Below are 70,591 nucleotides of genomic sequence, written 5' to 3'. Positions count from 1 at the left end.
GGGGGGGGGGGGGGGGGGTACCTTAAAGACCAAGTATATGTGACTGTGTGAGTAAAAATTGGGCATGTGTGATTTGGATTTCCACTTTGTGCCCACATGCTTTTTTATTATATACTCATTCGGTCATTCCCCAAGTTCTTGCACACTGTAAAACAAATAAGTGGATATTATAAGTATCCATGAATCGTCCTATATACCCATAATGTTATACAGGTCAAATAAGGGTGCTCATGATTTATTCACTATCCATATTTTATCTGAAATATGAGTGGTTACAGGTACTTCAAAAAAGTGACACCCTTTGATGCAATACAGATTCTGCTACCAATATACTTAGTTATCTTATTTCCTAGTTTATTAGTAGTTGCCTATTTTACTTTAGGTAAGTATATTTTAGAATATTGTTTCCTTATGTCTTAAAGCTTTTAACTCCTATATATAGGGAGAGTATTAGATTGTCTTAGCAAGTTGGAATTGAATAAAATCAAAAGGAAGTTTCCTCCACCAACTTCTCTCTCCCTCTCTCACTGTTATCAGCCACCATAGGTAAACCCTCTTCATCTGTCAACCACAGACCTGTGACGCGTAGTCAAAGTACTGAAACATATCATCTGGTTCCCGTTGCCGGCGTCATGGGTTCTGATTTGAACATCGAATCAGCCATCAAAGCTTTGCAGAAATCTGTCAAAGCTTTGGAATTACAGCATGATAAAATTGAGAACTTGTCCACTATTGTTGCCTCCTTGTCCGCATCTTCTCTCACACAGGCAGCTTCTCTTGCCAACTTGGAGAAACTGGTCGAACAACTACTCACCAGCCTCGGTAAACAACCAGTTCAGGAGGAGGACTCCGTTACCACTGTTCCCACCGAAGGGATATCTACTATGGCAGACATAGGGGATCACTCCTATCGTTTTTCCCGGTATCCCAAGGTTGAATTCCCTTTGTTTTCAGGCGAGGAAGACCCTATGGTTTGGCTACTTCGTTGTGAGTCTTCGTTTCGCCATGCTGACACACCAGACCACGAACGTGTTCCTCTGGCAGCACACCACATGATTGGCGAGGCCCAACTGTGGTACCATTCTGAAATTGCGGTGTCACCGTTTGCTTCCTGGGCATCATTTAAGGAAGAGTGTTGTTTGAATTTTGGGCCACCTCGAAGCATTAATACACTAGGCGAACTGAAGCTGCTCTTTCAGTCCAACAGGCACATTGATGATTATGTCAACGACTTTCGGGCTCACCTAGCATGTGCAAGCATAGTACTCCCAGCCCAACGTGTTGATCTTTTTACCGGTGGTCTGGACGAGGTACTTCGGATTGATGTAGAAAGGACCAAGCCTAGTTCTCTAAACGAAGCCATTAATACAGCCCGTGACTTCTACCGAAAATGTCACGTATTAGGCCTTCTGCCTGCCAAAACGACAACCAAGGATCCACACCCTACCGCACACCTTCCCTCTGCCCGTGTCTCACTACCCCCACAACAACCAACCAACCACACCAAATCACCTCGACCTCCGTATAAATTCTTATCACCATCAGAAAAAGCTGAGAGGGATGCCAAAAAACTGTGTTATAATTGCGATGAGCGATTTTTTCCCGGTCATAAATGCCGCCGCCTTTTTATGTTGTGGACATTAGAGGATGGTGAAGAACCGCCTGCTTGGCTTGCATCCACGGAGATGAACGCCCGAGATGGAATCACCTGAATTCAACCTGAACGTTGTCACCTGCTTCAAGCTTGAGGACAAGCTTGATCTCCGGGAAGGGTGTAATGATGCAATACAGATTCTGCTACCAATATACTTAGTTATCTTATTTCCTAGTTTATTAGTAGTTGCCTATTTTACTTTAGGTAAGTATATTTTAGAATATTGTTTCCTTATGTCTTAAAGCTTTTAACTCCTATATATAGGGAGAGTATTAGATTGTCTTAGCAAGTTGGAATTGAATAAAATCAAAAGGAAGTTTCTTCCACCAACTTCTCTCTCCCTCTCTCACTGTTATCAGCCACCATAGGTAAACCCTCTTCATCTGTCAACCACAGACCTGTGACGCGTAGTCAAAGTACTGAAACATATCACCCTTGGGCCTTAATTGTAGGTGTTTACTATTATTGTTTTTGTTTTATAGTGTTGAAATTAAGGGATTGAAAGGCCTGGTGGGAACAAAATCTGTGAGAAACCAAAGAAAGAGATAATAGAAAAAATATATGATTTTATTAATAATAATAATAATAGATTGTATCTTTTGTGTTTTTGTATATTGATATTGAATTGTATAAAGATTCTATATTTTTAAGAACTTAGGGTTAAATCAATCCTACTAGTAATAGGAAACAAAGCCCACCCCTACTAAGAATAGGACTAAGGTTTCCTATTATTCAACATTCACCCTCAAGCTAGAACATCTGGAAGTTTCAAGCTTGAATTAAAAAACCGAACACTCTACTTAGCCCAAAATTACAAATGACGATTATATGCAGCTAGGGGATTACAATGCCGGGTGGCTTTGGAAGACACAACACTATGCACAACCCTTAGGAATGAAGATAAAGCTCCAAGGATGGAGCCAAACATGAACAAACTCAAAACAGTATGGCAACACAAACACTCTAGGATTAACACCAAAAAGTCTTCAAGCAGTAGAGGCGAAACTAAGCAAGAGCTGCTCAGGGACACATATGACCCATAGTGATAGAGAGAAAAATATTCTAGGACACATGCTTTGATACCATGTTCAAATTGAGGCATTGAAAGGCTTGGCGGGTGGTGAATAGCCACCATCTACTAGTTGGGTAGAAGCAAAATATGTGAGAAACCAAAGAAAGAGAGAATATATAAAATATATGATTCTATTTTGTATTTTGAATTGTATATAGATCCTATAAGAACATTGGGTTAAACCAATCCTACTAGGAATAGGAAACCAAGCCCACTCCTTAGAGTTGTAGGACTAGAGTTTCTTATTATTCAAATGTATATAAAGGAATGTCAACATTCCAAAACCGCAGATGTATGTCGAATTATGACATAGGTGCCTGCACTTCTCATGGTCAAGTCAAATATGCTGCTGTTAGTGCAACTGAAACTTTTAGGGAATCATCATTCAGCAATTAATGATTTGTTATTACTTTGATTGCTTGCAGATTTGTACACTCAACTTTCTCCTCAGATTTCATGGCTAGTTCATGCCAATGGTGAGATATGGAAGCAGAAGGATGATGATATTCATCACGAATTTGTTGCAATAATTCACCAGGATCATTTTAAGTAAGGAAAATAATCTGGATAATTGGTCACAGCATCGTATATGACTGATTTTTCCCCAGCTTATATTCATTTGAGCAAAGGATATCTTGACTTTGATATCATGGACATCTATATTAGCTTCAGTTCCATTAAATTTTGCAGCTTGAAGAAAGTTGAGTATGTTTAGATCATCTTCCTGTGATATTAGCAGATCGAGGATCTTTTCCTTTCTTCTAGATGTGCATGATATTTCTTGTTTGTAGCCCATTCTAAATCTATTTATTCTCTAAAGTTTATAGAGATCCATTGATTCTGCTAGCCTAGAGTGTAATTATATGTTTAATTTATCATGTATTTTAGTAACACTTTCTCTTATAGGCTTGTATTGTTTGTAAATCTAAGGCTGTGGTTTTGACTGTAAGAATGGTGGCTACCTTTTTTATATTGAGTGAAACAAACCCTCTTTTCTATTTGTTTGTGGAGCATTACTTAGATCCACTTTCAGATAATAAGCAATCTTGACTTCTCCTTTGTTAGAGTATTAATTGATGATGTGTTTGGTTGGTGGGTTTAGGCATAAGGAATGGGTATAAAAGTGATTGTTAGTGTTTGGTTGATAGGTTTTGAGAATGCTACTATGGGTTTGGAATACCCCATTAATGAGAAAACCCATACCCTTATTAAATAAGGGTTTCATTTCCCTTCCTTCTTTCTTCCCCAACTATTAATAATCATTCCCATTCTACCCAACTACCAAACATGCTAAATACATTCACCAAAATCTATTACCCTTACCAAGTATTTGATACCCATTCCGATTCCGATTCCCGTGTGCGAACTAAACGCACCCTGAAATGTGTTTTTTTTAGAGTATTATTGACTCTATTACAATGTAGTAGTATATGTTTATAGCTACTTTCTCAATCAAATGAAATACAAAGAGCCGATATCGCCTCCACTAAAGTTCGAACCCACCCCCTCCCATGTGGGGGTGCAACCAGGTGCCACTAGACCAAAACATATTAGAATAGGTTAGAATGTTAGAATAGGGTCATTGTGTTAGAATTTTAGTTAGAATAAGTGTTATGTAATATGTATGTAAATAGTTTGAGTCATTATAATATATATTTGGGATTTTATCGGTAATGTATTCTATTTCTATTGTGATATCAAAAGTAAGAGTTAATACCCAATTTAGTCCTCGACTATAGTGGTTTTACTCAATTTAGTCCTAAGTGACTTTTTGTACTCAATTAAGTCCCGGACTTTGATGATTTTACCCAATTAAGTCCTCCGTTAACAATTCCGTTAGTTGATGGTTAAAAGTAGGGTTAATATGGTAATTTATCATCCTTCCTCCCTTTTGGTCAAATTGCCATCTTTTTCCTCAGCTCACTTCTCCTGCGTCTTCTTTCGGACCGTAAAAAAAAAAACAAAAACAAAAACGAAAAACAAAAAACAAAAAACAAAAAGTAGAAAGAAAATTGTGAAAAAGATCAAAGAAAGATAGATGCATAGAGAAGAGGAGGGGGGGGGGGGGGGGGGGGTTAGGTTTTGTGGTGGGATTTTATTTTTTGGGTTTTGGCTTGTGGTTAAGATGATGGAAGTTGTAGGAAAGTTGATGGCAGGGAGATTGGGGAGGAGATGCAAAGTTCAAAATGGTGGTAGAAGAAGAAAGTGGTCAGGGAAAGAGGACATAGCCTACCATTGATGAGCTCGCTGAACTTTTGGCCTCAAAACTCACTGCACGACTACACAGAAAAAATGGAGCTTCATCGATCCGCCTCATGCAAATTCACTCTCTGTTTATCACATGTGGTCTCTACCACTAGAATTCATGGCTCATGAAACTACTCGACCACGGTATATCCCTACATGTGTTCCCCGGCTTCTTCCTATGCGTTTTCTCTCTTCACTCTGATCGAAGAACCTAATACCCATTTGTGGAACACCATGATCAAAGGCTATTCCATGACTTCAAACGCCTTTGACTCCATTCTTTTTCACAATTTTTCTTGCTAGTTTAAGTTTTTTTTTTCTTTTTTTAAATTTACAGTTAGAAAGAAGATGGAAGGAGAAATGAGGAAGAAGATGGCAATTTGACCAAAAGGGAGGATGGAGGATAAATTACCATATTAATCCTATTTTTAACCATCAACTAACGGAATTGTTAACGGAGGACCTAATTGGGTAAAATCATCAAAGTTTGATCTTGAATTAGGTCAAACATTGCTTTGCTTTGTAGGTAATTGCAAGTAGTTTTTGGCAAATTATACCTGGACTAGGTTTCACCTTGCATTATGGACCTTGATCCAAAAATGATATTCAGAATATATACCTGTTGAAATTATAAATCGTGGGTCTTGAATGTACGAAACTTAAAGTTCTACTTTATTTTAAAACCAGATTGTCTTATCTTTTAATTAGTTTGATTTAAACATAAAAAGATAAAAGATAAAAAGAATAAAATCAGGACATAGCAAATGATTACGCAGGCCTGAATCAGCACCAGGCCACGAACAAGGAACCAAGTAGAAAGAACACAGATTCTGCTAAAACAGTGTCAGGAAACTCTTTAGATCAATATATCTAGAAATTCTCACTTGTAAAGTTGCCAAATGAAGCTTCAAAACCCATCCTTTATATAGTAAGTCATGTAACAAACTTCCCCAACCATTAGCTTAATATTCTCCCTTGAAAAGATAATGTCCATTCATTTTAAAACCAACCCATAAAACTTGATAAATCAAAACAGACTTTGTTAGGATCCAGGAGCATAATGAGCATTGAAAACATCAACCTAACATATTATAAAAATAAGATAAAATAAACTATCCTAAAGTTTGTCAAATAATTAAGCCAATTCTAATGTGCATCATTTGTGCACTTACACCTTTAGTTAAAATATTATGTAAGTTCAGGGGTCCAACTTTTACTTTGAATTCAAGCATTGCCATGGATAAATGTTATTAGCATTATCCATAAGTAAAATATCAAATCAAATGGAATTTTAGAAATGAGAGTTAAAAGCTGATCGAAAATTAAAATTTAGCATTGGAACTGTATCAACAAAGAACAAAACACAAAGCGCAGCTTCGTGATTGTCATATGCAACATAATATTTAGTGGTAGAGCCAGAATTTTAATTGAGTAGAGGCAAACTTAAAGCATTTCAAAACATAGTAAGAATTGTTTACTATGCATTCACAAACACGACAACATATAAAATCAATTAAAATTACAATTGAATATGACAAACATTTAATAAATATAAGACATGAAAGTTATCACTAAATATATATTTTATAATTGATTAAATTATAAATGTAATATTTTTAAAAAATTTAAGCATTGCTAGGACAAAACTCTAATTAATTAGATAAAGCAGTTTGAAAACAAAATATATTTTCAATCAAAATACAATGTTTATGGCGAAGTGACTTTCTCATATGGGGACTCAGGGTTCGAGCCCAGTGAAGACGGTATTAACTCTTTGTGTTTTCGTAGGTTGAAAAGTAGTTTGGTATTAATTCTTTGTGTTTTCGTAGGTTGAAAAGTAGTTATGAACATATACTACATTGTAACAGAGACAATAGTACTCAAAGAGAATATAGTAGTGGTAATAGTACCCATCTAAGTTCTCTCATATTATAAAATCGTTGTACGATTGCCTCATTCGAAATATGACTAAAAACATTTAATTTTTACTAACATTAAGCAATCATTTAACATATTTCATATCAATTGATCAATTTTAAAACTTATCACTATACATGGCACACATTATAAATCACAAATTAAGTTACATTATAAACCTCATAATTTAATACTCCGTATCAATCACACAATAATGCCCATTATAAATTTATCAAATGCATATATAATTCACCATACACAATTAATTAATTAATTAATTATGAACAAATCTTACAAATGAATTTTTGCAAATCTCACAGAATATTATTAAAATTAGAAGCTATAATTTAATAATAAAAAAGATTTTGAGATATATTTAAAAGATTTAAAAATATATAAAATATTAGTATTAGTTCAATAAAAATCAAGGGGAAGGGGAGGGACAATGACTCCCCCCCCCCCCCCCCCCCCCCCCCCTTGTGCCTTGTAACTCCCACCTTGCTGGTGTTGTATTGATGCGTCACTTACGCTTCCTGGAAAAAAAATAATGACCGACCAGTCTTGAATTGATTGATTCGATACTTTATACTTTAACATTTTTTTTTTTAGTTTTTTTTTTTCAGTTTAAACGTTTCATTCCAAACTAAACATTATTATATGATCAAAAATTTCAAATACATGCAGGTACTACAACTTCCAAAGCCATCATATTAAGTTAAAAATGCATACATGATAACTTAAATACACTTTTACTCAATAAATTTCCAACAACTTAGTGTACTTTTGTTGCTTGCTTGATGCTCTTGCTTTACAAAATGGAGCTTAATTAGTCTGGCTCCATTTATTGAGACAACAACTCACTCTTGACATTTTCTGCTAGTTGATATGGATGGCTGTTGCTTATATTAGAGCTGTCAAAATGGGCTCAATTCACCGGGTTGTACCCGTTTAACCCGTGTTTTGAACGAATTGAGTAGGGAAAAGCACAGCCCCACTCGTATTCAATCTGACCCATTTAACCATGATCAAATTCGGGTTAAACGGGTTGAGCCTTGATAACCCATCGGCTGGCCCTTCTTTTTTATTTTTTTTTATTTTTTAATAATAATAATAATAATAATAATTTAAAAAAAAAAAGAAAAAAAAATAGAAGCATGCTGCGCATGCAGCAGACAACCAGACACTCCCATTCCCCATTTCCCATTTCCCAATTCCCTATTTTTTTTCCATTTCCCATTTCCCTTTTTTTTTTCTTTATTAATAAAAAAGGCTAGCCCGCGGGTTACCAAGGTTCAACCCGTTTAACCCGGATTTAATCCGAATTGAATACGGACCGGGTTGTGATTTCCCCTACTCAATCCGTCCAAAACACGGGTTAAACGGATTTAACCGGTAAATTAGGTCTGTTTTGACAGGTCTAGTCTGCATCCATTTAATGTTGTCTCAATTCGTCTTGAGACCCTTTGAAACTAAGTTTTAGCTCCTTGACCTTGAGCCACATGCATTTTGATTTTTTTCTTTTTTTTTTCTTTGAAATATACATGTACACTTTTCACGTGTTAAGTTGTAATTAGTTTATTTAATTATTTATCATCTATAACCGGACTAATCCTCACATCTGAGCCTATTTCGGATTAAATACAACCTAAGTATATCTATCATAAGTGGAGTACACTCATCAACAAAAGATTCCTATGGATTACAATTGCAGCAGATAGATTATATTATTATTATTATTATTAAAAATGCTACAATATTGTACGTAAAAATGTTGTGCTACAAAAATAAATATGTGCATGTTCAATTGTTTATTTAACTTATAAAAATTATAAATACATTAAATACTACTACACACTTTGTATTATCAATATCAATGCACATGAAAATCTCATTCGCATATTGGCTTGGGGAGAGAAAATGAGCCAATTCAATTTATTATTTTCTATAAGGAGTAATAATTAAGTCCGAGATGATAATCACCTTGTGCTCAATTAGCATTTTTGTGACTCTCAATGAGGGAAGGTCCTAATGGAGTATTGACTCTTTGGGCTACAACTGATCAAGAAAATATATTAAACATATACTATACTGTAATAGAACAATAGTTATACCATGAACCCGAGTCCACCTTGCAAGGTAGACTCATCACAATTTATATACTGAATGTAACATTCAGTATGTAAATTGTGTATTTTGAACCCTACCTTGCAAGGTGGACCCGGGTCCACGGAATAATTTGTTGTAATAGAGTCGATAGTACTAAAAAGAAGAAGAAGCCATACATGTATTTAATAATCTATATATTGACAATTATTATTAGTTTGTATATATATAGTCATAATCAGGTGTGGCCGCCCCTTAACGTGCGGTCAGTGCAGCCGCACCACTATGTATACAAATATACACCACTCAATGTTAGAAAATGCACCACACAAATATGCATCATTAGGTACGCATCACCAAAAAATACACCACTAGGTATGCAAATACACACCACACAGTGTTAGCAAATGCACCATTAGGGGGCAAGGGAGTTATGGTGCATTTATTTTGGGTGTGGTGTGTTTTTTGGTACTTTTGTGTATTTTCATTGTGGTGCGTTTTCTAACATTGGGTGGTGCATTTTCTAACATTGAGTGGTGTGAACCACACCGACCGCACGAGAAGGCGCGACCACATCGTCTGAACAGATATCTATATATATATATATATATATATATATATATATATATATATATATATATATATATATATATATATATATATATATATATATATATATATATATATATATATATATGTATGTATGTATATGAATGATTGATACGCCTTTCAATAAAAATGATTGTTACATTATATTATTAATTTGTATATATATATGAATGATTGATACATTATTATTAATTTGTATATATATGAATGATTGATACATGCATATTGCATAATATAAATATCCATAATTTGTATTCTACATTCCTTGAGAGAGAGAGAGATGGAGTCAAGAGATTCAAAGCTTGAGATTGTAATAGTCGGCGGCGGCATTTGCGGCCTTGCCACAGCCCTTGCCCTCCACAGGTACCCTATTATATTGCTCATCTATCTGCCATTCTTCAAAATAGAAAAGCTCTTCACCTTTTTTTTTTTTTTTTTTTTTAAGTAATACTGACTCTGTTAGCATGCAGATATATTCATAACTATTTTCTTAACTTACTGAAATATAAAGAGAAAATAAAAAGTTAATACCCTCTCCACTGAAATTCAAACAGGACCGTTCCAATAAAAATAGAGGTCCTGTGCGACATTTGAATTTGGGCCCCTTTTAACAAGAATATCTATTATTTTAGAATCAAGGGCATCCTAATTTCATAGATTATATATGTCGTCAAATAAAAACGAATCATTTGATTTATCATTGTGACCACATCATCTAAACAACCATCAACACTCCTATATCATTTTCATCGTCACAGTGATACTTATCATTGTTGTGCACACTATCATTTAAATTTTTTCAAGTCTTACAATCACCTGATCTTCTTTATGAAGATTATTAGCATCTAACAAATTTTCATTGGCATCATCCTTTTGCTCATCTATTTGATATTCTTTTGTAATGAATTTTTTCAAGAGCTCACTTTTATGATTGAGTTAGTTGCTCCATTCTTCTTTTCTTTTTATGCTTTTCAAACCCATATGAATATTTTTTAGAAAACATCATTACAAAATCCTAAAAAAAAATATTATTTAGAGTCAATAATAATTTATCAAGAAACAAACTCTTGAATATATTATTCAATATTTAAAATTATTAAGTCAATAAGCCATGCTAATAAATAATAATTGTGAAATAAATCAAATAATATGTATAATTAAATTAATATGTTTTAATTAATAATCTCCAATCATTATTACATGGACCATTTGTGTGGACCATAAATAAAAAGTACGTTTTTAATATACTAAACGTACATTATTTGAATACTGAAAATACATTATTTTATATACTATCAAATAATGTACATTCAATACACAAATAATGTACTTTTAGTATATAAAAAATGTACCTTATATTCATGGTTCACACAATAATTACCCATAATCTCATATAATATACGTATATATCATTTTTTAAACAAATTTAGAAACCCAATTGTATAAAGAAAAAATGAAAAAAAATATATGTATATATACTATATACAGCAGGCAGTAGCCTGCTGTATAGTATATATTGTTATATACAAATTATGGGCCCCCAATTTTTTGGGGGCCCTGTGCAATGGCCCTGGGCAAACATGCCCAGGGCCGGCCCTGAATTCAAACCCACAATCACCCATATAAGAATGAAATTTGATGCGACTAAACTACAAAGTTTTGGTAAAAAACTCTTCACTTAATTATATATATTTACATGGTATAGTAATAATAGACCATAATTTATCTAATTCACATTTTCATTTTATTTTATTTTTATTTCTTTTTTGGTGGTTATGAATTTTTCTCATTGATATTTTTCTTTTATAGTTTTCTTTGACATTAGAAAATTAAAGGAGAAAACTCTAATCTTATGTGTCAATATTTACTTTAAAAATATTTCACATGTAGAAATATATTTTATTTTAAATACTACCCATTCTCGCACTTTACATTATAAATTATTATATATACACGTAGGAAAGGATTGAAAAGTATAGTGTTAGAAAGATCGAAGACATTGCGATCAGAAGGCGGAGGGATTGGGATCTTACCAAATGGTTGGAGGGCATTGGATCAACTTGGTATTGGCTCCCACCTTAGAACCGTGGCTCTTCCACTCCAACGGTAAGTTTTTTATTAACTCGTGATACTCAAGTATACTCTTCGATCAATTTATAATACTCAGTGAAAATAAAAAAGTTTTTTTTTTATTTTTTTATTTTTTATTTTTTATAAATAACTATCACTTTAATTAGTTAAGAATATAATATAATATTCTTCTTATAGGTACATAATTTTTAAATGTAAATATTAATTACATCATCTTTGGTAGATGGAAATTGGAATTTTTTCTCACGCACTTAAATTAATTCTGAAATGGCAATGACTTGTGGTCGATCTAGTGGCACGGAGTGACTTTCTCAAATGTGAGGTTATGGGTTTGAGCCTCGGTGGGAGTCTACTACTGAGAAAAAATAATTTTGAACAAGTTAAAATTTTCACACTTTGGTGGGAAGGAATTGCAATTCTTTAATATAATTTTGAGGAATTGCAAATCCCACATGATATGTGGAAAGAAATTTTGGATTGTGAGGACTAAATTACCTCTCTCTAATAATCCTACATTCTGACCTAGAAACTGCAATTCCGTAGGTAATTTTATCTAATACTACTTATTCTATTTCAGTTCAATGTAAACCAACCATTAGAAATTTAGAATAGAAATCCCTAATAATTATATTCCTACCAACCAAACAATAGAAATTGAATTCATACTTTATTCCTCTCCCATTGAATTGCAATTCTTTTCCTCTCTAATTCCTTTGTTGCAATCCCCCAAATGTTTCATTAGTAATGGTTTTAGCATGAAAAATAACAATTTCAAAAAGAATAATGCAAAAATAAAAAATAAAAAAAATTCATGTTTCAAATGTTAGAACCTAGAATTAGATTATAATTCATCCTCATTTATTAATCTAGATTGCCAATTGAACAAAAAATTGAATTGGAATTGAATAATCGTGACTAGCCCTACAGATAAAATGGACAACAATTTACAGTAAGTATACACTAATTATATCATAACAATTATTTTTATCTTATTAATTAATACATTTATTGAATTTTTTTTGTGGGTTCAGGGGACGAGATATTTTTCTTGGCGAAGATAAAGAACAAAAGATAGAATACGTGTAAGTTGCGAATGCACTATTATGATGCATTTATCGTTTAATAGTTGGTACCTATTGCTGCCGTAAATGTTGAGAAGGCGCTAGGTGCTCGTCGGGCGCGCCTTGGCCGTCGGGTAATTCTAGTATATTGTCTCCACTTTTTTCACTCGGGTTAGAAGTTGTTAAATTGTTATAATCTCCAAACTAGTCAAATGCATATGTTAGATGGTTAGTTGAGTATATGATTGGAGAAATATAGAAGAGAACTAGCTGAGCAGACAAAAAACACCACTCGATCGAGTTGAGCGCCAATTTGGCTGAGTTAAACACCAATTCGGTACGTGCCCAACTCAACCGAATTATGCACTAAACTCGATCGAGTTAGGCACCCAACTTGACGCCTAGGGTGTCTAGTCTGCCGGTTAATCGGTCCGTCGACTAAATGCTGCTTAGGGCTGAAATTGCCTCGGCTTAGGAGCGCCTAGCACCTAATCGGTGTCTAGGGGGCCGCCTAGGCCGAGTTTTATAGCAACGCCTATTGACAAATAATAATATAACTTCGGACCCATTAGCATAATTAATTATGAACTCGTTTGATTCAAAAATCGTGAAAATTGTAGTTATAATACATTAAAAAATAATTTTAAAAAATGAATGTAACTAAAGTCCTTTATTAATTAGGAGCGGTGACGTTCGTTGCATGGCAAGGAATGATCTTATCAGAAGTCTAGCTGATGCCTTGCCGGCAGGGACTATACGGTTTGGATGTGAGGTTTCTTCCGTTGACTATCACTCTGTTACTAAATTCACTCGTCTTCTACTTTCTAATGGGGGCTACATTGAAGCTGAGGTATTCTTTAAATCTTGTCTCAAAATTTCTTCTTTTTTCTTTTTAAAGGATTTTTTTTTTTTTTTTTTTTGAGATTTATATATGTTCATTTTTTATATTACTTCGTATTTTCTTTTATTTATTCAATTTACAATTACGATTATGTAATAAATCACTTGTCAACAAATATTCTAATCCCATGAACAAACCCTCACTAAATAGCTTCGGAAATGGTGGTTGAAACATGATTCTTATACCAGAGCATCCATCACAAGTTCATTTTTTGTCAACACCTCTTTTGTCGCATGGTTTACCTCTCATGTATGATTTGCGGGCTAGAGTTATGTTTACTTAATACACACTTTCAAGTAGTGACTATGAATTTCTCTCGTCATTAAAAAAAAACTAACTCACTAAATAATTTGTATAAAAATTCTAAAATCTTGGCCTTATAATATGCCCCTTTTGCAAAAGAAAATATTCTTATACCATGGACCCGGGAGGTGGACCCGCGTCCATTTACATACTGAATGTTTACAATTTGAATTGTAAACATTCAATATGTAAATTGTAAACATTCAGTTGTGAACATTCAGTATATAAATTAGTGAACATTCAATATGTAAATTGTGTATTTTGTACCCGAGTTCACCTTGCAAGTTGCAATGTGGGCTCGAGTCCACAGAATAATTTACCATCCTGTTAGAGTATAAGTCTTGTGTGAGATCATCTCACATAAGATGCATAATACTCTTTAATCAAAATATAATAATTTTCTATGGACCTGTAAAAAATACTATATACGTAGTATTAGTTAAAATTTATTGTGTCTCATGTAAAATGTCCCCTCACATAGTACTTACTCATAAAATATAGCTTCTTTTTTTTTTTTTTTTTTTTTTTTTTTTTTTTTTTTTTNGCTAAATAATGTATGAGATAGACTCGAAGCTGAAATTGTTCAAGTCTATCATATCGCACAAAAAGAAGAATTAAAAATATGCCACACTAAAATTAAAATTCATACTTAATGAGGACCATAAATTTTAACTGCAGAGAACTGCAATATATCATTAAGTTATTAGATAATTGTTATTTTCATTCTTAATTTTTGCAAGTATTCATATTTCATCCTTAAACTTCTGTTAAGGTTGCTCCTTTTATTTCTAATTCTCTGTAATTGTTATTTTCATCTCTAATTATTGGATAATACCTTTTAACATGAATCTTTTCACTCCAAGATATTTTAATTGCTAGGTGTAACTCTCTACATTTGCATTCTTTAATAATTTAAATTTGAGGATGATGCATGCAGTAGAATTTCTGACATTTTACACTTCTTTAATTCGAAAATATTAGGACAAACTAGTTGATTTCTCCAACATTTTACACCTTTTAATGTAAAATGTCAGAGAGTTTAATTACTTTATTCTCAAATATTTTGATTAAAGATTCGCAATGTAGATATGCGTAGTTACAACAAATTAAAAGATACTAGCGTAAAAAGAATCTTGATAGAAGGTTTTGTCCAAGAATTGTGTATGAAAATGGATGTTATTCAAGAACTAGGGATAACAAGAGCAATTTGGATACAAGTTTAAAGACAAAATACGAGGGTTCTTAAAGATAAAAAATACAATTATTTTCTCGTTTAGGGTTAAAACTATTATTAAATGACAACTAAACATTGAAGGCACTGCATACAAATTATATAAATGAGTTAATTTATGATATATAATGTTAAACTATGGTGATATTTTTAAATTTAGTTTCCATTCAATAAATTGATACATTTTGTTCAATTCTTTACTTAAATGATAGTTCTCAATTTAATTAATCCTTTAATACTTTTTAGTCTTAGAGTTTATGAAGATGCGATGAAATTGGCATCGATCTGCATGTAAATTGAGTACTTATTATCACTTTGTGACGAATTAAATAATAGATTCTAATTGGATGTGACGGAGGAAGGTCAATAGTGGCGGAATTGTTGGGGTTAAAGCCTGCAAAGGAGTTTGGAGTTGTTGCAACAAGGGGCTTGACTACCTATCCAAATGCTCACTCATTGCCCATAGAATTTCACCGCATGTTTAAAGGAGATGTAAGAGTTGGGATACTTCCCATTAATCATGACTTGGTCCATTGGTTTGTAACCTTTCCCACACGCCAATTATCAGGTAAATCTTAATTACTTTTTTTTTTCTTCTTGGCGACGAGGGAAACCAGCATGCACTACATTAAGATGTGCATTGGGTAAACTCATAATTAATTGATTCAAACCAAGAAAACTAACATGTCGGTCTCGTTAAGAGTCAAACTTGTAACCTTGTGATTATCAAACCAACAATCTGACTAACTTGGTTGGGTAAATTTTAATTATTTTAACTTCACTTCAAATATATATATATATATATATATATATATATATATATATATATATATATATATATATATAGTTTGCTCCAAAAATCACGCTAGGCACCGGCCGGCCGCCTAACGTATCACCATAATCGGTGGTCTAGCCGGCCACCTAAGCCACTTCAACAGCGCTAATCACCTAGGCCTCTTAGGCACCAACTAGGCCGCCTATTCGGCCGATTAGTTATTGTTTTTTTTTTCTTTGAAAAAATGGTAATTTCACTCAAAACGACACCGTTTTGAGCAAAATAATCCTAAATTGTTCAAACTCGAGATATTTTTTAGGTTAATATTTAATATTTTGGTATTAACGATCAAATTATTAAATAGTTTATAATTTTTAGTCCTAAAATTTTTTTAAAATATAAACATATTTTTTAAAAAATAAGAGATAAAATAAAATAAAATAAATACACAAGCGCTTAGGTGCTAATTAATCGCCACATCGGCGCAATCCGAGCACCTAGCAATTTTTTCAACCATGCATATTATACCTGATAGTTATTAACATTGGTATCAAAGATACTAGTTTTTTTTTTTCTTTTTTCTTTTGAAAATAAAGATACTATAGTTTAGTAGTATCAAAGATTTATTTTATGGGAAAAATGTATAGCGATCAGATACTATAGCGATTTTATATACTATCACCTTATATTAATAATATTGGGAAAAATGTATTTTTAGTCCCTCAATTGTTACAGTATATTACAATGGTAAAAGTAAAGGACTAAAACGAACAGCCAGCAAGGAACAATTAATGAACTAAGAATACACTTTTCTTTCAAATAATATTTTGTACATTCAAAGCTTCTAAGAATGCAATTGTGAAATTAAATGGGCAGGAGAAAATTTCCCACGCGATGAGAATGCAATTAAGCAAATGGTGATAGCGAACATAGAGAAGCTCCAAGATTTACCACCAAAGGTAAAAGAGGTAATACACTTGTCGGAGCCGGACTCTGTTTCCTTTTCGCACTTGAAATACCGGCCGCCGGGAGACTTGCTCCTCGGGAGGCTACGCAAAGGGACGGTGACGGTGGCCGGCGACGCCATGCACGTGATGGGCCCTTTCCTCGGCCAAGGCGGTTGCTCCTCCCTAGAAGACGCTGTGGTGCTCGCCCGATGCCTCGGATTGGCGGCGCTGAAGAATAAAACTAATGGGATCGAAGAGGAGGAAAGAACTGCGAGAATCGAGGAAGCTCTAGAGCAGTACGTGAAGGAGAGGAGAATGCGGGTGGCGCAGCTATCCATGCATACTTATCTCATTGGCGCCTCCATGGCGGCCACATCAAAGCTCGCAAAGATGGCTTTTGGGTTTGCCATGGCTCTTTTCTTTAGGAACGGAGCCGCTCAAAATGAATACGATTGTGGTCAACTTTGACCGGCACCAGAAATAATTGAGTTGATCTGTCTCAACCTTACAAAGCTTTTGGTTGGAAGGAAAGAATTGGGGTGAAAAAAAGAACAGTAATTTCATGAAAAAAGAATAAAGTTTGTTTGGTAGGCAATCATAAAATGGTTGAGTATTGAAATAGAAGGGGTGAATAAAGGCTAAACTATCCTTGTATAATAATAACATAATAATAAAAAAGGGTAAAATTGTAATTCACCATTGAATTACAATTGGACAAAGTGCAGAATTTGTATGGTTGGAGGGAATTGCAATTTAACGTTGTATGGTTGGAGAGAATTTGCATATATAACTTGAACTATAATTTTTAATTATTTATATTTATCAATTTGTTAATATTGTATATGGTTTTTCGTGCATTGCACATACAAAATGCTAGTTTATAATAAGGGTAAAAATTAATATTGATATGAGAAAGTGGTAAGTGCAAAACTATATATAATGCTGCGATACATAATCTAATAACTAATAAAACATGCTTGAAACACAACATAACACAACTAGTTAATCAACTCAAAATATATGAACCAAGCCAACTCTCAAGATTGATGTACAACCTTTAACAAGACACCTACCTAGAATTTTATCAAAACTTAATACCTGTCATGCTATTAATTTTATAATATTACTAGTTTTACACGCTCTTTGCGCGAATAGGTTAATGCCCAATGTTTATATTTAAATAAATATTTGAAAGTATATCAATGCAATATTATATAGGATAAATTCATACATAGGTAATTGAATCTCGAATTTGTTTATTTTTAAGTATGTAACTCAAAGCATATGAATGCAATATAATATAGGAAATTCATTATAATTGACACTAAAATAAATGTTTGCAACTTTGTAAAATTGATAGTCAAAATACTTGGTTTAAAAATGATAGTCTAAATAAATACTACTTTTGGTTTGAATTAAGTGTTATTAATTCTCTTTTGAGTAACATTGTTATTGTTTTCATCTTCACTGTTTATCCTCTTTCTTTTTGTTGGTAGTGTGTTATTCACAATTGGGTTACTGTTGGTAAAATAGATGACAGCGTCATGCTATGAGATTATGGTGTAGGAATTGAAGCTGTGAATTTTCCTTGATGTGTATATTACTACGATCTTAAAATTTTTGTTATTGAATTGATATTGACCATTGAGTTGCCTAGTTTTTCACGAGCATTGCACGAATTAAATAATGCCGAATGTTTATTTTAAAATAAGTATTTCAAAGTATATTATTAATGCAAGATTATATATGAGATGTTCATGCATATGAAATTGAATGCTGAATTTGTTTATCTAAATCGGTAATTCAAAGTTTATTAATGCAATATAATACAGAGTATATGAGAGATTGATTATAATTGTTACTAAAATAAATGTTTGCAATTTTGTAAAAAACGTTAATCTAAATACTTTGTAAAAATAAATCTTTGTCAACAAATCCGGCCTCCCTAAGTAGTTAATATGATTGGCTATTTTTTTTCCATGTTATTAACATAATACTTGGTAAATAAATATATAACATTATTTTGTAGTATAACATTTGATATTTAATTATAAGATAGTGTAAAAAGAAAACAATGAACAATGTAGTGAATATAATTAATTAATAAATTTGAAGGTAAGCAATCTTTGCATTGTTCGTAGAAAATATAGACAATATGACTAATGAAATTATATCTTATTTTAAATTTTTTTGATATTGAATATTTTTTTTTGAATAAAGGCATTGTAGACATCGAATTATAAATTAAAGAAATGCATATGTATTATTTTTTTTTTGTAACTACTAATTTATTTAATAAGAGTAATAGAATGTGGTACTTACTTTTGAATAATATAAATGTGGTACTTACTTTTGAATAATATACTCTAATATATTCGCAGTATATGTTCAACAATTGTGCCATCTTTGATTAGGATGAGATTCGAACCTAAGACCTTTCTTATAAACAAAGAAGAGAATATTTAAAAATTTAACGGATAATCATAAAATTAAGGATAAATTAGGAAATCCTTAAAAAACTATAAATTTAAACAATTTGAACCATCCATTTAATTTAATAATTTGACCGTCATTTTTTCTACTCATTATATGCCTAACTTCTTTTGGCTCTTATTAGTATAGTAGATCTCATTAGTACAGTAGATATTGTAGTACTCCTAGCCCCTCCATTAAGATATACGTATTAATAAGTCTGCACCAGCTTAACTTACTGATTTAATAGGTAGTATTTGGGGCAAGATATACCCATTAAAGCTGACCACAATCATAGTGAACATGGGATGCTTCGTCTCTAAATAGAATAGCCATGGCAAAACCAGCAACCATCTTTACGAGTGGGGATGTGCTCCCCACAATGATACCAATGAGATAAGTGAGGGTGGACAATCCCAAAACCCGCATTCTCTTTTCCTTTACATATTGATCCAACCCGGCTTCGATTTTCGCAATCTTTTCCTTCTTGTTGTTGCCTTCAATCCCACTCATTGCCATGCCGAGGCATCTCCCCAGCACCACCGCGTCTTCTAGCCCCGAGGCACCGCCTTGCCCTACGAAAGGGCCCATTACGTGCATTGCGTCCCCCGCAACTGTAACCGTCCCTTTACGCATGGTCCCAAGGAGCAAGTCCCATGGTGCACGATACCACAAGTGCACGGCGGACAGAGAATCCAGGTCCGACAATTCTATTGCTTCGTGTAAGTTTGAAGGGAAGTCTTTTATCAACTCTAAGGCCATCTGTTTGATGTGTTTTGGATCATGTGGGAACTTCTCTCCTGTCAATTGCATTAGATTATAATTAGAGAAAAGTGAGAACTGATATCAACCGTTTATCCAGATTCATCGGAGTTTGAGTAAAAGCAATACAAGTCAATTTTATAATTATTGAAAACGTTTTTAAGAGCGAGGCTCATTTTATAATTACTACAAATTTGAAAGTTTAATAATGATGATATATGATCCTAGCCTTTGATTTTTTTTTTTTTTAAGATGGAAGGTGTGAATTTGTCTACACCTTTTACAGGGGATGTGTTCTCACATGACTATATATATATATATATATGGATCTTGTGAGGATACTTGAGAAATATGAATCAATCTTAGTTTTACATTTCTAAAAATTATCATCACATTTTTTTTAAAAATGTGGTGGCAGATTCATAATTATTATTAATTCCATTGTGCAAACTTTAACACTTAAATATGTCATCTTTATGAACTAAATATGCAAAACCTAGTAAATTCTATAAAATCAACGAAAAAAATTAAATTTTAAATCTAAACCGTAAAAAGTTAGATTTTAAGTAGTAAAAAGTGAACCACTGGACCAAATAAAATCAAAACCTCAACTCTAAAATCGAAACCATAATTGTAATGTACTTTGACATTTTTACAAGTGGCAAGTGAAAACTTTTAATACTAAATGTGCAAACCTGAAAAAGTCTAAACATTACAAAGTTTAGTGTTCACGTTTACATAGAACATTAGTGATAATTACGAAACTGCCACTGAATTTATTTAAAATCTGATCTGGTGCGTTCAGTTTTTCAGATGTAAGGTTGTGATTAGTTTTTAATTTTTTTCTACGGATTTGTTCTCATATGATTCAATACCTATATATATAAAGTCTCTGTAGTTCGGTTGAGTTATCATGATTTATATCCTCGCAGATGCTTTGTCAGGGCGGAGCGTGGGGGCCCTTGAGGTTGAGATTCAACCTTTTTGGGAAGAATATATATAGTGGATATAATAAAATTGAAATTAACGTGTGAAAGTAATAACAAATTAGTGAAGAATTAATTTACCTGATAATAAGTGCGTTGGAAGGGCCACAAACCAATGGATCAAATGTTGAGTAATTGGAAGCATTCCAAGCCAAATTTCTCCTTTTATTATTCGGCGAAATTCATGTGGTATTGAATGAGCATTTGGGTAGGTGGTGAGGCCCCTAATTGCACCAACATCAAATGCCCTTGACTCCTTCAACCCAAGCAACTCTGCCACTTTTGACCTCCATCCTTCACACCCTATCACAATCTTCCATTCATAAACTCATTAAGCTTAGCTTTAATATATAACCAACAAATTTAATTTAAAACATAAACTAAAAAAATTATATTTTAATGACCTACTTTGACCCCAATTGACAAAATCAAATGTTTATCACCATACTAAAATTATAGCTAATAATAATAAAATTGAACAAACAAAATAAAATTGAATATCTGAAAAAATACCTCTGCATCAATGTAGCTCCCACAGGTGAGCAGAAGGCGTGTTGTTTCAGTAACAGAGTCTAGGTCAATGGAGACAACCTCAGAACCAAGGCGTATGGTCCCAATCGGTAATTCGTCAGCCAACGTTGTGATAAGATCACTCCTTTTCATGCAACGGGACTCTCCAATCCTATCCATAATCACCGCCACTTACATACTTAATTTAGTATATATAAATTGATAAGTGGACCTACAGTAAATAAAAATTGATATACATATTGAATTTTTTTTTTAGGAGGAAAAATAAATAAAAACTATATATAACTTATTTTTCCCTAAATGACTCAAAATATGTTAATATGTTGGCCCTGTTTGGTAAAATAGTTAGCCTATCCGCTAATTTTGTCTTGTTTGACCATTATTATTTGTTTGACTTGGTTAAACATCCAATATAAATGTTTGGTTAATTCTTCTTGTAATAGCTTATTGTTTCAAAAGGTTAAAATTCAAAAAGATGATCAAAGCAGTTTTTTCGATTAACCTTTTTTAGAAAGTTATTTTGCATATAATAAGCTATCAGTTAACAACTAATTTACCAAACATCTTTCTACAATCAGCCAATACTATCAACTAATCAAATCTACTAACTCAATCAGCTAACATCTATTTACTAAACACCTCTAGATATGTTAGTAAAAAGTAAAAAAGTTAGAATATGTATAGTATATTCTTTTAATTTAATACAATAGAACAGAAAACAAGTTAGTATAATTTTCAAGCAATACTTTATAATAACTTATTATGATTAAATTAATTTATTATAAATATCATATTATGATTAAATAAATAACATTGAAGGTGAACATAATATAAATAAATATAAATAAATAAATCTATACTATATATAAAAGTAAAATCCATATATTTCATTTTTTTGCCCAAACTTTTGTAGTCAATTAATTAAATATTTATTAGTCAAATAATTAATAAAGCTTATTTTGTAAGAAAATGTAAAATGAAAATTAACTAATATCTATTAATTAGTAATATTCTTTCTATATTCACGTATCAATACTATTAATAAAAGTAAAATCCTCCACTTCAACTTTCCCACACAAACTAATATTATTAATTATTTCGTAAAAAAATTAACAAAGTTTAATTGGTAACAAAATTTTATTTACTAAATTCTGAGAATAATTAAATCATTATAATTGTGAGAATAATGGAAACAAATTCTGCGTAATAAATAAGAAAGTTCTTTGAAAATTCTGCATAATTTTATAAGAAAAAATAATTTATTAATTATTATTTACACCAATAATAATAATTTGAATAGTTATCTATACTTCTATATCTATACACAACTATACCACTATTAATAAAAATAAAATTATCATTTGTGAAATTCATGGCCAAACAATAGTAAAGATAAAATGGAAAAGAAAAACAAATATTACTAATTGATTGAAAATATAAAAAGATCCTAATCTATACTATATATAATTAATATAAAAGTAAAATCCTCCTATTTCATTTTCTCGTCCAAATATTATAACAAATCCACTTCATGCAATGCACTCGCGAAAATACTAGTATGTATATATATATATATATAATTCTGTTCAAATGTGGCCGCGCCTTCCCGTGCGGTCGGTGCGGTTCACACCACTATGTATACAGATATACACCACTAAATGTTAGAAAATGCACCACAATGAAAATACATCAAAACGCCAAAAAAAAACACCACACTCAAAATAATGCACCAAACTCTCCTGCACCTAATGGTGCATTTCCTAACACTGTGTGGTGTATATTTGCAACCTAGTGGTGTGTTTTTTGGTGATGCGTACCTAATGGTGCATATTTGTGTGGTGCATTTTCTAACATTGAGTAATGTATATTTATATACATAGTGGTGAGACCGCACTGACCGTAAGTTATGGCGCGGCCACACTTGATCATGACTATATATATATATATATATATATATATATATATATATATATATATATATATATATATATATTTCTTATCATACATTGAAGTTTTTTTTATTAAAGATATAATATTAACAGTAATATTTTATTACATATTCCGTTATTTTCTTTCCCTTTTAAACACCTTAGTGATAATGATTGTTTGAAAATTTTATGTTTGCAAATTTAAATAATTTATTTCACTTTCAATTAGTAAACATGAAAATTAAAATGTGAATGAATATCAAACTTACACACGTTCTATCTTCCGTTCTTTATTTTCGTCAATCAAGATATCACGTCCGCTGCATTAATAAGAAATAATGTATTAACATAACATTATTTTTTTAAAAATGTGAAACAATATGATAAAATTCACACATATATTTATAGCACAAGTATGTAAATTAATGGTGCGTTTGAAAACCACGGAAAATGACTTCTGAAAAATATATTTTTTGAAAAATGAGTTATTTTCAAGAAAATATTTTCATTTCCGATCCGGTGTTTGGCTGCACAACAAAAAAGTCTTTTTGCGTTTGGTTCATTTTCTGGAAAATGAGCAGAATTGTATACTTCATTTTTCAAATCAAATGGGTCTATTTTTATAATCAGTTTTTTCATTCACCCATTATCAATTTTGAGTCGTGGAGCTGTCGAAATAAGTCCGCGGGGCAGGGCAGCCAAACTTTAAAATTTTTTAATTTAAATAAACACAATAATAAATAATAAATAATCAAATACATAATATATATGTTAATCCATAAGTCAATAACAAATCATTTATACAATGTACTAATTTTTTTAAACTTGATTACACACAGACTAATGTTAGTAATATTTAGTGTTATAAATTTAGTATTGTAGTATTTATTTAGTTTAATTTTTTTATTATATATTTGGCGGTCCATGTCGGCCCGCCAAAGCCCGCGATATTTAAAACAATTAAAATGTAATTTTATTATAATTTTTAAATAAGAAAAACTTAATATTATTTGTAGACTTTATTTATTTTTTGAAATTTGAATTAATATTAATTTTTGTTAGACTTTAAAGTTGAATTTAAAATTTACAATGTTACTATTTGTAAACTTTATTTATTTTTTTTGAACTTTGAATGTTAAAAAAAATAATAAATAAAAAAGGGGTCTGCCAACCTGCGTGAGGCGGGCTAGGGTTGCATGAACCCTAGCCCATGGACTAGTGTTGTAAAAACTAAGATCGCACTATTTTGACAAATTTTGGATGTGCATATCCCTGGAAAATGAAGGGAAGTCATTTTCCCCAAAACATACCTATTTTCCTTTGACTAAGGCATAATTTTCAATTGACCTCATTTTCTCCCCTCTTGCCAAACACTGAAAACCCAAAAAACATTTTTCAGAAATCATTTTACGGATTTCCACACGCACCCTAACATAGAAAGAATAGGTTGTATGGTGAACTTATTATCACAAGTTGATATTCCGTATATATGATGACATTTTATATCATGGACCAGGATTCACATAGCATTATGGACCATGGATTGAAATGACGAGATGCAAAATTCATACTCGTAAGGTACAAAATTTCATAACACAAAACACAACAAATCACAATACAAGATACATAGTATTATGGACCTTAGATTGAAACGACGAGGTACATAATTCATACTCGTAAGGTACGAAATTTCATAACACAAGACACATACACATGTTATATATTTACTTAAATTATTTTTCAAATCTGATTTAGGTACATAATTTGTATTTATAGGCACAAAATTTTACAATATAAGACACATAAGTTCTTAAAATAAGATACAATTACTAATTTGTTTCTAATGCAGATTGAATTCATACTCTTAAAGTATATAATTTCATAATAATGTAACATAAATAAATTCATAACACAAAACACATACACATCAAGTCCACAATGCGGTGTGAACCCTAGTCCAGAAATTGGCATATGATAGCGACAAGAACCACAAAATTAAATCATTTGGATGTTAGGTAGTGGGAGTAATTGTTGTATGTATACAACAATTAGTCCCACTACCTACCATCCAAATAATATAAATGATGCAATAAATGATTTGACCATACATATCGCAAGTTGTTAATCAATAACTCACCCTTGCAGAAGAACAGCCATGCTTCTTAGCCGGGATCCAACACCAAGTTGATCAAGTGCTCGCCATGCGTTGGGCAATAGCCCAATTCCTCCCCCTTGTGCTCGAAGTGTTTCCGATCTTTCTAACACTATACTTTTCAATCCTTTCCTGTAAAAAATACAAGTTCCAATTCCAATATGATGAAACAATATATACGTGCAAGACCTTTAAAAAGAAATTAAGGGTATGATAATCCATTATTTTATATAGTTTAGAGGGAGGCTGGTGTAGGGTCAAGTTTAGAACCCTATTTCTCGAAAATGTGATGTAGTCGGTCTATAAGGAAATAAAGTTGCGAGTTATAGTTTTTGGTGTAGTGATAAACACTTGATCTAACAAGTGATATCATAGTCAAGTCACATGTTCAAGTCCCAGTAAAAGAAATTTAGACTGGCTGGTGTTGGGAGGGGATTGTTGGGCGGAGGCTAGTAAAGGCCAAATCCAACACCATATGTGGCTAAAAAGATTGTTGGACGGAAGCCGATAAAGGGTCAAGTCCAGCACATTGGTTCTCGAAAATGTGGTACTGTGGTAATATAAGAAAATAAAGTTGAACATTCGCTACAAGTTATAACTTTTGACAAAATGGTTAGCGTTTGATCCTAACAAGTAATATTAAATCCAAGCCACTGATTGAAGGCCAGTGAAGGGTGTATAAGGAAATAATACTAATACTTTAGTAACAAAATTTTCATATTTATGGAGATAAAGTAATATACGGAGGTACGAATGAAATACTCTGTATTAATACTCAATTGGGTACAAATAGGAATGCCCTATACGAAACCGGTCTACATGACAGTGGGTCAGAGGTTCCTGATCTCTTTGACTATTATAAAGATGAAACAGCTAAAAAATCCCTCCCCCAGCAATAAATGCGCCTTTTATAGGTGGCCTCGGGAAGGGTTCCGAACCAGCGGCATGTATTACGCGTGTCAGGCATGCATCGGCCTGCGCGATGGCCCATCGTGCGGAAGTCAAGTGTGAGTCCCGAATAGGTCAAAACTTTAGCCGAATGAGGTTCTGATCGAGGGAGGGATGCCGGCTTGACCGGCCTATGGAGACCGGTAAAATAAGCAGGGTACTTAAGCAAGAAAATAGACCGACAGGCAAACACAAATCGGCACGCATACTTAGACCGGTAGATCGGGATTTTATCTCTATCATATTGTATCTGTCACCTTAATAATACAAATATAGGTAGGTTGCAATGGTACCTGTGAAGAGCAAGGGCTGTGGCAAGTCCACAAATGCCACCACCGATTATCACTATCTCATGCTTTTCAGTTGTCGGCGCTGCAAATTCCATCTCTCTCCCTCTCTCTCTCTGATCTCTCAGTGTTCTATATTAGTCAAAAAGTGTTGAGTATGGTGGCCTAGGAGTGGTGACTGGTGAGTACATTTATTTATAGAGTAAATACCAGTGGAGGTCCCCGACTTTGATGGCATCGCCACTTTTAGTCCTCAACTTTTAAATCAACCACTTTTAGTCCCCCGACTTTGATGTCATCGCCACTTTTAGTCCTCAACGTTTAAATCAACCATTTTTAGTCCTCTTACTTTTTGTTTCTAGCCACCTATGGTCCTTCCTTTATAATTGGACATCTAATGTCATTTTCTCAAGGGCAATTCAGTCATTTCATAATTAATGTATTAAGTATTATGTTTCCTCATCAAAATAATTGAAGAAACCCTGTTATCCACTCTCCTTTGTTAACACTAAATTTTGGACCGAGTAACTGAATTGCCCTTGAGAAAATGACATTAGATGTCCAATTGTGAAGGAAGGACCATATGTGGCTAGAAACAAAAAGTAAGAGGACTAAAAGTGGCTGATTTAAAAGTTGGGGACTAAACGTGACAGTGCTATCAAAGTCGGAGGACTAAAAGTGATTAATTTAAAAGTTGAGGACTAAAAGTGGTGGTGCCATCAAAGTCGGAGGACCTCCACTGGTATTTACTTTTTATTTATACTAGAAGTCTAGAACTAGTGGGACCATTTTGAATAGATTTTCCAACTAACATAGTAGACTAGTTGATTATTTTGGCACAGTCAACATAAGCTGCCCATGCTATTTGTTACTTTTTGCGTGTAAACATTTAATGATAATATAAAAAAAAAATTGATGTTATGATTTATGAATGATTCTGAACCTCTTCCCGAAGAAAAAAACGAAGAGATCAATCAGGACTATCTTCCTATCCAAGAAAAGGATGAGGGAAGCAAGACTCTTCCTCTCCAAAGAAAACATAAATGGCGTACTTATTGTGATGTTGATTTTTTTTTTTTTTAGTATTGTTGACTCTATTACAAAGTGATATTTGTTCTATACTTTTTTTTATCAAATGTAACTTAAAAGAATCACTACCACACTACTGGGTTTGATCCTGTGACCTTCTCTCAAAGAGAGCCACAAAGGTGTCATTTGAACACAAAGATATAAGTATTTGGAGACATTTTGAGTTTTTTGACCAATTGAAGCACATTTCATGATTTATTACTTTTTATATATAAATACAACAAAATTATTATTTTTTATTTTCCATGTATAAATTATTTTCATTTCTTAATCTAATCTAAAAACTTATGAGAGTAAATTTAGGTTAGTGCAACTTATTTATGGCTGCATTCCTATTTTTATTGAGTTGTACGAAAAGGGAAAATGTAACTTTTTCTCACTGAGTTATTAAAGTGACGGTTTTTCCCATCAATTATTTTAAAAGTGACTGATTTTTTTCTGTAATGTTAAAGACATTTCGCCCTTAAAAATAACTACTCTGTATTTCATTTATTTTTCTTCTCCAACAAATTATTATTTATATGTATTGGAGACCACGGTTCGGTTCCAACCTAATCGAACAATTTAACAATTGAACATAAATAATATGGAGGGTTATGGTTACAATTCAAAAGTTGAAAAAATAAAATAAATCGCACATACTCACTTTATTCAGTGGATTTTAAATTCTCTAAACACGCTACAAAACGTTTTTAAGTCTTCCGCTTCCTATTAACTAACAAACATGCTGGTTAGCAAGCTTTGATTTATAAAACGAGCTGTTTCTCAGTCTCACTTAGTAAAAATTTTATTTTTGTAAAAATCTATTCAAACCACTTCTAGACTTTATCTCTCTCTTGAGACCAACAAGGAGTGGGAGCGAGGATTGGAGATTGGAGAGGAAATCCTTGACAAACCTGAGGAGGAGAACTTCTTTAAATCATTGAGCGGGAGAAGAACTTCTTTACTCTCATTGGAATACTGATCACTGAGAAACCAATAAAGTTTCATATCACGCGTGATACGATGGGTGATCACGGTTCGATTCCAGTTCTTAACTGACAGTTTTTTATTTTGAAAAATGTGTGAACCATAACTGAAATCTTCTAGGGAGGTTCAAGTTATAGTTCCAGAACTAATGGTTTTGGTGGTTCGATCTTTTTTTTTTTTTTTTTTTTTGTAAATTATGTTTTTTATTATTTAAAATAGTCCAAATTCAACAATTAATTATTTTTTATAGAATTTTTTCATTCTAATTTTTTTTTAAATGGTTATATCAAATATTTAAACTTTGGAGTTAAACTAAAAAAGTAAAATAATTATTATAGTTAAACTTTTAAATTTTTATTTAAAGTTTAAACTTCAATTTAATAATGGTTATTCAAACTTTAATTAAATAATTTAAATTTATTTTTTTGGGTTCGAACCAAAACTACGTGGATAACATGATTTGAACTTGCACAAGTGAAACCCACATGATTTCTAGTCATGTCAGATAACCTATTCGGCACGTCCACAAGCAAACAAAGCTCTTTTAAAGTTAAAAATAAATCCCCATAAATTATAACAAATGAGGACTTTACCATCAAGTCATCAATCAACTCCTTCAACTTCCATACAATCTTAGATTCAAAAGGCCAACAAGCAACAGACTACCAACATCAAAGAGTTTTTCTGAATCATCTTTCAGCTCTGTAATTATTCATCTTTGTTAGGAATAAAAGAGAAAATTGCCATTTTGGTCCAATGACTATTGTAGTAGTGTTAATTGCTATCCGTGACTTTCAAAAATGTTGATTTCGTACCTTGACTATGCATTTTTTCTCAATTTTGGTCACGCCGGCCAAATTGCCGGTCAAATGTGACCGGAAAAAATTAAACCTCATTTTATTCTGAATTGAAAAGGGCAAAATAGTCTTTCTTGTTATGTCTGACTTGCTCTTTGACCCTCTCTTCTCTGAACACCGATGCTCAAACTGTTCTCCTCCGGCGCTACTCGCTGCCTCTCTCTTCTTTCGGCATGGCGCTCAACATTTGCCTCCAACGACGACCAACGGAGAAGACGAGCAGATTGTTCGTCTTCTCCACTAGCTTCTTGCCTGACTCAGGCTCTGTCCATCAACCAATCATCATCTTTTCTACAGGTTACAATGAAACATAAGATCAGTTCAGTGCTAGCAGAAATCCCATGGCAGCCAAGCAAGAATCCAAAGTTTCATTGAACATCACTATGGCAGCCAATCAAGGTCACTAACAACGTCACTATTGGTCGAATGAACATAGTAACTACTTGTAATCTAGACAAGACATCAAAAGACAATTTATATCAAAACCCCAACAATATCAAAAAAACCAAACCCATTTCATGAAACATCATCTTCCTTATGGTCTTTGACTATTGTTGCTGGCTGGATTTGGGAAAGGCACCAACCTTTTAGATTCTTGCGCTTTAAAGCCTAGAAGAGAGGGGCTAGATGAAGCTGGATAAAAAATTGCTTCAGAAACCTGCAAAAATTCAGCTTCAAACAACGGTAGACAACGATGAGAGAGAGAGACATTAATACCACATTAAACATTCAGAGATAAAATTGAGTTTAATTCAAGAATTCAAGATTGTGGATAATAAAAAGCAAGCTTTGATTTTTTGGGGGTCTCCCCTGTTCTTCAAATCAGTTTCAATGGCTACTTCGTCTTCCTCCAAGCCTCCCCTGTCCCCTCTCTTTACCCCTGTAAGTATTTACCTCTTCGTCTTCGTCTTTCCCAAAATTCGTTTTCCGATTTGTTTTTGGGATACAGATTGAAGAAGGTAATGAAGAAGATGAGTATTCGCAGGGGAGGAGTAAGCACCGTCCGACGCCGCTTCATTGGTGTTCGGAGAAGAGATGGTCAAAGAGCAAGTCAGACCTAATAAGAAAAGACTATTTTGCCCCTTTCAATTTAGGATAAAATTAGGTTCAATTTTTTCCGGTCGCATTGGCCGGCAATTTGGCCGGCGTGACCAAAATTGAGAAAAAATGCATAGTCAAAGTACGAAATCAATATTTTTGAAAGTCGCGGATAGCAATTAACACTACTAGAATAGTCATTGGACCAAAATGACAATTTTCTCGGAATAAAATGTAATAGTTTTAATAAGTCAAATTGTAATTTTTATTAGTCCCTTATTTTATTTTTGAGTCTAGTGAATAATCTCCAAAGTATAAGATCAAATCAAAAGTCATACGTATTTTGGTGGAAATTAGACATCTTAAGTGACTTGCTTATTATTAATTATGTGCTGAGAATTTCATCGAAAGATGAAATGGAAGGATGGATAAGTAGATTAGCATTAAGCTTAAGGTCATTGGTTTGAAACCTAGAAGGAGCCCATGCTTAATTAATTAATAATTTAGAAATAAAATTGACACTATTCTAATCTTATTAATCAACGAAATATTATGGTGCTTTTGTTCTTTTCTTATACAAAATTTTTAAAATTATTTTATATAAAGTTACCGAAAACGTATTTATGTGATGGTGAAAAAAGAAAAAAAAAAAAAACAAGTAGAGCAACTAATAAAATCACAAAGAGGAGCTATAAATAAATTTTTCAAAAAATCATAATCATTTAATGAAAATTTGAAACAATCTAAAGAAAATTTAAATGACCAATGCCATGTTAATGACGATTTTGTGTATTGAGAAGGATATGCTAGCCATGTTAATGACGATTTTGTGTATTGAGAAGGATATGCTAGAGAATGTTAATCTTATTTTGTGTATTGAGAAGGATATGCTAGAGAATGTTAATCTTGATGCATGTATTGAGAAGGATATGCTAGAGAATGTTAATCTTGATGCAATTATCGATGATTTTGCATAGCACGTAGAATTTTTTTGTCATGATTACTTTTGTACTTAAAAAATGTTGAAAATTTTCTAATAGTATTTCATGTTATTTGACATTACTATTTTTTAGTATTATTACATTTAAATTTTAGTTTTTCTTATAAGGGGTCCATTTTTTTTAATTTCGCCCAGGGCCTCTAAAATGTTTGGACCGGCCCTGGGTGAAGCTGATTCGAATTTAATTATTCAAGAATAGAGAAAATGCAAAATGGACAAATTAAAATGGAAATAAAAAATCAAAGACTTGGAGACAAAATTCCTAAATGAAGATTTAATTTTTTGTGGCAAAAATTCAAACCAAAATTATATTTAATTTTGGGATAATAATTCAAAATCCAAAATTAATTTTTGGAGGCAAAATTTGAATTGAGCTGATGGTGATCAACTTGGAGCTGTCAGTGAATTTTTGGTGATATAATTTATGCTCAAGCAAGAATCACCCAAAGAAATTATTTTGGAGAGATCAACTTGACAAATCAGATCAAAGGAAATTGCAAGTGAAGTATTCACACTTGAAAAGTCAAAATTGGTGGCTTTGGATCTAAAGGAAATACAAGTCTGATCTTGTGAAGACTTTTTGGACGAATGAGCTTCTTCCAAAAGGAGTAAAGACAGAGGCAAATTTCAAATTGGTTTGACAAGGGCCATGAAGAGTTACATATCAAGTTGACAATTTCTATCAAGATTTGAATGGACGATCAGGATTGATAGATCTACAACGAGTATTTTGCTTTTTTCAAGCTATAAATACCCATACAAACTTGAAGACAAGCGCCTCACTGACCTTACTTCATCACTACGATTCTGAGCTATCATTGAAAGAAGGAAAACTTAGTGAGTGCAAGAATTGAGCTTTATACGTGAGAACTCAAGTCTGAGAGAGAAGAAAATTTTTCTTTGTAAAATCCATATCTACTTTGTGTAGAGAAAGGGAGAGTAGCGAGTGAGACTTGTGAAATCCTAGTTGAGTGTAGTTTTGTGCGAGACACTCGGAGGAATAAGTGCAGCTATTTAAACTGCCAAACCACCATAATGACTTGCAAAATCTAGATTAAGAAAGAATCTTCAAAATCCACCATAATCTCTGATTCTCTGCTATCATTGCATCCAAGAACGCACCCAGTCGGGCATTGCGAACCAACTGTCTGTACCAATTAGGCTACTCGGGCCTCCTTAACTGGGCCGCAAGCTAGAAGAACAAGTCGGCCGGCGGCTCCAGACACCAAGGCCCTCCAAGTCGGGTACCCCATTAGGGGGGTATGCATCAATTGGTATCAAAGATATTATATTTTAGTAGTATCAAAGATTTATTTTATGAGTGGACAGTTATATATATACTATCACCTTATGTTAATAATATTTTAAAAAAAATGCATTTTTAGCCCCTCAATTGTTGCAGTATATTACAATCGTAAAAGTAAAGGACTAATTGATGAACTAAAAATGCACTTTTTTCCAATAATATTTTGTACATTCAAAGCTTCTAAGCATGCAATTATGAATTTAATTGGGCTAGAGAAACGTTCCCACGTGATGAGAATGCAATTAAGCAAATGGTGATAGCGATCATAGAGAAGCTCCAAGATTTACCAGCAAAGGAAAAAGAGGTAATACACTGATCGAAGCCGGAGTCTCTTTCCTTTTCGCACTTGAGATACCGCCCGCCGGGTGACTTGCTTCTCGGGAGGCTACGCAAAGGGACGGTGATGGTCGCCAGCGACGCCATGCACGTGATGGGCGCGTGCCCTTTCCTCGGCCAAGGCGGCTGCTCGTCCCTAGAAGACGCTGTGGTGGTCACCCGATGCCTCGGATTGGCCGTGGTGAAGAATAACATTAATGGGATTGAAAATGAGGAAAAAAATGTGAGAATCGAGGAAGCTCTAGAGAATTACGTGAAGGAGAGGAGATTGCGTGTGGTGCAGTTGTCCATGCATACTTATCTCATTGGCGTCTCCATGGCGACTACATCAAAGCTCGCAAAGATTATTTTTGGTGTTGCCATGGCTCTTTTCTTTAGGAATGGAGCCGCTCAGAATGAATATGAATGTGTTCCACTTTGACCGATAGCAAAAATAATTGAGTTGATTTATCTCAACTTTATAGAGCGTTTGGTTGTAATGAAGGAATTAGGAGAAAATGAATTGTAATTTCATAAAAAAATACATTGAAAATTTAAATTATATTGTTTGGTAGGAATGAATAAAATGATTGAGAATTAAAAGGGTATGCGTGAATAAGGACTAAAATACTCTGGTATAATAATAATAAAAATGGTAAAATAGTCATTCACCATGGATTACAATTTCACAACGAAATTGGCATGGTTGGAGGGAATTTGCATATATAACTTGAACTATAATTTTTAATTATTTATATTTATTGATGTGTTAATATTGTGCATCAATTTTCGTGCAATACGTGTCGAAAATGCTAGTTTATAATAGGAAAATTTAATTTGCACCACCCTAATTGCTATTTACCTCTCTTTGATAGGTTTGCTAACTTTATAGGTGGTGTAAATAAAACAATTTGCTATTTGCACCACCTTTATTAAAGTTAGTCAAACACTATGTTTTTATTTAAAAATTTAAAAATCAAAACATTAAAAAAAAAAAAAAACAACAACAACAACCCCTCGCCTTCTCCACTAAGAAGGAGACCCACTAGGCTGCCTTCTCACCGGAGAAGATGAGGGGTTAGTTTTTTTTTTTTTTTTTTAAATGTTTTAATTTTTTAAATTTTTAATTAAAAAGTTAGTAATGGAATCTCGTAAATTACACTTGACCAGTGTGGTGTAAATAATCATATTTACACCTTTATGACTATTTACACAACCTATGAAATTGTTGAAATTTTTCATCTTTTTACAATTCTAAGGTTATTTACACCACTTTTCAAGGGTGGTACAAATAGCAACAAAGGTAACAATTATTATTAATATGAGAAAGTGGGAAGTACAAAACTATAATACTACAATACACAATCTAATACGACGTAACTATTAAAACATGCTTAAAACACAACACAACACAACATGTTAATCAACTCAAAATATAGTAACCAAGCCACCTCTCTAGATTGACATACAATCCTTTAACAAGACACCTAACTAGAATTTTATCAAAACTTAATACATGTCATGGTATTAATTTTATAATATTATATTGTAGTACCCCTAGCTTAGCCCACCCATTAAGATATAGGCATTATGCGGAGCTTCACTTATTGATTTAGTAGGTAGTATTTGAGGCAAGATATACCTATTAGAGTTCACCACAATCAAACTGAACATGGGATCCTCTATCTCTAAACAGAAAAGTCATGGCTAAGCCAGCAACCATCTTTACGATTGGGGATGTGCTACCCACAATAATACCAATGAAATAAGTGAGAGTGGACAATCCCAAAACCCGCATTCTCCTTTCCTTTACATATTGATCCAACCCGGCTTCGACTTTCGCAATCTTTTCCTTCTTGTTGTTGCCTTCAATCCCACTCATTGCCTTGGCGAGGCATCTACCCAGCACCACCGCGTCTTCTAGCCCGGAGGCGCCGCCCTGCCCTATGAAAGGGCCCATTACGTGCATTGCGTCCCCCGCAACAGTAACTGTCCCTTTATGCATGGTCCCAAGGAGCAAGTCCCATGGTGCACGATACCTCAAGTGCGCAGCAGATAGAGAATCCAGGTCCGACAATTCTATTGTTTCCTGTATGCTTGAAGGGAAGTCCTTTATTAACTCTAAGGTCATCTGCTTGATGTGTTTTGGATCATGTGGGAACTTATCTCCTGTCAATCACAATAGATGATAATCAGAAAAGTATGGTCTGATCTCAATCGTCCATTATAGTTGGTCCAGGGCTTTAGTAAAAACAACACAAGTCAATTTTATAATTATTTAAAAGGGAAATTGCATTTTGGGTCTCTAAGTTATTATAGGATAATTGTAGAATTCGTCCGGAGTGTTTTCTACTCATTTTTTGTCCCTACGTAATCATAGGATAATTTGTGCTCACTTTTCGTCCCTGAGTTATACTAAAATTGTAAATTTTGTCCCTAATGTCTTATAATTAGTAAAGAGACGAAAAGCTAAAAGTGAGTATGACTAACGCTTAGGGACGAATTCTGGAATTATTCTATAAATTACGGACGAAAAGTACAATTTTTCCTTATTTAAAACTTTTAAAAGTGGGGTTCGATCATTTTATAATTACTACAATAAGATCTTAGCCTTTGATTCCTCAAAAATTAAAAATTAATGCATGAAAAGTAACAAATTAGTGAATTAGTCTGACTATGGTACAAATTTAAGGTGTCTCCTATAATTAGGATATCGAAAAACACCTTGTGGTTTAACAAAAAAAAAAACAAATGTAACAAATTAGTGAAGAATTAATTTACCTGATAATATGTGCGTTGGAAGGGCCACAAACCAATGGATCAAATGTTGAGTAATTGGAAGCATTCCAACCCCAATTTCTCCTTTTCTTATTCGGCGAAATTCATGTGGTATTGAATGAGCATTTGGGTAGGTGGTGAGGCCCCTAATTGCACCAACATCAAATGCCCTTGACGCCTTCAACCCTAGTAACTCTGCCACTTTTGACCTCCCTCCTTCACACCCTATCACAATCTGCCATTCATAAACTCATGCATTAAGCTTTAATTTATAACCAATTAAGTCAACAAATTTAATTTAAAACATAAATTGAAAAAATTATATTTTAATGACCTACTTTGACACCAATTAACAAAATCAAATGTTTATCACCATACTAAAATTATAGCTAATAATAATATAACTGAACAAACAAAACAAAATTAAATATTTGCAAAAATACCTCTGCATCAATGTAGCTCCCACAAGTGAGCAGAAGGCGTGGCGTTTCCGTAACAGAGCCAATGTCAATAGAGACAACCTCAGAACTAAGGCGTATGGTCCCAATCGGTAATTCGTCAGCCAACGCTGTGATAAGATCACTCCTTTGCACGCAACGTGACTCTCCAATCCTATCCATAATCACCACCACATACATACTTAATTTAGTAATTTAGTATATAGAAATTGATAAGTGGACTTACAGTAAAAAAAAATTATGGTATACATATTGAATTTCTTTTAGGAGGACAAATAAATAAAAACAATATATAACTTACTTTTCCCTTAATGACTCAAAATATGTAATATGTTATGTTGGTAAAAAGTAAAGGGAGTACGTATAGTATATTCTTTTTATTTAATAGAATAGAATAGAAAACAAATTAGTATAATTTTCAAGCAATACTTTATAATAACTTATTACGATTAAATTAATTTATTATAAATATTATATTATGATTAAATAAATAACATTGAAGGCAAAATTGTGTGTGTGTGTATATATATATTTCTTCTTGATCATACGTTGGACGAATTTTTTTTTTATTAAAGATATAATATTAACTATAATATTTTATTACATATTCCGTTATTTTTTCCCCTTCTAAACACCTTAGTGACCATGATTGTTTGAAAATTTTTATGTTTACAAATTTAAAAAATTTATTTCACTTTCAATTAGTAAACATGAAAATTAATATGTGAATGAATATCAAACTTACACATGTTCTATCTTCCGTTCTTTATTTTCTTCGATCAAGATATCACGTCCCCTGCATTAATAAGAAATAATGTATTTACATAACATTATTTTTAAAGAAACAATATCATAAAACTCACACATATATTTATAGCACGAGTAGTATGTAAATTAAAGTAGAAAGAGGCAAATTATTATGTGCAGCATAACAAAAGGTACATGTTTTAATATACTAAAAGTACATAATTAGTGTATTAAATGTAAATTATATAAAATAAAGTATTTTCTCTAAATACAATGTACATTTTTAATATATTTGATGGATTGTATAAAGTATACTAGGTCTCGGCCAAATGTAACGATCCAAGAAAGTAACTAGATTAAAGAAGCTCAAAAAAGATGCACAATACCTAACAGTTTAGCAGTTTAATTATGATTGAGCTTATTATTCATAATGTAATAACGATTGGTTCATTATTCCTAATGTAGTAAGACTAGAGTTTCTTATTCAAAATGTAACAGTAATTCTCAATATGAGGCCGTCTATGATTCTCATTAATGGGCGACAATTTCCACTATTCACAAGCAATATTCATCAATACAAAATACCTATATCTTCTTCATATATCCTCTCTATATGTCTCCTATATACTCATTGGTAGTGTTAACCATTCGTTAACTACTCAAAAATCATAAAACCAATAATATTAAAAGTTATTATTTGTATACTAAATCTACACTATTTGATAATATGATCTACACACCTTTGTAGATCATAATGATGGTGAACATATTATCACAAGTTGATACTCCGGTCCGTATATGATAGTGACAAACATATACATATCGCAAGTTGCTAATGATGAATCACTCACCCCTGCAGAAGGACAGCCATGCTTCTTAGGCGGGACCCAACACCAAGTTGATCAAGTGCTCGCCATGCGTTGGGCAACAGCCCAATTCCTCCCCCTTGTGCTCGAAGTGTTTCCGATCTTTCTAACACTATACTTTTCAATCCTTTCCTGTATCATACATTCCAAATACAAGTTCCAATATGAAACAATATGTGCATTTTGCAAGACCTTTAAAAAGAAATTAAGGGTATGATATGTTAGATGGAGGTCCGTGAAAGGTCAAGTCTAGTACCCTATCTCTGAAAAATGTGATGTCGGTCTATTAGAAAATAAAGTTGTGTGTTATAATTTTTGGTGTAGTGATAAAATCTAATAAGTGTGAAGTGGTATCAAAGTCATGTCACGGATTTTCATCCCAGCAAGAACATTTTAGACTTACTGGTGTTGGGAGGGGGGATTATTGGGCGGAGGCGGTAAGAACCAAGTCTAGCACCATGAGACTAAGAGGATTGTTGGGCGGATGCTGGTAAATGGTTAAGTCCAGTATCTTGACTCTCGAAAATGGATGACAATATAATAAATAAATAAAATTACACATTCGCTACGAGCTATAACTTTTGTCAAAACGATAATTAAGCGTTTGATCCTAACAAGTAGTATCAAATGCAAGTCACGAATTCGAATTCTAATAAGAGCAAAAATTGACAGGTGTTAAGAGGGGGAATTGCTGAGCGGGATCAGTGAAGGGTCTATATATACAAATATAGCTAGCTTGTGATGGTACCTGTGAAGAGCAAGGGCTGTGGCAAGTCCACAAATGCCACCACCGATTATCACTATCTCATGCTTTTCGGTTGCCGGCGCTGCAAATTCCATCTCTCTCTCTCTCTGTGTTCTATATTAGTCAAAAAGTGTTGAGTATGGTGGCCTAGGAGTGGCGAGTATACATATATATTTATACTAGTACTAGTGGGACCATTTTGAGTAGACTTTTCCAACCAACATAGTAGACTAGTTGATTATTTTGGCACAGTCAACCTACGCTGCCCATGTTATTTGTTACTTTTTGCGTGTAAACATTTAATAATAATATAAAAAAAAATTGATGTTATGAATGATTCTGAACCTCTTCCCCAAGAAAAAAAGAAGAGATCAATGGCGTACTTATTGTGATTTTGGATGAGGGAAGCAAGACTCTTCCTCTCCAAGAAAACATAAATGGCGTACTTATTGTGATTTTGATTTTGTTTTGTTTTGTTTTTTTTTTGTTTTTGTTTTTGTTATTATTGACTCTATTACAAAATAATATTTGTATTATAGGTTCGATCTTGTGACCTTCTCTCAAGGAGAGCTACAAAAGTGCCATTTGAGCACAAATGTATAAGTATTTGGAGACATTTTGGCTAATTGAAGGCTTGAAGTACATTTCATGATTTATTACTTTTTATAAATACAACAAAATTATTATTTTTTTTTATTTTCTCTATATAAATTATTTTCATTTGCCAAGACCTTTGGTCTAGTGGCACCCGGTTGCACTTCCATCCCATATAAAAGGGGGTGGGTTCGAGCCTCAGTTGAAGCGATATTGACTCTTTGTGCTTCAGTAGGTTGAGAAAGCAGTTATGAACATATATATACTGTATTGTAACAGAGTCAGTAGTATTAAAAAAAATTTATTTTCATTTCTAAATCTAATCTAAAAACTTATGATAGTAAATTTATGTTAGTGCAACTTATTTATGGCCGCATTTCTATTTTTATTGAGTTGTACGCAAAATTAGTCTTAAGCCATTAAATTTTCATTCATATATATTAAAAATTTAAAATACTAAAATAATTATAATTAATCATTTATTATATCTAAAATTCTTACTTTAATTTGGCTAAGGATGAATGAGTCATTTTCACTCAACCACACCCTCTAAGTTCAATTTATCAACTATACTTTTAAATATAACATGCAATTTTTTATTTATTTATAGGGAAAGGGGGAAACCCATTTACAGATGCGTATCAGTTTTGGTTATACAAGAAACGCCATGTAGGTTAGCCAATTCTATCGAACTCCAACAGATTAGTGATGTCTACCGACGGTTAAGTTAAACAGTGGAAACCTTTCGGGTAGTATTTTGACGACTTTGCCATTTTGTCTGCTACTGCATTGACTTCACAGGGTGCAACTACCAATCTCCAATACACCATGCTTCGAAGTTCTTGTTTGCTAGCCTTGACTATGTTAAGGATTGGTGTCCTCGCCATTGCTCCATCCTTGAATGCATCAACCAGTTGTATCGAGTCTCCTTCTAGTAAAATATTCTTGAAACCCATGTGGTTAGCTAGCTGTATACTCCTTAGTAAACCCCAGGCTTCTGCTTGGAGAGGGGGGCAATGCCCTAAGTTATTGACAAATCCCCCTAACCAGTTGTCATTGAAATTCCTTATTAAGCTTCCACAACCTGCTGACTTAGCTGCGCAGTCGGAGGAGCCATAGAAGTTAATTTTTACAACTCCTTCTTCTGGTCTCTCCCAGCATTTTCTTTCTCATCCTGGATTCGTTGTCATCGAACGATTGCTGCCGTCCTTGACTAGAGCAGATTCTATTTGGTATATCTGTAAGCTTATCCAGTCTCTCTTAAAGTTCAGGGATTGGATAGAGTTGGAAAATATCGCTTCGTTACTCCATCTCCATATCCACCATAGCGTTACTGCAAACAGGGGGTTGTCGTTTCGTGGGTTAAAACCTCTGCCTCTAGAAGCCAGGCCTCGATCCAACCAGTCATGGAATGATAAATTCCTGGACTCAGCAAGCAATTTTGGCAGCATCACTTTCCATACTTCTTCGGCTGCTGTACATTTGCGAAGTGCGTGGTCTATATCCTCCATTGTATTATGGCATAACCAGCATTCATCTGAGGTTGACATACCTCGCCTTACCCGCATGCTGTTAGTGAGAAGCCTCTCATGCCTGGTTAACCATAGAAACACATTGATAACTATTAATTTTATGAATTTTTAAACAAAAATTTATATAGACCGAGAAGGATTCTCTATGGGCCCGGTCTTTACTTAGCAAATATAATGGTGATAGGCTGACAAATTTCTCCAACGCACGGAAAGGTATTCGGGCTGCTCAACCTTTTCTTGAAGCGGGTATGATCCGGATTGTTCGCAATGGGAGAAACACCCGCTTCTAGATAGATAAATGGATTGTTCCTTATCCCCTTCGTCAAGTATTGAGCACCCCGCTTAGTTTGCTTACGCTCTACGCCAATGTTAATGAATATTGGGAGGAGGGTAGTTGCTGGAAGTGGATCTTCTCCATGATCTTCTTCCAGCAGACATTCTACTTAAGCTCGCCGGTTTTCTTTTGGGACCTGATGTTACCGAAGCAGATGGGGTTGGTTGGTGTCTAGAGTCGGATGGAAATTTCTTCGTGGCATCGGCTTATCATTCGTTCTCCCCTCTGATATCGACCGGGAGCACTAATGATTGGCTACCGGGAGCACTAATGATTGGCTCCGTATTGGGATATTAAAGTGCCTAATAGAATCTGCCTTTTCCTTTGGCTGGTCAAATATTGGAAAAATAGCACTAAAATGGCATTTAAGTGACCATTTTGTGGTACAATTTAAGTGGGGTCCACAACCGATTTGGGCCGGGTTAAAGTGGATTCGGGTTCTTCGTAGTGAGACAAAGAGATCCATATATTGTACGCTCAAAATGGATAATGGGTGAATGACAAATTGGTTCTCAAAGTAGACCCATTTGAGATGAAATTTTAAGTGAGGAAAAGCTTATGTAGCTTTGTCCCACATTAGTTGGGAAGGAAGATTTGCCCCACTATAAATACAAGAGCCTTTTTAAGGCTAATTGACTTGTATGGCATAGAGGCTCGCTCTCGCGCGCACGGGGGGAGGGGGGTGCAAATCAAATCCCAAATTGAGCCTGAAAAAGCTTGACTCGTGTACGCCGGCACCTGCGGGCACGAATGTCGTTCGGAAAATTGGCTAGCCTTGCGGGCTAAGTTATGCAAAAATTCTGAACAAGATTTCCATGTATGTTCCAGACATCAAGACGAACATGAGAGGTAGCTCGATGTCTCGAAACTCAGCGGAGTCGACCTCTCGCGAGAGGTCGTTCGCGTGCGAATGCGATGTCGCGCGGCCCGAGCTGGCGCGTGTGTCCAATGTCTCGTTGCCGGCACGATGTCTCGAAGCATGCACTTCTCGACGTCTCGCGGCAAGGCGATGTCTCGATGGTTCACAGTCTGGACCATGTCTCGCACTGCGACTCCAGTAACCTCTCGAACGCGACGTTTCACCTACTGTGTCCGTTAAGAAATGACTCTTGATATTACGGAATTAATTTGATTAATTCTAATTATTATTTCAGAGTTATTTCGTGAATAATGGACTGGTAGTGGTTATTAATGTGTGCTAATGACAGAATTAAATATTCTGCTAGTGGGATGAGGTTACAAATGGATTATCAATGCCATGGTTAATGCTATGATCCATTTCCTCCACTATATATTCGATGTGAGCAGCAGGTTTGGAACACACCAAGAACACACGGCAATACACTGTTTTCTCCCTCAAAACTCTGCTCACATTTCCTTTTAGCCACCTGCGTTGAACCCACGTTCCTAGTTCGCCGGATCCAAGTTTGTGTGCTCAAACGGAAGATCGTAGTATGTTTTATCCTGGGAAACCTAGACAACAATGCTCCAGCACCCCGGGAGGCGGTAAATAAGGTTTTAAGGATAGTGGTAACACGACTCGTGCTTCCAACCACCCGAGTTCGTCCGGATTTCATCTTCAACCATAGTTCAGGTTTTTCAACCTTTTGTAGGTTGTAATTTTCCTGTTTTATTATCCTTTGTGGATATTTTCTTTGTTGTATTTCCATTATTTCCTTGTATTTTCGAGATCACTTTTGTAACATCAAACACGGTTGCATTATGACCAATATTGAACGAGCTAGACAGAATTTCACTTCTAATGTAATCTGTATTTTTTGTGCAGGGCATGATGAGGATTGCGATAATCTTTTTCGCCATTACTGCGAGGTGACTGGTGTTGTAACGCTGTGCTGGGACCTCCAGTTCTCAACGCCTTAGCCTCTTTAGATTGGGATGCTTGGCTGTTGGCGAATATCACTGGCAACAGCTCGTTGGGTTTCCCTGGTAATTGGCCACAGAATTTTGCGATCCGCCTTTGGTGGTTGTGGAAGTGGCGCAACGACGCCGTCTTTAATGGCCGCACTATCCCGCTTAGTTAGAAGCTATTTTGGCTCGCGCAGCAGGAGATGGATATTGCCAACGCATTTGCTAAGCAATCGGCTCTTGCCAGGCATGCAGACCAATATGAGGATGTTCTTCCCGCATGGAGAAAGCCGCAGGTTGGCTGGTCTAAAATCAATGTTGATGGAAGTTGTTCTGCTGCGACTGGTAATGCAAGTTGCGGAGGGGTGCTAAAGGATTATTTTGGTCAATGGATCGGTGGGTTTCTTTATAAGATTGGAGGTTGTTCTATTGAGAAGGCGAAAGCTTGGGGGGTGTTCCAAGGGTTGAGACTTGCTGCTAGAATGGGAGTTCAAAAGCTTGTTGTAGAGAGTGATTCAAAGCCTCTAGTCATGCTACTGCATAATAAATCGAAGGTGCTTGGGAATTATGGCAATCTTCTCCATTGATATTTTGATAATGCAAAGGCTTTTGCGGAAGTTTCGTTCGTTCACGTATATAGGGAGCAAAATCGGTTGGCTGATACCCTTGCTAAGAAGGCTTACGTCGACCAAGCGGTCTGTACCTGGTTGATGAGGATCCGAGACCTGCGGAATTTGCTTCATGAAGATCAAATAGGGGCTAGCATTCAACGAAGGATTCCCCGTATTCGGATAGTTTCTTATGTTTGTTTTCCGCTGGGATTTTTCCCTCCTTGAGAGTCGAACTTGTAACCTTGTAATTATCGAGTTAAAAACATGACTAACTTGGGTGGAATAATCTTAATTATTTTAACTTCACTTCAAACACATTATTTTTCAATCACTATATATATAGTGAGCGTATTCAAAAAATATATATATAGTGAGCTGTACAATGTTCATCAACACTAATGCCATGTTATACCTAATAGTTATTAACATTATTGGTATCAAAGATACTATAGTTTAGTAGTATCAACGATTTATTTTATGAGTGGACAGTTGTATATATATACTAGAGTTAATTCCAGCAATGGTCCTCTGACTATGTTAATTTTCAAAATTAGTCCCCGACTTTTAATTTGGACAATATTTAAGTTCATTGACTTTCAAATTCTTTTCAATGTTGGTCTTTTTGTCAAATTTTGGTTAAGTTGAGGTCAAATGAAGGGGTAAAATTATCCATCCACCTGTATAGTGTATTGTTACTGGTATTTCTCCTGTCCTATACGCTATATATATGAATATAATCTCAGTCGAAGAGACTTCGACTGAGATTATATGGCTTTCATTGAAACTTCGACTGAGATTATATTGATATATACATCGTATAAGATAAGAGAAATACGAATAATGATACACTAAACAGGTGAATAGACAATTTTAATCCTTCATTCGAACTCAACTTAACCAAAATTTGACGAAAGGACCAACACTGTAAATAATTTAAAAGTCAAGGGACCTAAATTGTCCAAATTAAAAGTCAGGGACTAATTTTGAAAAATCAACATAGTCAGAGGACCATTGCTAGAATTAACTCTATGTACAATCACCTTATGTTAATAATATTGAGAAAAATACATTTTTATTTGAGCAAGGGAGGGCTAGGCGAATAAATAATGTTGACAATACATTGGCTAATGAAAACCTGATCCCTTATTTGATATTTATGATCCTAGGAACTCAGCTAATCTTGATAGTAAATCAAGGGATATTTTGATTAAAAATGACCTAAAACGGAATTAAATCTTATATTAATCTCAATGCAATTATAGATGATTTTGCTATCGAGTAAAACACGTAGAAATTTTTTGTCAGGATTATATTTGTATCTAAAAAATTGTTGAAAGTTTTGTAATCTTATTTCTTGTTATTTGGTATTATCATTTTTTTTAGTATTACTAAATTAATAAATTTAAATTTTAGTTTTTTCATATAGGGCCCTTTTTAAAAATTTCACCCTGACCTATAAAATGTTTGGACGGGCATGGGGTTGGAGGGAATTGCAATTCCATAGTTGAACGGGATTGCAATTCCAAGGAATTTCTATGGTTGGAACGAATTTGCATATATAACTTAAGCTATAATTTTTAATTATTTATATTTATCCTTGTGTTAATATTGTGCATGAATTTTGAAGGTGTAGATTTAGTGGTGAGAGGTGTAATGAAGGTGATAAAACGAAGAGTCAAGACTCCCCGAGTGTCGGTCTCAAGGATGGCAAATTGGAATCGAATTAGATGTTGGCATTTAGGATGTTAAGAGGTAAGAGTTGCAAGAACTAACTAGGAACAAGAGGATAGCAATGAATAGGTTGGAAAAGGTAGTAAACATTATCAAAACATAACTAAAGCAAAGCGGATGGGGTTAAGATATATTGGAGCTTGCATTATTTGGCTATGGTAAGGAATGAAATGACAATCAATCTAGCTAAAGGGACTCGTTATACAATCCCGAGTGACGTCACACTCGAGCTCTCAATTCTCAGTCGGTTGGGGAATTTTATCAAACACCTTGCCTACGAGTTCCCCTCTAGGCCTCATCCTCCCAGATAGAGGGCGGGAGATGAGAGCATCTAGCTCTCACCCATTTGCGATATCTCACCAAATGGGTGATCTTAGACTCTCGAAGAGATCGGGTACCTCGCTCCAACAAGATCAACACAATCATACACACAATTTAGCAAGATCAAAGGTAAATCAAATCTATATTTGGCAATATCAAATCATAAGTGTAAAGCTCCTAAAATCATAGCCCTATCCTAAAATCTAACCACTCATGGACTTCACAAACATCATATACTATTCAAGATCAAGATTCAATAACAATAACAATAGAAAATACAAATGAAATCAAAGGAAGAAAGGATTCAACCAAATGAAATTGAAGATTAAATGCAAGAAAAGAAAAAGGATTATACCAATTTGGGGAAAGTAATCTCCTTCAATCTTCTATCCTCTCTCTAGAATTCTAACCTAAAACCTAATCTAAAAGTTGGAAAATGTAAAAATGATGAGATCCCCTGAAAAATCATAACTAGCTATCTTAAATAGACTTCCCAAAATTTCCCTTCTCAATTTTTCTTTCACGTGTCGCGTTCACGAGGCCTTCACGCGTGGATGCAAACGTGGACGCGTACTGGAATTCATCCACGAGTAATTCACGGGTGAAGACTGCGTGGACCCAAAATTTGCCTTTGTTGTCTTCTTCTAGGTTGTATCCCTTGTAGTTGTGGTTCTATAGCAACTTGCCTCACCTCATTTGGACACTCCTAGCTCAGGTTACGCCTGTTTTACCGAGCTACCACCAAAATGCCTTGTGAAAATTCAGCTTTGTGCAATTTATAGCAAACGCACCCGCAATTAGTCCCTAAACCTATATGCGATGAAATTGACCTACTCTAGCATGTTTTAGGCCTAAAGGACATCAAATGTAGCATATTCTACGTACTCCTAAATTACCCCTCAAATACGGCTATCTTTGGCACTTATCAAATTTTCGTACATCACACGTTCAAAATGCTAGTTTATAATAAGAGTAAAAATTATTATTGATATGAGAAAGTGGGAAGTAAAAAACTATAATGCTACAATACACAATCTAATAACTAATAAAACATGCTAGAAACACATAACACAACTAGTTACTCAACACAAAATATAAAAACTAAGCCACCTCTTTGGATTGATGTACAATCCTTTAACAAGACACTTACCTAGCCCATCTATTAAGATATAAGCATTAAGCTCGCATGAGCTTAACTTACCGATTTAGTAAACATTATTTGGGGGCAAGATATACCAATTAGAGCTTACCACAATCAAACTGAACATGGGAAGCTCTATCCCTAAACAGAATAGCCATGGCAAAGCCAGCAACCATCTTTACGATTGGGGATGTGCTCCCCACAATGATACCAATGAGATAAGTGAGAGTGGACAATCCCAAAACCCGCATTCTCCTTTCCCTTACATATTGATCCAACCCAGCTTCAATTTTCGCAATCTTTTCCTTCTTGTTGTTGCCTTCAATCCCACTCATTGCCTTGGCGAGGCATCTCCCCAGCACCACCGCGTCTTCTAGGCCGCAGGCGCCGCCCTGCCCTATGAAAGGGCCCATTACGTGCATTGCGTCCCCTGCAACAGTAATCGTCCCTTTACGCATGGTCCCAAGGAGCAAGTCCCATGGGGCACGATACCACAAGTGCGCGGCGGATAGAGAATCCAGGTCCGACAATTCTATTGTTTCATGTATGTTTGAAGGGAAGTCCTTTATTAACTCTAAGGTCATCTGTTTGATGTGTTTTGGATCATGTGGGAACTTATCTCCTGTCAATCACATTAGATTATAATTAGAAAAGTAAGGTATGATCTCAACCGATTAGAGTTCATCAATGATGGAGGGTTTTAGTAAAAACAACATGTCAGGCCTTAACGTGCGGCCGGTGAGACCGCACGTACCATTAGGTATGCAAAAACGCATCAGTTGTGTTATGATACACACAACAATAAAATGCACCAACGCACCACACAAAAAAAATGCGCCGGCGCCATTCCTCACCACATCTAATGGTGTCTTTCCGAATACTATATGGTGCATTTATGCGTACCTAATGGTGCGTTTTGTGGTGCATTGGTGTATTTTTTTTTTTGTTGTGCATTTCCTATCACTATTGGTGCGTTTTTGCATATCTAATAGTGTGGCCACACCAGTCGCACGTTAAGACCTGACCGCATTTAAGTTGACATATATATATATGGAATAAATGAAATTAATGTATGAAAAGTAGCAAATTAGTGGATTAGATTACAAAAGTGTCTTATAGTTAGGGTCTGCCTATAATAGTTCGAGGTGTAAGAAAAAAAAAAGGTACAAATTAGTGAAGAATTAATTTACCTGATAATAAGTGCGTTGGAAGGGCCACAACCCAATGTATCAAATGTTGAGTAATTGGAAGCATTCCAACCCCAATTTCTCCTTTTCTTATCCGACGAAGTTCATGTGGCATTGAATGAGCATTTGGGTAGGTGGTGAGGCCCCTAATGGCACCAACATCAAATGCCCTTGACGCCTTCAACCCTAGTAACTCTGCCACTTTTGACCTCCCTCCTTCACACCCTATCACAATCTGTCATTCATAAACTCATCATGCATTAAGCTTTAATTTATAACCAACAAGGCAACAAATTTAATTTAAAACATAAATTGAAAAAAATATATTTTAATGAACTACTTTGACACCAATTGACAAAATCAAATATTTATCACCATAGTAAAATTATAGCTAATAATAATATAATTGAACAAACAAAATAAAATTAATTAAATATTTGAAAAAATACCTCTGCATCAATGTAGCTTCCACAAGTGAGCAGAAGACGTGGCGTTTCAGTAATAGAGTCAAGGTCAATGGAGACAACCTCTGAACCAAGACGTATGGTCCCAATCGGTAATTCGTCAGCCAACACTGTGATAAGATCACTCCTTTTCACGCAACGTGACTCTCCAATCCTATCCATAGTCACCACCACATACATACTTAATTTAGTATATAGAAATTGATAAGTGGACTTACAGTAAAAAAAAATAAAAAATTATGATATACATATTGAATTTCTTTTAGGAGGACAAATAAATAAGAACAATATCTAACTTACTTTTCCCTTAATGACTCAAAATAGGTTAATATGTTATGTTAGTAAAAAGTAAAAAAGTTAGAGTATGTATAGTATATTCTTTTAATTTAATAGAATAGAATACCAAACAACTTAGTATAATTTTCAAGCAATACTTTATAATAACTTATTATGATTAAATTAATTTATTATAAATATTATATTATGATTAAATAAATAACACTGAAGGCAAACATGTATATATATTTCTTCTTGATGATACATTGAAGTTTTTTTTATTAAAGATATAATATTAACTGTAATATTTTATTACATATTCCGTTTTTTTTTTCCCTTTAAAACACCTTAGTGACAATGATTGTTTGAAATTTTTTTGTTTACAAATTTAAATAATTTATTTCACATTCAATTAGTAAACATGAAAATTAAAATGTGAATGAATATTAAACTTACACATGCTCCATCTTTCGTTCTTTATTTTCGTCAAGCGAGATATCGCGTCCCCTGCATTAATAAGAAATAATGTATTAACATAACATTATTTTTTAAAAATGTGAAACAATATCATAAGATTCACACATATATTTATAGCACGACTAGTATATGTAAATTAAGGTAGAAAGAATATATTGCATGGTGAACTTATTATCACAAGTTGATACTCCGTATATGATAGCATACGATCCATATAACATTATGGACCCTAGATTGAAATGACGAGGTGCAAAATTTATTTTGTAAAATAAAAAATTTCAAATACAAAATGCAAAAAATCACAATACAAGACACATAGCATTATGGACCTTAGATTGAAACGACGGGATACAGAATTCATACTCATAAGGTACAGAATTTCAAAACATAAAATACAAAAAAATACAATACAAGATACATAGATTGAAACGACGACGAGGTACAGAATTCATACGGTAAGATACATAATTTCATAACACTAGATACATACACATGTTATATATTTACGTCAATTACTTTTTAAATTTGATTTAACTACATAATTTATGTTTATAGGCACAAAATTTTATAATACAAGACATAAATTCATAACATTAGATATAATTACTAATTTATTCTTGGTAAGATATCGCAATTTGTTAATGATGAATCACTCACCCCTGCAGAAGAACAGCCATGCTTCTTAGGCGGGACCCAACACCAAGTTGATCAAGTGCTCGCCATGCGTTGGGCAACAGCCCAATTCCTCCCCCTTGTGCTCGAAGTGTTTCCGATCTTTCTAACACTATACTTTTTAATCCTTTCCTGTATGATACATACCAAATACAAGTTCCAATATGAAACAACATATATGTGCATGCAAGACCTTTAAAAAGAAATTTAAGGGTATGATAATCCTAATTATGTACAAATTATTTCGTATAGTTGTTATGATATACGTTGGACAGAGCCCCGTGAAGGGTCAAGTTCAGCACCTATTTCTCGAAAATGTGATGTCAGTCTATAAGGGAATAAAGTTGTGAGTTATAGTTTTTGGTGTAGTGATAAGCGTTTGATCTAACAAGTGGTATTATAGTAATGTTATGAGTTCCAGTCCCAGCAAGAGCAGTTTAGACTGACTGGTGTTGGGAGGGTTGATGGGCGGAGACCTCTAAGGGTCAAGTCCAGCATCATGTGACTAAGAGAATTGTTGGGCGGAGGTCGGTGAAGGGTCAAGTCCAGCACCATGGCTCTCGAAAATGTGTGACGGTATAAGAAAATAAAGCTGCACATTCGCTACGAGGGCAAAACGGTAATTAAGCGTTTGATCCTAATAAGTAATATCAAATCCAGATCACGGATTCGAATCCTAATAAAAGTAAAAACTGGACAATGTTAGGAGAGAGAATTGTTGAGCGGAGTTCAGTGAAGTGTCTGTATATATATTTATATATATACAACTATAGGTAGCTTGTAATGGTACCTGTGAAGAGCAAGGGCTGTGGCAAGTCCACAAATGCCACCACCGATTATCACTATCTCATGCTTTTCAGTTGCCGGCGCTGCAAATTCCATCTCTCTCTCCCTCTCTCTCTCTGATCTCTCTGTGTTCTATACTTCTATATTAGTCAAAAAGAGTTGAATATGGTGGTCTAGGAGTGGCGAGTACATATATTTATACTAGTACTAGTGGGACCATTTTGAGTTGACTTTTACAACCAACATAGTAGACTAGTTGATTATTTTGGCGCAGTCAACATAGCTGCCCATGCTATTTGTTACTTTTTGCGTGGAAACATTTAATGATAAAAAAAAATAAAAAATTGATGCTATGAATGATTCTGAACCTCTTCCCCAAGAAAAAAGAAGAGATCAATCTGGACTGTCTTCCTATCCAAGAAAAGGATGAGGGAAGCAAGACTCTTCCTCTCCAAGAAAACATAAATGGCGTACTTATTGTGAATTTGATTTTTTTTTTTCTTCTTGACTCTATAACAAAATAATATTTGATTCTATACTTTTTCTATCAGTTGCAGCTTAAAGAATCACTACCATACCACTGTGTTCAATCTTGTGAGTCTGTGACCTCCACTCAAGGAGAGCCACAGAAGTGCCATTTGAGCACAAATGTATAAATATTTAGAGACATTTTGACCAATTGAAACACACTTTATCACTTTTTATAAATACAACAAAATTATTTTTTTTTAATTTCTATGTATAAATTATTTTCATTTCTAAATCTAATAAAAAAAAAAAACTTATGAGAGTAAATTTAGGTTAGTGGAACTTATTTATGGCCGCATTCCTATTTTGAGTGATTTGTACGCAAAATTACTCTTAAGCCATTAAATTTTCATTAATATATATTAATATAACTAGTTTTGTCACGCGCGTTGCGCGAATATGATACTGTCCAATATTTACTTTTAAATAAGTATTTCAAAGTATATCAACATAAGATTATATAGGAGATGTTCATGCATATGTAATTGAACGTTGAATTTGTTTATTTAAATCGGTAATTCAAAGTATATGAATGCAAGATGTATAATATATGAGAGATTAATTATAATTGTCACTAAAATAAATATTTGCAATTATGTAATAATGATAGTCAAAATAATTAGTCTAAAAACGATAGTATAAATAAATACTACTTTTAGTAATAAAATTTTATACATTTTAAATCATATTAATAAAGAAATACGATTTACCTTTAAAGTAAACAACTGTGATGTAGTCCAAAAAATATTATGGAGTAGTTTCTTGCTTCAATTTATTGGGTTATTTGAATGTCTTCTTTGTCAACAAATCATCCCTAAGTAGTTAATATGATTGTTTTCAAATTATTTTTTTTTAAATTTTTTCTATGTTATTAATAGGATACTTGGTAAATAAATATATAACAATATTTTGTATTATAACATTGGTACATAATATTTAATTACAAGATAGTGTAAAATGAAAACAATAAATAATATAGTGAATATAATTAATTAATGCATTTGAAGGTAATAAATTTTTGCATTGTAAAAAATAAATACAATATAAGTAATGAAATTATATCTCTATTTAAATTTTTTTGATAATGAATAATTTTTATTGAAGAAAATAAAGGCGGTATAACTAATGGAATTATATCTCTTTTTTTTTAATATTTTGATAATGAATAATTTTTGTTGTAGAAAATAAAGACAATATAACTAATTAAATTATATCTCTTTTTAAAATTTTTTTGATAATGAATATTTTTTTTTGAATAAAGGCATGTAAACATCTAAATTAAAGAAATCCATAATTTATTTAATTTAATAAGATTATAAGAGTAATAGAATGAGTACTTAATTTTCAATAATATACTCTAACATATTCTTAGTATATGTTTAACATTTATACCAACTCTGATTAGGATGGGATTCGAACCTAAGACCTTTCTTATAGAAATTAATGGGTAAGTTAAAAGTTAACGGAATATTCCGTTACTAAATTTAAAAGTTAACGGAATGTGGGTTATTTAAGGGAAGAAAATAATATAATAGAGGGTAAAGAAGAAAAATCATAAAAGATTACTAAAATCAAAATAATATGAACCATTCGTTTAAGTAAATAATTACACCAACATTTTTTTCTTCCCGTTAGAACCCTAACATTATTGGCTCTTATTAATATTGTAGATAGATAAAATAATTATATTTAATCATTTATTATATCTAAAATTCTTACTTCAACAACTATTAATCATACTTGTTATAAATTATATTAAGTGTGGACATTATGATTGTAACGGTTGTAACGTTTGTAACAGTCAGCATTATTATTGTTGTTAATATTAGTATATATTATATATATATATATGTATTCCTCTTGTTGTTACAATACGTGATCACCATTCCATTCATCCAATCTTCTTACAACAAGGGGAATACATATATATAATATATACTAATATTAACAACAATAATGTTGGCTGTTACAAACGTTACAATCATTACAATCATAATGTCCACACTTAATATAATTTACAACACTACTCCTTGAACATTATTTGACCACGATATTGTCTCGTTAAAAACTTGCTAGGAAAACCTCTTGAAAAAAAAAAACCTAAACAAGAATAGAGTACAAGGTATATGGATTTTAAATACATTCATGCCTCGTTAAAAACTTCACTAGGAAAATCACATAGGAAAAACCTAGTTGAAGAAAAGAGTACATGATATTTGTAAAATCATATATTGTCTTGATTTGCTCATTAAAAACCTTAACTAAGAAAATCATGTGGGAAAAACTTAGTTAAGGAAAAAGAGTACAATCATAAGCCTTCAATGCATAATCTTCATGATTTCGAGATTCGTCTATTTAAATATTTATTTGAAACTTTCTGTCTGTTTATTATATCATACTCATGCCTCGTTAAAACCACACTAGAAAAACCTAATGGGAAAAACCCAGTGAGGAAAAGAGTACATGGTATGTTTGCATTAATATGTTGCAAACATACAACGGTTAGTCTTTTAAGATCCAATATTCAAGATTTTAAATCCAATTCTTCAGGATTGATTCGAGTACATGTAATCCCAATCTACCCTTGAAGATGACAATCTTCAAGTTCTACATGATAAAATTATTGCTTCAAAAGGTGTAGAGAATATGATATGGTACAATCTACAAGATTGTTCTTTATACAGTGATCTCGTGACTCTTCTGGAGTTTATGTGGGTTGAATATTTACATAAAATGTCTAATATTCCTTAATCATACCCACTTAAAACACACTTTTATTATCCTCACATAAGGTAGTAGAGGTAAAACAAACATAACTAGTTTGAAATTTAGCATCATAGAGATAAAAATGAGTCAATACCAAGTGATCTATAATAAAACACACATTGGTTTATCGCATAAATTTATAAATTAAAGACACTAGAGGATATTTGGAGCACTAGGAGTTATTAGTGATTTTATTCTAAGGACGATGTCAGTCCTAATGCAATCATGTAGCTTCTGGCTCTACAGTAGTGCTGTAATAGTAGTGAAGTAATAGACTTCAAAATGTTCTCATAATCATTTTTGAGTCTAAATGGCCCTTTATCTACTTCAAGATATTATTGGACAACCATTAGTGTGATAAGTTAATGTTACTTATCCATATACAAAATGTGCCAAAGACATTTTTCCAAAATAGCCTAACTGGTGTATAAAATTCCTTTCAAGGAAAAGTTTGATCTGCAGGTCAAGGTGATACTTGGTGTAAGTGTAAAATTTATACACGTTTGGACCTCCTAATTGTTGGCTTAATTATTAGTCAAAAACTTAGATTAGGTTTATAGGTTGTTATTTAAGTCAACTGTATCAGCTCTGGATCTTCCTACCGCACAGTCTGGATTAGCGCCAGTGGCAGTTTATTTCAAACCAAACTAAGTCTTCTTGATCCACGAATTGTGGGATTGATCTACACTACTAGTTGGAGCTTCATTTAAGGGAATAAAAGCTGCAATATTTCAAGTTTAAGAGGTTGGACCTTTGGCTATATAAAGAGTTCTAAAACATGGGATTCTTTACACACTTTACTACATATATCTATTCCAGATTTACGTGAGCTTTATATTCAGAATTATACTATTATTCTTGTGGTATTATCAGCATGGAAGTGTGCTTGGTGGTTCGTCTTTGTTGGTGGTCAATTATGAAACGCACAATGTCAGCTTGAAGATGATGAAGGCTTAGCTAGGAGTACTTTTTTGTAACCATTGTTGTAGTATGGTTGTTTCGTGACTCATTGTAACCCTTGTAATCATCTAGTGGATTGGGGTGACGTGAAGTGTCCTGCAGACGTAGGAGTGTAGCTCTGAACTGCGTAAACAATTCCCAGTGTCTAGTTCTTTACTTTGCTTTATTGTTTATGTTGCTTATTTATCTATTTATAATTGTCTAATTTAATCAGATAATTAATTCGGTTAAAATAAAAGTAGAAACCCTAGATTTTTATTATACATTCAAGATCCACAATACAATTTCAATTGGTATCAAAGCCCGGGGACTTAAGTTATTAGTCTAACCGATCTGGCTAAAACATTGTGTTTCTTGAACTTACAATTTCACCGTGCTTTATTGTTTTGTCTATACGCTATATTGTTCATCTTACTGTGTGTTAAGTACTCCAGAATGGACAAGCACAGACCGCCTCCAGAACTAACCGGAGAAAATTATGCTTACTGGAAAGCCCGCACCAGAATGCATCTTAGAGCCCAATGTGTTTGGCGATCTGTGCTATCTGGATGGGATCACCCTACCAAAGATGGTGAAAAAGAAGGAAATCCAAAAGTGATAAAACCTGAAGTTGAATGGACCCCCACGGAAGTGTGACTACAACAAGTTACAAAAGTAAAACTCTTGATATTATCTTTTCTTTAATACATGAAAGCCAATTTAATTTAATAACAGATTGTGACAACGCCAAAGAAGCTTGGGAGATTTTAGAAACAACTTATGAAGGTACCACTTCTATCAAGCAATCTAAGCTCTAGCTGGTTCAGAGTGACTTTGAATACTTCCGAATGAATGATGATGAAAACATTGTAAGCTTCAATGAGAGAGTTCAAGAGATTGCTAATCGTGCAGTCACTCTGGGTGAACCATTTTCTCAACAGAAGTTGATCAAAAAGATACTACGTTCCCACCCGCCTCGGTTCAGAATGAAGGTAACTGCAATACAAGAACACTACGGATGGGGAAACCAGAATTTGGCTCAGCTAATGACTAATTTCGAAACCTATGAAATGGAAATATTGACTGACCATTCTAGAAAACAAAAGGATGTTGCCTTTACAGCTGACGGACAGGATACTGTATCGAATCCAGACGAAATCGAGGATGATGATCCAGTAGTTTTGTTAACCAAACATTTTAATAAAATCTTGAAATAGGTCAAACAAAAGAACAGCTTCCACGGCAACAAATCCCAGAACTACAAAGGATCAAGTACATCAAAACTTAATTCAAAGTCGAATGGATCAAATTACAAACCGGCTGCATCTCGTAAACTACTGATAGAACTTCTTCAAATGGTGGACATTCCAAGTCCTGTCCACCTGCCTGCCTTCCATGGTCTCTAGACTGTAAGTTCACGGGAACACAACTTTAGAGATCTTATAGGGTCCTTCCCACTTTATTGCCAGCTTCCCCCCTCCCCCCACCCCTCAGTGGGCCGATTGGCCTCCCTATCCATCAGTACTAAGTCGCCCACTTGAAGGTGTTTGACTTTGGGCTCACTTATTGATTGTAGCATATTATAACAAACAAATACCCGAGTATTGGGTTATCGATCCTCAGGAAAGCGGGGCGTACCGAACACTAGTTACTAATATATTCATGTGAAGCTAATCCTAACGAAATTGATGTTTGATTGATTGCAAATTTAGTAGTGAAAGAGAATAGTGAAAGCTTAGTTAATGAAAACAAATAGAGAGAGAATGGGATTTCCAAGTTTAAGTGTTTAATCTCCTAATGCCAAGCTAAGGTGAAATATCAAATTTGGGTTAGACAAGTGTTTAAGATGCACTAAAGAGGGGAATTACTCCCATAACTCCTACAAAACAAGAGATAGAACAAGCATCTTAAACAACTTAACTAATTACTCTTTTCCAAAAAGTAAAAGCAAAGTGCAATTGTGGGTGCCCTAGTTTATATCCTAACTCCCATCAAGACATAAATGTAGCAATTGAAACAAGCAATTGGATCCTTAATCACAAGCATCAACAACATTAAACACAATTGCATAACAAGTCATCAAACCCAAATGTAAATATAACATTAAAACATGAAGAACAAAGCAAATAGGGTTCATAAACACTTTTCACCCAATTATCCCAAAGTTACTTTAGCCAATCATGGCTAGGATAGAATTAAAGCTCAAATAATAAAGAGTTTACAAAGACTAAGAAAGTAAAGGAAAAGAAAAGAAATTCTCCCAAATATAGCTTTCAAAGATTTCCTTCTTCCTCCCAAAGCCTTGATATCTCCTTGAGGTGACAATATCCTTCTCCAAAAGTGGTGGATCCCTCCTTCACTCCATTGAAGAGACAACACCTTTGCACTCACCCCTTTTTGCCTAAAAAATGCAGCTTACTCCTAGGGTTTTGGGAAAATGAGCCTTATATAGTGGGAGTAAAAATATGGGGAAAATAGGCAATTCCGCGAAGCAGAAATTTGTGCTGTCACAGGATTCTCGATGTGTCGAGACAGGGGCTCGACGCGTCGAGTCTTGGTCTTGGCCCAAAACTTTGCATACTGGAATATTTCGTCATGACGGGCAGGATCCCAGACGCGCCTAGCTCTAAAAATCAGCATTCTTCATTCATTTTGACTCCAAGCATGCCTTCAAACGTTTCCTTGCTTTCGGATTTGGTCTGCAATGGTTTCAAAACAACAACAAATACCATAAAACCACCAAATTCAAGAATAAACCATGTCTACACAAGAAAGCAAGGAAACATGAATTGGAGATGGCAATTTAATACATTAAAGCTCAAAAGTTGATCCAAATCACTTAGAAAAATATGCACAATTGATATTATATCACTTATCTTGATATCTCTTCACAGCCTGTTGGTACTCAACCATTCGGGCATATGCAACATCCCTTCTTTCCTCTAAGAAATTCTTCTTGATTTGCAGGCTCTCTTCATTACCTTCCTCATTGTAGACCAGAATCCTCCGATTGGGTACCTGTACCTTAGTTGGCACCTTGGCTTCAAATCCGAAAGCCAAGGCAAATGGTGTTTGTAAAGTCGCGCAACAGGGAGTTGTTCGAAGGCGCCTTATAGTTTAATATTTCTGCCGTGAAGAGTGAGGCAGTAAAAAAGGGTTTAGTAGTTGGCATTTCTCTTTCCTCCATCTTCCTTCGCAAATTCATAACATCCCTTGCCAGGTCTGCAGTACCAGGCTGAGCACGAGCTATCCTGACTGGTGTCTCCCCACTACTTTCTAAATCGCCTGCCCTAGCATCTCGAACGTAACTATTAGCCAAGTGCCTGTGCAAATCGTCCGACCTGAGGCTTGCTCTAGAGTGCTCCCCCCTCCCCCCACCTCTTAGTCGAGTGGGCGAGTGACATCTGGCTCGACCGTCCAACCAATCTCTGATTGACTGAGCAGGAGCTGTAAGACCTCGACATGAATTGGCCGGTTGCATAGATTAAATTTTGACTAACTGTGTGGCCCTTCGAGTGCTCAAAGCGGCCATTACCCTAACAGGTCGCACGTCTACTCTGCTCGACCAGAGTTGATTGATTAGGCATCTGCTAACTTGTAGGCAAGGGAAAAATACCTGCTCGCCCATAGGCCGTGATTAGTTGGGCGATGATATTCACCAAGACTAGTGTGGGAGCTGCTTGAGGGTTCGGTGTTGTGACCGGCACCTGCTCTAGTGGTACATCTTGCTGCCAATATTTTCCACCAACCGCTTAGCAGAGTTTCGGCGGCTAAGCTGGGCACGTAAATCACCATACTAGCAACTCAATTGCTCATAAATTGTTGACGAAACCACTTTCAGCCTCTATGAGGACGGTGACAACCGCGATTTCGTTTGTGTTTCTGTTAGCATTCCCGTTAATGTTCCTAGTGGTTCCTGGTTTTACGGGTGCGAGATAACCGTTCAACTATCCAACACTACCGTAGAACTATAGGAAAATAATGAAATATAACACAAGAATAATTGGAAAATAATGAACGCTTAACAATATTACCCTAGGGGGTATTTATACAAGATTAATAGGCCTTGGATAGGAAATAAGAAAATAACTTAACAAATTAATCATTAGGAAAGCTACTTAAACTGCCAAACCACCATAATGACTTGCCAAATCTAGATTAGGAAAGAATCCCCAAAATCCACCATAATCTCTGATTCTCTACTATCACCGCCTCCGAGGCCACACCCAGTGGCGCACCACGAACCGACTGTTTGCACCAACCGAGCTACTAAGGCCTCCTTAACCGAGCCACAAGCTGGAAGAACAAGCCGATAGGTAGGCTCCAAATACCAAGGCCCTCCGAGTCGGATACCCCATTAGGAGGTATCCATCAATTGGTATCAAAGATATTATAGTTTTGTAGTATCAATGATTTTATGAGTGGACAGTTATATATATACTATCACATTATGTTAATAATATTGGAAAATAAAATACATTTTTAACCCCTGAGTCGTTGTAGTATATAACAATAGTAAAAGTAAAGGACTGATTGATGAATTAAAAATTCACTTTTTTTCCAATCATATTTTGTACATTCAAAGCTTCTAAGCATGCAATTATGAAATTAATTGGGCAGGAGAAACGTTCCCGCGTGATGAGAATGCAATTAAGCAAATAGTGATAGTGATCATAGAGAAGCTCCAAGATTTACCAGCAAAGGTGAAAGAGGTAATACACTTGTCAGAGCCTGAGTCTTTTTCCTTTTCGTAGTTGAGATACCGCCCTCCGGCAGACTTGCTCCTCGGGAGGCTACGCAGAGGAACGGTGACGGTCGTTGGCGACGCCATTCACGTGATGGGCCCTTTCCTCGGCCAAGGCGGCTGCTCCTCCCTAGAAGACGCTGTGGTGTTCCCCCGATGCATCAGATCAGCGGCGGTGAAAAATAACATTAATGGGATCAAAAAGGAGGAAAGAACTACGGGAATCGAGGAAGCTCTGGAGAATTACGTGAAGGAGAGGAGAATGCGTGTGGCGCAGCTATCCATGCATACTTATCTCATTGGCGCCTCCATGGAGACTACATCAAAGCTCGCAAAGATAGCTTTTGGTGTCGCCATGGCTCTTTTCTTTAGGAAAGTAGCCGCTCAGAATGAATACAATTGTGGTCCACTTTGACCGATACAAAAAATAATTGAGTTGATTTGTCTCAACTTTATAGGGTGTTTGGTTGGAAGGAAGGAATATGGTAGGGAAAATGAGTTGTAATTCGTAAAAAAAATAATAATAAAAAATTTAAGGGTATGTTTACTAAAGTTTTCTAATTTTCTGTTTTGTTCTGTTTTCTATTCTCTATTTCCTTTTCTCTATTTTCAAATTTTCAGTTTTCAAAACTTGTTTACCAATACCAGTTTCTGTTTTGTTTTCTGTTCGTCCTCCACCTGGGAGTCGTCGCCTCCAATTTCTCGCTCCATCCTCGCCGCGGGAAAAACCAATGCCGAAATACAGCAAGCCCTTGGTGGAGACCTCGGAGATGCGGCGCTCTGTGTTCTCATACCACTCGTTGCCGCCATCGATGATTGTGTCGGCGGGAGCCCCAGGCTTGACGAGGATGATAACAGATCTTGGGCTGGAAGTCGCCGTCGATGATGGTGACACCGGGCTCCATGTGCTTCGACAAGGCGGCGATGGTTTGGGCTAGAAGCTTTCGCTTGAGGGCAGTGAGGCAAGGGACGGCGGGTGAGGTATGGGAAGAGGAGGGGGCGTGAGGTCGAAAGAAGAAGAAGAGGAAAGATAATTGCTTGTGATAGGAATCGATGTTATGCTCTATGTTCATTTTTACTGTCCATCCGCGTGCTTTCTGATTAGAAAACAAGTTTTTTTGTCTTTCTAATTCTCCATAAAATAGAGAAGAGTTCTTTGTTTTCAAAATGATAAATAGCTTTAGTAAACTTGTTTCTTGTTTTCTTATTCTCAAATTCTCGAAATTTTCAGAAATTTCAGTAAATTTTCCTGTTAGTAAACGCACCCTAAATTACATTGTTTGGTAGGCTTGGATAAAATGATTGAGAATTAAAAAGGTATGAGTGAATAATGACTAAAATACTCTATTTCAGGTCTTTTGCATTAATATATCTGGTTCTTTGGTTAAAAAAAATGACTAAAATACTCTTGTATAATAATAATAATAATAATAATAATAATGGTAAAATAGTAATTCACCATGAAATTACAATTTCGCAACGGAATTGGCATGGTTGAAGGGAATTTGCATATATAACTTGAACTATAATTTCTAAGTATTTATATTTATGAATGTGTTAATATTGTACATGAATTTTCATGCAACACGGGTAGAAAATGCTAGTTTATAATAGGAAAATTCTATTTACACCACCCTAATTGCTATTTACACCACCATTTGATAGGTTTGCTAGCTTTATAGGTGGTGTAAATAGAACAATTTGCTATTTGCACTACCTTCATTAAAGTTAGTCAAATATTATGCTTTTATTTAAAAATTTAAAAATCAAAACAAAAAAAAAAAAAAAAAAAAAAACCCTCATGTTCCCTAGTGAGAAAGCTGCCTAGTGGGTTGCTATTTACACCACCTATGAAATTGTTGAAAATTTTCATCTTTTTACAATTCTAATGTTATTTACACCACTTTTCACTAAAGGGCGGTACAAATAACAAGGGTAAAAATTATTATTGATGTGAGAAAGTGGGAAGTACAAAACTATAATGCTACAATACACAATCTAATACGTAACTAATAAAACATGCTTGAAACACAACACAACTAGTTAATCAACTCAAAATATAGGAACCAAGCCACCTCTCTAGATTGATGTACAATCCTTTAACAAGACATCTAGCTAGAATTTTATCAAAACTTAATACATGTCATGGTATTAATTTTATAATATTATATTGTAGTACTCCTAACCCATCCATTAAGATATACGCATTAAGCTCGGGCTTAACTTATTGATTTAGTAGGTAGTAGTTAAGGAAAGATATACTATACCCACTAGAGCTTACCACAATCATACTGAACATGGAATGCTCTATCCCTAAACAGAATAGCTATGGCCAAGCCAACAACCATCTTTACGATTGGGGATGTGCTACCCACAATGATACCAATGAGATAAGTGAGAGTGGACAATCCCAAAACCCGCATTCTCCTTTCCTTTACATATTGATCCAACCCGGCTTCAATTTTTGCAATCTTTTCCTTCTTGTTGTTGCCTTCAATCCCACTCATTGCCATGTCGAGGCATCTCCCCAGCACCACCGCGTCTTCTAGCCCAGCGGCGCCACCTTGCCCTAAGAAAGGGCCCATTACATGCATTGCGTCCCCCGCAACTGTAACCGTCCCTTTACGCATGGTCCCAAGGAGCAAGTCCCATGGTGCACGATACCTCAAGTGCGCGGTGGACAGAGAATCCAGGTCCGACAATTCTATTGTTTCTTGTATGCTTGAAGGGAAGTCCTTTATTAACTCTAAGGTCATCTGTTTTATGTGTTTTGGATCATGTGGAAACTTATCTCCTGTCAAACACATTAGATTATAATTATAAAAGTAAGGTATGATCTCAACCAATTAGAGTTCATCAGTTATCCAGGGTTTTAGTAAAAACAACATGGCAGGCCTTAACGTGTGCCCAGTGTGATGCACGTACCATTAGGTATGCAAAAGCACACAAATTGTGTTAAGAAACACGCAACAATAAAATACACTAACGCACCACAAAACGCACCACACCAAAATGCACCATACCTCACCACACCTAATGATGTCTTTTCGCACACTGTGTGGTGTGTTTATGCGTACCAAATGGTGTACTTTGTGGAGCATTGGTGTGTTTTTTGTTGTGCATTCCCTATCATTATTGGTACGTTTTTGCATACCTAATAGTGTGGTTGTATCGATCGCACGTTAAGGTCTGACCGCATTTGAGTTGACATATATATATATATATATATATATATATATATATATATATATATATATATATATATATATTGATGGAATAAAATTGAAATCAATGTTTGAAAAGTAGCATAGGTATATTCCTTTGTTTGGTACAGACTTTTATTCCCAGGAACATTGTACCTGGAAATGATGTATTCCCCTTGCAAGGGGAATAGAGATTCCTGGCACCCCCAATGGTATTAGGTTATTTCTGAGTTCTCAGGAATAGTCTAAAGTTGTTATTCCTATTTTACCCCAGTTAAATCTAAAATTTTTTTAGATTTATTTTTTTGTATCATAAAACTTCTTTATCACCAGTACAACACTTGCATCTCTTTCAGGTTCAAAGTCTCCCGCCTTCACAAGATATTTATCTGATTCTATTGTGAATGTATATAATGTTTAAGTTTTTATATGATTTTTTCTAAAGGTATTTATGTCTTTTAAAACATATTTCATTTCTATTCTTTAAACTAACCAAACACTGTAATATAATTACTAAAGTATATTTCTTCTGCGAACCAAACAATAAAATATAATTCTTATACTATTCATTACCTATTACATTCCTTACGAAGTAGCATTCTTATTACCTCAAAATTCATTCTGTGAACCAAACGTGTTGTTATAGTTAGAGCTGCCTAGAATACTTGGTGGTGTAAAACAAAAAAAAAGGCAATAAATTAGTGAAGAATTAATTTACCTGATAATAAGTGCGTTGGAAGGGCCACAAACCAATTGATCAAATGTTGAGTAATTGGAAGCATTCCAACCCCAATTTTTCCTTTTGTTGTTCGGCGAAATTCATGTGGCATTGAATGAGCATTTGGGTAGGTGGTGAGGCCCCTAAATACACCAATATCAAATGCCCTTGGCGCCTTCAACCCTAGCAACTCTGCCACTTTTGACCTCCCTCCTTCACACCCTATCACAATCTGCCATTCATAAACTCATGCATTAAGCTTTAATTTATAAACAAGGCAACAAATTTAATTTAAAACATAAATTGAAAAATTATATTTTAATGACCTACTTCTACACCAATTGACAAAATCAAATATTTATCACTATACTAAAATTATAGCTAATAATAATATAATTGAACAAACAAAATAAAATTAAATATTTGAAAAAATAATACCTCTGCATCAATGTAGCTCCCAGAAGTGAGCAGAAGGCGTGACATTTCAGTAACAGAGTCAAGGTCAATGGAGACAACTTCAGAACCAAGGCGTATGGTCCCAATCGGTAATTCATCAGCCAACACTGTGATAAGATCACTCCTTTTCACGCAACGTGACTCTCCAATCCTATCCATAATCACCATCACATACATATTTAATTTAGTATATATAAAAATTATGATATACATATTGAATTTCTTTTAGGAGGACAAATAAATAAAAACAATATCTAACTTACTTTTCCCTTAATGACAAAATATGTTAATTAGTAAAAATAAAAAAGTTAGAGTATGTATAGTATACTCTTTTAATTTAAGGGTCACACTTGTGTGAGACCGTCTCACGGATCCTTATTCGTGAGACAGGTCCGGTCGGGTCGAAGCACCATGCAAATGTCACACTTATATGTGCAAATGTCATACTTATATGCTCAAATATAATACTAATCAAGAATACATTTTTTGTTACTTATAAGAGAAAAAGTTTTACATTTTCCATAATAAGTAATGTTGACAAGTTTTCCTTACTTATAAGGGAAAATATAATATGTAATACTTTTAAATCAAAATATAAAAATATTGTATTTTCCCTTAAAAGTATTACATTTACCCTTATAAGTAAAAAAGTTTTTATTCCTGATTAGTATTACATTTGAGCATATAAGTATGACATTTGTGCGTATAAGTGTTACATTTACATATTGACCCGACCTGACCCGACACGTCTCACGGTGAGACGGTCTCACACAAGTTTTAACGTTAATTTAATAGAATAGAATAGAAAACAACTTAGTATAATTTTCAAGCAATACTTTATAATAACTTATTATGATTAAATTAATTTATTATAAATGTTATATGATTAAATAAATAACATTGAAGGAGAACATGTATATATATTTCTTCTTGATGATACACTGAATTTTTTTATTATTATTAAAGATATAATATTAACTGTAATATTTTATTACATATTTCGTTATTTTTTTCCCTTTAAAACACTTAGTGACAATGATTGTTTGCAATTTTTTTGTTTACAAATTTAAATAATTTATTTCACATTCAATTAGTAAACATGAAAATTAAAATGTGAATGAATATTAAACTCACACATGTTCTATCTTTCGTTCTTTATTTTCGTCAAGCGAGATATCGCGTCCCCTGCATTAATAAGAAATAATGTATTAACATAACATTACTTTTTAAAAATGTGAAACAATATCATAAAATTCACACATATATTTATAGCACGAGTAGTACGTATATTAAGGTGGAAAGAATATATGTTGTATGGTGAACTTATTATCACAAGTTGATACTCTGTATACGATGGCATAGGATCTGCGTAGCATTATGGACCCTAAATTGAAATGACGAAGTGCAAAATTCATTCTGTAAAATACAAAATTTCGTAACACAAAATACAAAAAATTACAATACAAGACACATAGCATTATGGACCTTAGATTGAAACGACGAGATACAGAATTCATACTAGTATGGTACAGAATTTCATAACACTAGATACATACACATGTTATATATTTACTTCAATTATTTTTCAAATCTGACTTATATACATAATTTGTGTTTATAGGCACAAAATTTTACAATACAAGACATAAATTTATAACATCATATACAATTACTAATTTGTTCTTGGTACATATCAAATTCATACTCTTAAAGTACATAATTTCATAAAGCAAGATACATAAAGTTATAACACAAAATACATACACATGAACCAAAGTCCACAGTGCAGTATGAATCCTGGTCGAGTATAAGGATTATTGGTATACGATAGCGACAAGCACCACAAATTGAATTATTTGTATGGACGGACAACGCTACAGACACATTATTATAAATTATGCAATAAATGATTTGACCATATTCCATATGTACATATCGCAAGTTGTTAATGAATCACTCACCCCTGCAGAAGGACAGCCATGCTTCTTAGGCGGGACCCAACACCAAGTTGATCAAGTGCTCGCCATGCGTTGGGCAACAGCCCAATTCCTCCCCCTACTGCTCGCAGTGTTTCCGATCTTTCTAACACTATACTTTTCAATCCTTTCCTGTATCATACATTTCAAATACAAGTTCCAATATGAAACAATATGTGCATTGTGCAAGACCTTTAAAATGAAATTAAGGGTATGATAATCCTAATTATGTACAAATTATTTTGTATAGTTGTTATGATATATATGTTGGACGGAGTCCCATGAAGGGTCAAGTTCAGCACCCTATTTCTCGAAAATGTGATGTTGGTCTATAAGGAAATAAAGTTGCGAGTTAAAGTTTTTGGTGTAGTGATAAGCGTTTGATCTAACAAGTGGTATTATAGTAATGTCACAGATTCCAGTCCCAGGCTCCCAGCAAGAGCAGTCAGGACCGTTCCAATAAAAATAGAGGTCCTGTGCGACATTTGAATTTGGGCCCCTTTTAACAAGAATATCTATTATTTTAGAATCAAGGGCATCCTAATTTCATAGATTATATATGTCGTCAAATAAAAACGAATCATTTGATTTATCATTGTGACCACATCATCTAAACAACCATCAACACTCCTATATCATTTTCATCGTCACAGTGATACTTATCATTGTTGTGCACACTATCATTTAAATTTTTTCAAGTCTTACAATCACCTGATCTTCTTTATGAAGATTATTAGCATCTAACAAATTTTCATTGGCATCATCCTTTTGCTCATCTATTTGATATTCTTTTGCAATGAATTTTTTCAAGAGCTCACTTTTATGATTGAGTTAGTTGCTCAATTCTTCTTTTCTTTTTACGCTTCTCAAACCCATATGAATATTTTTTAGAAAACATCATTACAAAATCCTAAAAAAAAAATTATTTAGAGTCACTATCAATAATAATTTATCAAGAAACAAACTCTTGAATATATTATTCAATATTTAAAATTATTAAGTCAATAAGCCATGCTAATAAATAATAATTGTGAAATAAATCAAATAATATGTACAATTAAATTAATATGTTTTAATTAATAATCTCCAATCATTATTACATGGACCATTTGTGTGGACCATAAATAAAAAGTACGTTTTTAATATACTAAACGTACATTATTTGAATACTGAAAATACATTATTTTATATACTATCAAATAATGTACATTCAATACACAAATAATGTATTTTTAGTATATAAAAAATGTACCTTATATTCATGGTTCACACAATAATTACCCATAATCTCATATAATATACGTATATATCATTTTTTAAACAAATTTAGAAACCCAATTGTATAAAGAAAAAATGAAAAAAAAATATATGTATATATACTATATATTGTATATATTGTTATATACAAATTATGGGGCCCCCAATTTTTTGGGGGCCCTGTGCAATGGCCCTGGGCAAACATGCCCAGAGCTGGCCCTGAGAGCAGTTTAGACTAACTGGTGTTAGGAAGGGGATTGTTGGGCGGAGGCCAGTAAAGCCACTCTTGAAAATGTGTGGTTGTATAAGAAAATAAAATTGTCATTCGCTACGAGTTATAATTTTTGACAAAACGGTATTTGATCCTAATAATATTAAATTCAGACCACGAATTTGAATTTTAATAAGAGCAAAAGTTAGACAGTGTTAGGAGAGAGAATTGTTGAGCGGAGTTCAATGAAGTGTCTATATATATATATAACTATAGCTAGCTTGTAATGGTACCTGTGAAGAGCAAGGGCTGTGGCAAGTCCACAAATGCCACCACCGATTATCACTATCTCATGCTTTTCAGTTGCCGCCGCTGCAAATTCCATATCTCTCTCTCTCTCTCTGATCTCTCTGTGTTCTATATTAGTCAAAAAGTGTTGAGTACAGTGGTCTAGGAGTGGCGAATACATATATTTATACTAGCTAGTACTAGTGGGACCATTTTGAGTAGACTTTTCCAACTAACATAGAAGACTAGTTGATTATTTTGGCACAGTCAACATAAGCTGCTGATTCTATTTTCTACTTTTTGCGTGTAAACATTTAATGATAATATAAAAAAAATAAAAAAAAAATGATGTTTTGAATGATTCTAGCCTCTTCCCCAAGAAAAAACGAAGAGATCAATCAGGACACTCTTCCTATCCAAGAAAAGGATGAGGGAAGCAAGACTCTTCCTCTCCAAGAAAACATAAATGGAGTACTTATTGTGAATTTGATTTTTTTTAGGATTATTTACTCTATTACAAAGTAATATTTGTTGTATACTATCTCTATCTGTTGCAAACTAAAGAGTCAATACCTTAATACCGGAGTTCAATCTTTCGACTTTCCCTCAAAGAGAGCTATAGAGGTGTCATTTAAGCACAAATGTATAAGTATTTGGAGACATTTTAATCAATTAAAGCACATTTCATGATTTATCACTCTTTATAAAAACAACAATTTTTGTTTTATTTTCTACTAGTATTTTCACCCGTGCGTTGCACTGATTGAATTTGTTATAATATTTTAAGAATATTTGAATCGATATACAATTATATAAATTATAACAACGAAAATTATATATTAAAATTTCGGTTAACCGTTCGGTTAATTTGGTTAAACGAAGTTTTGAACCAAATTAACCGCTAACTAAAATTTTAAAAAACATTTAACCTTTAACCAAATTGCATGTATAATTTTATTCGAACCGAATTAACCGTTCACATCTATATAGATTTATAACAATATTGTCACTTACGCTGCAGATTTATAACACAGAAATAATAAGGGAAAATCAATAAGAGTGACAAAATAAACTATTTGCTAGCTTATATAAGCTAACAGCAATGCAAAAATTTAAAGCATAACATAATAAACCATTTGTGATAAACACTATTTTTATATTTAATTTAGATTAAATTTTTAGTTTTATTTGTTTAATATTATACTTATATTAAACTTTAATTTATATTTTATATTAATATATTAGTTATTTGAATAATTAAGTTTAGTGGCTATTGGGCCATTAGAATTGTGCATATTAATACGGAGTATTTAATATTTATGAGAGTTGGGCTAGTTGATTAAATTGGACTCTTTGCTTCTCTAATTCATTTTGAACAAACCTCATCGCAGCTGAATTCTCCCTCGCAATAGCTCTTTCTTGCAATTCTTCTCTAATTCCTCACCGCAATCCTTCTCCGATTCCTTATCGCAATTCTTCTCCGATTTCTCATCCGAATTTCTCTCCGATTGCTGATCTGAATTCTTCTCCGATTGCTCATCGCAATTCTTCTCCATTGTTATTTTTAATTTATATTCTATTCGTTTTTCCAATATTGAGTTCATTGATGGCCGAAACAGGAGATCAGCCACGGTTACACATTGATGGATCATCTTCAATTGCAGGTGTTTTTTTTTTCTGATTTTTAAACTGAGTATGAATTTGATTTTGTTATTTGTTTTGTTAGTGCGTTGAATTTGAAGTTTGATGAACTGTATTGATTCATATTTGTGTTTTCGAATTTAGGATTTGTGTTTAGATTGATTATTTACCATGTATTTGAGTTTTTATTGGGGGGAGTGGACAACAATCTCTGGAGCCGTGAGCACACCACCAAATGCACGAATAACACCGGACATACCACCAGACGTAGCACAACTAATGTCCACACTACCAAACGACAACCTCAACTCCTTTAACACACAAGACCATACAGCTCCATAACCCTAAGCCATTTAGATTCGAACTGCTCTACTGATATACACTCGTCCCAAACAACGTCATTAAGAGCCCGGCGGAACGACGGATCATTGGCAAGCACTAAACCAACCTTGTCACCAACTTTTGTCATGATATGCCACATACAAAACCGATGCCGTACAGTACTGAAAACCCTGGGCACAGCAACCCGCATGGCTAGGTCTTGATCAGTAACAATGTATGTTGGCTCGTGGCCCATAGTTCGCTTGAAATTATCAAGCAACCACACATAGGACTCCACATCTTTCTTTGCAATTAACCCCGCAGCAAACATGATTGATTTCTTGTGATTATCCATGCCAGTAAATGGGACGAACACATAATTCAGAAACGCACAGAAAATTTAAAA

The 70,591-nt window shown here is 34.0% G+C and overlaps 5 protein-coding genes and 1 long non-coding RNA gene across 8 annotated transcripts in view; 2 read left to right on the top strand and 4 right to left on the bottom strand.

Annotated features, from left to right (window-relative positions):
* The window catches only part of LOC116002549 (probable magnesium transporter NIPA6), a 10,617-nt gene extending 6,893 nt beyond the window's left edge, over nucleotides 1-3,724 (top strand). The window contains exon 9 of the mRNA XM_031242719.1: nucleotides 3,152-3,724. Coding sequence (XP_031098579.1) covers nucleotides 3,152-3,279 — 128 coding nt within the window. The 3' untranslated portion in view covers nucleotides 3,280-3,724. The remainder of the gene's footprint in view (nucleotides 1-3,151) is intronic.
* A 6,140-nt stretch (nucleotides 3,725-9,864) lies between these two features.
* On the top strand, nucleotides 9,865-17,723 carry LOC116002787 (monooxygenase 1-like). Its single transcript, XM_031242955.1, has 6 exons — nucleotides 9,865-9,965; nucleotides 11,562-11,708; nucleotides 12,725-12,775; nucleotides 13,436-13,604; nucleotides 15,526-15,757; nucleotides 16,841-17,723. The coding sequence occupies exons 1-6, from the start codon at nucleotides 9,883-9,885 to the stop codon at nucleotides 17,377-17,379; spliced, it is 1,221 nt and encodes a 406-aa protein (XP_031098815.1). The 5' UTR covers nucleotides 9,865-9,882; the 3' UTR covers nucleotides 17,380-17,723.
* Nucleotides 17,724-19,501: 1,778 nt separating this feature from the next.
* On the bottom strand, nucleotides 19,502-27,126 carry LOC116001833 (monooxygenase 1-like). Its single transcript, XM_031241783.1, has 6 exons — nucleotides 26,984-27,126; nucleotides 25,728-25,874; nucleotides 23,860-23,910; nucleotides 21,645-21,813; nucleotides 21,213-21,444; nucleotides 19,502-20,183 (listed from the first exon to the last, which is right to left on the bottom strand). Exons 1-6 carry the CDS (start codon nucleotides 27,073-27,075, stop codon nucleotides 19,660-19,662), a joined length of 1,215 nt encoding a protein of 404 aa, XP_031097643.1. The 5' UTR covers nucleotides 27,076-27,126; the 3' UTR covers nucleotides 19,502-19,659.
* A 2,716-nt stretch (nucleotides 27,127-29,842) lies between these two features.
* Nucleotides 29,843-30,820, bottom strand: LOC116000881. The gene is made up of 2 exons (XR_004094182.1): nucleotides 30,477-30,820; nucleotides 29,843-30,183 (listed from the first exon to the last, which is right to left on the bottom strand). It is a non-coding gene; the product is annotated as an uncharacterized LOC116000881 (long non-coding RNA).
* A 4,167-nt stretch (nucleotides 30,821-34,987) lies between these two features.
* LOC116002727 (monooxygenase 1-like) lies at nucleotides 34,988-39,262 on the bottom strand. Its single transcript, XM_031242897.1, has 6 exons — nucleotides 39,149-39,262; nucleotides 38,386-38,532; nucleotides 37,533-37,583; nucleotides 36,773-36,941; nucleotides 36,333-36,564; nucleotides 34,988-35,720 (listed from the first exon to the last, which is right to left on the bottom strand). Exons 1-6 carry the CDS (start codon nucleotides 39,238-39,240, stop codon nucleotides 35,197-35,199), a joined length of 1,215 nt encoding a protein of 404 aa, XP_031098757.1. The 5' UTR covers nucleotides 39,241-39,262; the 3' UTR covers nucleotides 34,988-35,196.
* A 7,832-nt stretch (nucleotides 39,263-47,094) lies between these two features.
* LOC116002829 (monooxygenase 1-like) lies at nucleotides 47,095-68,375 on the bottom strand. Of its 3 annotated transcripts, none has more exons than XM_031242996.1 (6): nucleotides 51,142-51,256; nucleotides 50,337-50,483; nucleotides 49,659-49,709; nucleotides 48,912-49,080; nucleotides 48,466-48,697; nucleotides 47,095-47,897 (listed from the first exon to the last, which is right to left on the bottom strand). In XM_031242996.1, the coding sequence occupies exons 1-6, from the start codon at nucleotides 51,231-51,233 to the stop codon at nucleotides 47,374-47,376; spliced, it is 1,215 nt and encodes a 404-aa protein (XP_031098856.1). In that variant the 5' UTR covers nucleotides 51,234-51,256; the 3' UTR covers nucleotides 47,095-47,373. The 3 variants fall into 3 exon arrangements, with proteins under 3 accessions (XP_031098856.1, XP_031098855.1, XP_031098854.1); XM_031242995.1 differs by lacking the exons at nucleotides 48,466-48,697; nucleotides 48,912-49,080; nucleotides 49,659-49,709; nucleotides 50,337-50,483; nucleotides 51,142-51,256 and adding exons at nucleotides 64,036-64,267; nucleotides 64,474-64,642; nucleotides 65,626-65,676; nucleotides 66,453-66,599; nucleotides 68,229-68,375 and having other exon boundaries at nucleotides 47,143-47,897; XM_031242994.1 differs by lacking the exons at nucleotides 47,095-47,897; nucleotides 48,466-48,697; nucleotides 48,912-49,080; ... (1 more) ...; nucleotides 50,337-50,483; nucleotides 51,142-51,256 and adding exons at nucleotides 62,036-62,908; nucleotides 64,036-64,267; nucleotides 64,474-64,642; ... (1 more) ...; nucleotides 66,453-66,599; nucleotides 68,229-68,375.
* Between the last annotated feature and the right edge of the window lie 2,216 nt (nucleotides 68,376-70,591).

Source organism: Ipomoea triloba, chromosome 13 (genome assembly GCF_003576645.1).
Source record: "Ipomoea triloba cultivar NCNSP0323 chromosome 13, ASM357664v1".
NCBI classification, from domain to species: Eukaryota; Viridiplantae; Streptophyta; class Magnoliopsida; order Solanales; family Convolvulaceae; genus Ipomoea; species Ipomoea triloba.
Note: the sequence above shows the minus strand (reverse complement) of the source record. Positions and strands in the feature narration are given on the sequence as shown.

What these genes read in the sequence shown, in the direction of transcription:
- LOC116002787 (XM_031242955.1), top strand. Translation starts at nt 9,883, where the DNA reads ATGGAGTCAAGAGATTCAAAGCTTGAGATTGTAATAGTCGGCGGCGGC. An exon ending in GTGGCTCTTCCACTCCAACG is followed by an intron (nt 11,709 to 12,724) that starts GTAAGTTTTTTA and finishes TTGTGGGTTCAG; the next exon opens with GGGACGAGATATTTTTCTTG. An exon ending in TCCCACACGCCAATTATCAG is followed by an intron (nt 15,758 to 16,840) that starts GTAAATCTTAAT and finishes TTAAATGGGCAG; the next exon opens with GAGAAAATTTCCCACGCGAT.
- LOC116002727 (XM_031242897.1), bottom strand. Translation starts at nt 39,240, where the DNA reads ATGGAATTTGCAGCGCCGGCAACCGAAAAGCATGAGATAGTGATAATC. An exon ending in ACAGCCCTTGCTCTTCACAG is followed by an intron (nt 38,533 to 39,148) that starts GTACCATCACAA and finishes TGTATGATACAG; the next exon opens with GAAAGGATTGAAAAGTATAG. An exon ending in GGAGCTACATTGATGCAGAG is followed by an intron (nt 36,565 to 36,772) that starts GTATTTTTGCAA and finishes TATGAATGGCAG; the next exon opens with ATTGTGATAGGGTGTGAAGG.
- LOC116001833 (XM_031241783.1), bottom strand. Translation starts at nt 27,075, where the DNA reads ATGGAATTTGCAGCGCCGACAACTGAAAAGCATGAGATAGTGATAATC. An exon ending in GGAGCTACATTGATGCAGAG is followed by an intron (nt 21,445 to 21,644) that starts GTATTTTTTCAG and finishes TATGAATGGAAG; the next exon opens with ATTGTGATAGGGTGTGAAGG. An exon ending in TCCAACGCACTTATTATCAG is followed by an intron (nt 20,184 to 21,212) that starts GTAAATTAATTC and finishes TGCAATTGACAG; the next exon opens with GAGAGAAGTTCCCACATGAT.
- LOC116002829 (XM_031242995.1), bottom strand. Translation starts at nt 68,320, where the DNA reads ATGGAATTTGCAGCGGCGGCAACTGAAAAGCATGAGATAGTGATAATC. An exon ending in GAACGAAAGATAGAACATGT is followed by an intron (nt 64,643 to 65,625) that starts GTGAGTTTAATA and finishes GATTATGGATAG; the next exon opens with GATTGGAGAGTCACGTTGCG. An exon ending in GGAGCTACATTGATGCAGAG is followed by an intron (nt 64,268 to 64,473) that starts GTATTATTTTTT and finishes TATGAATGGCAG; the next exon opens with ATTGTGATAGGGTGTGAAGG.